The sequence below is a fragment of the Oryx dammah genome, unplaced genomic scaffold (assembly GCF_014754425.2).
Source record: "Oryx dammah isolate SB20612 unplaced genomic scaffold, SCBI_Odam_1.1 HiC_scaffold_1, whole genome shotgun sequence".
Lineage (NCBI taxonomy): Eukaryota > Metazoa > Chordata > Mammalia > Artiodactyla > Bovidae > Oryx > Oryx dammah.
The window spans coordinates 2,672,761-2,744,849 of NW_024070185.1; the positions used below are offsets into that span (position 1 = coordinate 2,672,761).

At 38.6% G+C, this 72,089-nt stretch overlaps 1 long non-coding RNA gene across 1 annotated transcript; it reads right to left on the reverse strand.

Moving 5' to 3' along the window:
- Positions 1–30,980: 30,980 nt before the first annotated feature.
- Positions 30,981–52,967, reverse strand: LOC120855043. Its single transcript, XR_005719130.1, has 4 exons — positions 52,679–52,967; positions 44,802–44,810; positions 43,256–43,261; positions 30,981–30,993 (listed from the first exon to the last, which is right to left on the reverse strand). It is a non-coding gene; the product is annotated as an uncharacterized LOC120855043 (long non-coding RNA).
- Positions 52,968–72,089: the final 19,122 nt, after the last annotated feature.

Consider the following 72,089-nt stretch of genomic DNA (forward strand, 5'->3'; position numbering starts at 1 on the left):
GCAGCTGTTATGGGCAGTGTGGGGTCAGTTCAGGTTCAGATAGTTCCTTATTCCAGCTTGCACTTATTCTCAAGGTCTATAAGCCCCCTCCAATGTTGAGTCAATGTTAACTACAGAATTTTAATCTGTTGCACCTGTCCCTTCCAGAACTGTTCCCTTTTCTTTATTTTGGCTTTCTCTGTTTGCAAGTCTCCTCAGTGTCTAATTTCCACCCTGACACAAGGGGGTGAAGGTGGTCACTTACTTAAGCTCATTTTTTCAGTTGTGCTGTGGGGAGGGAGGAACACTGCAAACAAATATTGTGGTGTGTGTGGAGAATGCTTGCAGTGTGTGGAGAATGCTTGCAGTGTATGGACCACACTGGGTTTTCCCCAGCTTGCAGCGATGTGTGCTTTCCAGGTCTACACTGCTCAGGCTCCAGGGTTCTCTGCCGGGCACTGTCCAAAGTGGGCCCTGCATTTTGTGCACTTTCCAGGTGTAAGCCACTCAGGTTCAGGTTCTCAGGTACTCTGCAAGGGTACAGACTCGGTTGGATGTGCATTTTGTGCCTTTCCCAGGTCTGAGCAGGCAACCAAGTGCTTGGCGAGCACACTGTCCCAGGTGGGCCGTGCATCTTAATCACCTCCCCAGTACCAACCACTCAGTTTCCCGGGTGCACCATGAAAGCACCATCCCAGGTGTGTCCTGTGTCTCTGGGGAGCTGATCTCAGGCTGCAACACTCCTGGCAGATGTAAACCATCCAGGATCCCAGGAAGGTGTGGTTAGCAACTGGGAGCCTGCTTACAGTTTGGGGGAGGATGCCCGTACCTGGGGCCAAGATTAGAGCAGCTCCTTGCCTTCCTGCTCTGGCTGCTTCCCATTGGCCTCTCTGACTCCAGCAGTGGGGAGGGGCCTGTATGCAGCCAGCTAGCTCTCCTTTGGTATTTTCTCAATCCTTTGTTCTGTGAGCAGACCAGGCTGTGAGTTAGAGCCTTTCGGGGGAAAGTTCTTTCTCTTCTTTTTATTGTTTTTTTTTTTTTTCTCCGTGTGATCCCACAGCTTGGGTTGCTATTTCACATTAGCTCCCTAAGATCCTCCTCAGGGCATTCAGGCCTGGGTCATACCCTGAGGACCTATGGTGCCACTCACGCCTTCCTGTCCAGCCCTGACTGGCTGGTGGTGGATGCGAGCATCTGGGCTACTTCTCCACTGGCAGATGTGGTTAGGCACATAATCTGTGGATTTTGTTTTTTTCTTTTTCCTCCCAGTTGCATTGCCCTCTGAGATTCCAAAACTCCTCACATTCCTGCCTGTGAGGGAGTTTCCTACTGTTTGGAAAGTTCTCCTTCACAACTCCCTACCCAGGACAGGTCTCCTACCCTTATCTCCTAACTCTTATCTCAATCTTTTTGCCTTTTATATTTTGTCCCACCATCTTTTGAAGGAATGAACTGCCTTTCTGGGTGCCTGATGTCCTCCACCAGCATTCAGAAGTTATTTTCTGGAAGTTGCACAGCATTCAAATGATCTTTTGATGAATTTGTGGGGGAGAAAGTGGTCTCCCCATGCTATTCCTCCACCATCTTGGGGCCGCCCCTCCTTCTCTGCTTTTTAATATGCTGTCTATGTTGATCATAGCTTTTCTTCCAAGGAGAAAGCATCTTTTAATATCATGGCTGCAGTCACCATCTGCAGTAATTTTGGAGCCCAGAAAAGTCTATCACTATTTCCCCATTATTTGCCATGAAGTGATGGAACCAGATGCCGTGACCTTAGTTTTCTGAATGCTGAGTTTTAACGCAACATTTTCACTGTCCTCTTTCACTTTCATCAAGAGACTCTTTAGTTCTTCTTCACTTTGTACCATAAGGGTGGTGTCATCTGCATATCTGAGGATATTGATATTTCTTCCAGCAATCTTGATCCCAGCTTGTGTTTCATCTAGCCTGGCCTTTCTCATAATGTATACTGCATATAAGTTAAATAAGTAGGGTGGCAATATACAGCTTTGACGTACTCCTTTCCCAATTTGGAACCAGTCTATTGTTCCATGGCCAGTTCTAACTGTTGCTTCTTGAGCTGTAAACAGATTTCTCAGGAGGCAAGCCAGGTAGTCTGGTATTTCCATTGCTTGAAGAAATTTCCACAGTTTGTTGTGATCAATACAAAGGCTTTGGTGCAGTTAATAAAGCAGAAGTAGATGGGTTTTCTAGAACTCTCTTGTTTTTTCGATGGTCCAACGAATGTTGGCAATTTGATCTCCGGTTCCTCTGGCTTTACTAAATCCTGCTTGAACATCTAGAAGTTCATGGTTCACTTGCTGTTGCAGCCTGGCTTGGAAAATTTTGAGCATTATTTTGCTAGCATGTGAGATGAGTGCAATTGTGTGGTAGTTTGAACATTCTTTCGCATTTCCTTCTTTGGGATTCAAAAGAAAACTGACATTTTCCAGTCCTGTGGTCACTGTTGAGTTTTCCAAATTCACTGGCATATTGAGTGTAGCACTTTCACAACATCATCTTTTAGGATTTGAAATAGCTCAACTGGAATTCCATCACATCGACTAGTTTTGTTCATAGTAATGATTCCTAAGGCCCACTTGGCTTCCAGAATGTCCAGAATGTCTGGCTCTAGGTGAATAATAACATTATCATTTTAAAAACAGAACAAAGCATACTCACTGGTTATTCTCCTCTGGTTTTCCTCCTCCTTCACTAGCTGTTCTCTGTCTTCTCTGCATTATCCTCTGGACCTTTCAAATTACTTAGCATGGTGTTAAGTGTTGGCATTTCATTTTTTATTATCTATTGCATAAAGTCCAATACTGGAAAGAACAATATTGCATAGAAACCTGGAATGAATCAAGGTAAATTGGAAGTGGTCAAACAGGACATGGTAAGAGTGAACAATGACATTTTAGGAATCAGTGAACTAAAATGGACTGGAATGGGTGAATTTAAATCAGATGACCATTATATCTACTACTGAGGGCAAGAATCCCTTAGAAGAAATGGAGTAGCCCTTATAGGAAGACAAAAGAGTCCAAAATGCAGAACATGGATGCAATCTCAAAAATGACAGAATGAGCTCTGTTCGTTTCCAAGGCAAACCATTCAATATTGCAGTAATCCAAGTCTATGCCCCAACCAGTCATGCTGAAGAAGCTGAAGTTGAATGGTTCTGTGAAGACCTACAAGACCTTTTAGAACTAACACCCTAAAAATGTGTCCTTTTCATCATAGGGGACTGGAATGCAAAAGTTGGAAATCAAGAGATACCTGGAGTAACAGGCTAATTTGACCTTGAAGTAAAAAATGAAGCAGGGCAAAGGCTAACAGAGTTTTGCCAAGAGAATACACTGGTCATAACAAACACCCTCTTCCAACAACACAAGAGAAGACTCTACACATGGACATCACCACATGGTCAATACCAAAATCAAGACTGATTATATTCTGAAGACTGTTTTGGCTATTTAGGGTATTTTTGTTTCCAGATTTTTTTTAGGATTGTTTTTTCTACTTCTGTTAAAAATAACATTGAAATCTTGATAAGGATTGCTTTTGCCATAAATGGCTTTTGGCAGTAAACACATTTTAACTGTATTATTTCTTCCAATGTAGCAGCCTGGGATTCCTTTTTGTATATTTACACCTTCTTTGATTTCTTTCTTCAGTGTTTTGTAGTTTTAAGTGTAGTGATCTTTCAGCTTCTCATTGTATTTATTCCCACGTATTTTATTGTTTTGATGATATCCTAAGTGAGATCATTTTCTCTAATTTCTTTCAAAATAGTTTGCTGTTCATGTATAGAAATACTACCGGTTTCTATGTTAGTTTGTATCCTTCAACTTTATTCAATTTTTTGAAAAGATCTAAAATATTTGGTGGAGTCTTTAGGATTTCTCTCTGTAAAACCAGGCCATTTGTAAATAGAGACACTTTTACTTCTTCCTTTCCAATTTGGATGTCTTTTCTTTTTCTGGCCTAATTGTTCTGTCTAGGACTCCAATGTCATGTTGAACAGTGGCTGTGATAGTGGGGATCCTTGTCTTACTCTTGATCTTATTGGAAAGCCTTCAACCTTTCACCATTGAATATGATGTCAGCTATGAGTATTCATACGTCCCCTTTATTATGTAAAAGTGTGTTCCATGTAAAGGTGTGTTCCTTCTATACATAATTTGTTAATAGGTTTATCATAAACAGATCTTGAATTTTGTAAAATGCTTTTTCTGCATCTATTGAGAGGATATAGTTTTTTCTTTCATTCTGTTAAGATGATGTACCACATTGGATTGCATATGTTGAACCATCACTGAGAGAAATCACACTTGATCATGGTAAATGATCTTTTGGATGTGCTATTGAATTCAGGGTTTTTTTATTTTAGCATTTTATTGAGAATTTCTGCATTTATATTCATGAAAGGTAATTGGCCTATAGTTTCCTTGCAGTTTTTTCTGCCTTTGCTGTTAGGGCAAATGGCCCTAGCCTCATAAAATGTGTTTGGGAGTATTTCATCTTCTTCAATTTTTTTGGAAGAGTTTGAAATGAATTGGCATGAATTCTTCTTTAAATGTTTGGTAAAATTCATCAGTTAATTAATTTAGTTCTAGTCTTTCTTTCACTGAGAGATATTTGATTATTACTGAATCAATATCTTTACTTACTATTGGTCTGTTTGGACTTTCTATTTCTTCCTGATTCAATGTAAGCTGTATATTTCTAAGAGGGTTTTTTTTTTTTTTTCCTATTTAGCCTGTACCATTTGTTGGACTATAGTTGTCTTAACAGCTTCTTATGATACTTTGTGTATCTGTGGTATCAATTTTAATGTTTACTTTTTTATTTATAATTTTGTTGACTTAGTTTCTCTCTTTCTCCCTGGTTAGGCTAATTAAAGGTTTGTCAGTTTTGCTTATCTTTTGTAAATCCAACTGTTTTGTTAATATTTCTCTTTTTTATTTCATTTGTGCTCCAATCTTAATTATTATATTTCTTCATTTTGGGCTCATTTTATTTATATTATTCCAGTTTCTTAAGGCATAGATTTAGCTTCTTTGAGGTCTTTTTTTGTTTGTTTGTTTTTTAATGTAGTCCTTTAGTTTCTTTAGAACAGTTTTTGCTGTATCCATATGCTTTGGTAAGTTGTGTTACCCTTTTCATTTGATAGTGTCTCAGGGCAGCCCTATTTGTGTTCAATTTATTTGGGACTTTTGGGCCTCACAGCTTGGAGATCTGTTTCTTTCCCCAAGTTTGGGAAGTTGTCCACCACTACTGCTTTAAATATATAGTTTGTCCTTTCTTTTATATTTTCCTCCTCTGAAATTCCATTAATGTAGACATTGTTTCTTTTGATTTTGCACAGCAAATCCCATAGGGTTTTTTCACTCTTTTTTTATTATTCTTTTTTCCTTTTTTTCTCCTCTGACTAAATAATTTCAAATTATTTAGTGTTCTAGATCATTAATTCTATATTTGCATGGTTGAGTATGTTGTTGGAAGCTCTATATTGAAATCTTGAGTTCAGTCACTGTAGTTTTCAGCTCTGGGGTTTGCCTTTTTTTTTTAATTTATATTTCTTTGTTGAACTTCTTGTATTGTTTATGCATTATTTCCCTAATTTTGTTCAATCGTCTATCTTATGTATTCTTGTAGATGACCAAAATTTATTTAAGGGGATTATTCTTAATTCTTTAATAGTGTATAGATTTCTATTTCTTTGGGGTTAGTTATTGAAGCTTAATAAGTGATGCCATGTTTACCTGATTTTTCATAATCTTTTATCCCTTAAGTAGGTGTCTGTCCATTTCAGTAAGCAGTCTCCTCTTCCAAACTTTACAGGATTGCTTCAGCAAAGATAGTTCTTAACCAGTCAGCTCAGGTGGGTTTCTAGAAGTCTCTGATAGTAGTATCTTTGGGAAGAAGGGGCTTGCTATCAGAGCCTATATTGGGCAAGGTGTCTGTTCAAGCTTATATGAAATACAATGTTTATTGGAGTAAAGTTGATTTATGGGTTGTTAGTTTCAGGTGTACAACAAAGTGAATCACTTATATACATATGTCTACTTTTTAAAAAATTCTTTTTCCATATAGGCCATTGCAGAGTATATAGTACCCTGTGCTATACAGTAGGTCCTTATTAGTTATCTATTTTATATATAGTAGAGTGTATATGTCAACTCCAGTCTTCCAATTTATCTCTCCATTTCCTCTCTGGTAACACAGGTTTGTTTTCTATATCTGTAATTCTATTTCTGTTATGTAGGTAAGTTCATATGTACCCCTTCTTTAGATTCGACATATAAGCAACATCATATCATATTTGTTTTCTCTGACTTACTTAACTAGTATGATAATCTCTAGCTCCATCCAGAGACCTAACAGAAGCAGAAGATATTAAGAAGAGGTGGCAAGAATACACAGAAGAACTGTACAAAAAAGATCTTCATGACCCGGATAATCACGATGGTGTGATCACTCATCTAGAGCCAGACATCCTGGAATGTGAAGTCAAGTGGGCCTTAGAAAACATCACTATGAACAAAGCTAGTGGAGGTGATGGAATTCCAGTAGAGCTATTTCAAATTCTGAAAGATGATGCTGTCAAAGTGCTGTGCTCAATATGCCAGCAAATTTGGAAAACTCAGCAGTGGCCACAGGACTGGAAAAGGTCAGTTTTCATTCCAGTTCCAAAGAAAGGTAATGCCAAAGAATGCTCAAACTACCACACAATTACACTCATCTCAGAGGAGAGTAAAGTAATGCTCAAAATTCTCCAAGCCAGGCTTCAGCAATACGTGAACTGTGAACTTCCTGATGTTCAAGCTGGTTTTAGAAAAGGCAGAGGAACCAGAGATCAAATTGCCAACATCTGCTGGATCATGGAAAAAAGAGAGTTCCAGAAAAACATCTATTTCTGCTTTATTGACTATGTCAAAGCCTTTGACTGTGTGGATCACAATAAACTGAGGAAAATTCTGAAATAGATGGGAATACCAGATCACCTGATCTGCCTCTTGAGAAATCCGTATGCAGGCCAGGAAGCAACAGTTAGAACTGGACATGGAACAACAGACTGGTTCCAAATAGGAAAAGGAGTATGTCAAGGCTGTATATTGTCACCCTGCTTATTTAACTTCTGTGCAGAGTACATCCTGCGAAACGCTGGGCTGGAAGAAGCACAAGCTGGAATCAAGATTGCTGGGAGAAATATCAATGACCTCAAATATACAGATGACACCACCCTATGGCAGAAAGCGAAGAGGAACCAAAAAGCCTCTTGATGAAAGTGAAAGTGAGAGTGAAAAAATTGGCTTAAAGCTCAACATTCAGAAAATGAAGATCATGGCATCCGGTCCCATCACTTCATGAAAAATAGATGGGGAAACAGTGGAAACAGTGTCAGCCTTTATTTATTTGGGCTCCAAAATCACTGCAGATGGTGACTGCAGCCACGAAATTAAAAGACGCTTACTTCTTGGAAGAAAAGTTATGACCAACCTAGATAGCATATTCAAAAGCAGAGACATTACTTTGCTGACTAAGGTCCATCTAATCAAGGCTATGGTTTTTCCAGTAGTCGTGTATGGATGTGAGAGTTGGACTGTGAAGAAGGCTGAGCACTGAAGAATTGGTGCTTTTGAACTATGGTGTTGGAGAAGACTCTTGAGAGTCCCTTGGATTGCAAGGAGATCCAACCAGTCCATTCTGAAGATCAGCCCTGGGATTTCTTTGAAAGGAATGATGCTAAAGCTGAAACTCCAGTACTTTGGCCACTTCATGCAAAGAGTGGACTCGTTGGAAAAGACTTTGATGCTGGGAGGTATTGGGGACAGGAGGAGAAGGGGACGAAAGAGGATGAGATGGCTGGATGGCATCACTGACTTGATGGATGTGAGTCTGAGTGAACTCCGGCTGTTGGTGATGGACAGCTAGGCCTGGCATGCTGTGATTCATGGGGTCGCAAAGAGTCAGACATGACTGAGTGACTGAACTGAACTGAGTTCCATTCATTTTGCTGCAAATAGTATTATTTCATTCTTTTTAGGCTGACTTTTTCCCCCCATTGTATATTTGTATCATACCTTCTTTATCCACTCATTTGTTGATGGACATTTAGGTTGCTTCCATGTCTTTGCTATTGTAAATTGTGCTGCAAGTTGACAGGCTGATTGCTGCTGAGAAGAGTTAGATAGAACTGCTAGTTTATTCCCTGTCCAAGAAAGGCTTTAAGATGGGCTGTCAAGTTGCCTATGTTCTCTAGTCAGACTTACTAGACAGTCAGGGATAGGTATTATGTTCAGCTGCTGGTGGGGCAATGAGCTAGCTTCTTTGTCCTGGTAGCACAGTTCATTGTTTTGGGACCTGAATCATGTAAGACTATATACTGAATTTTCTCATCAGATGAGGCCCCTGGTTTTATTCTGCAGATGAGAAAGGACACAGGCTGAGCTCCCTATGGAACTTCCACAGCTACTTGTCTACTCTGTTTAGGTTCCCTGGCTGGGCAGTTGAAGGCTCTATTCAGCACTGAGCAGGACTATGAATTAGTTTTCCTGCCTGAGAACAGGGGGAGAAGCAGCTTCAAGGCAGGCAAGGCTCTTTGTTAGAAATCTTAACTCAGCCCAATGTGTGCCCCAAGTTCCCTGCCTGAAGGGACCATTCTCTTTGCTCTGTAGACTACCCACTCTGCCTGTTGGTCTCTCTGTTTGATAGTTACTGGGCTACACAGCTTTTCAGGTATTCTGACCAGGCTTTCCAGTTGAGCAGGCCTGGGTGCTTCACCTAAGAGTGGGCAGGTCTGTGTCTGAGTACCTCTGTCTAGATGGGTTGGGGGTCCAGCTCCAAGAAGCCTCTAAGATTTTTCTGATCAGATTTTCTGCTTGGGAACAACCAGGAGCTACAATTGAACTGTTGGCACAGATGACTCAGCCCCCTTAACTGGCAGGGACAGACCAGGTTCTGCGTCCAAAAAGACTTTGTTTGGGGGCTAGAATCAGACAGACCTGCACGCTGCTGAGTTCTCTGGTCAGACTGCCACAATGCAGTTCTGTAGGAGAGCAGATCATTAGTCTGACTACTGCTTGAGTGCTGCAGGTAGGAACTCTGTCTGCCAGGACCTGAGTGCTGATTGCTGCAACCGGATCCCCGTGGACAAGTCCTGTAGGTTCTCTGCATCCTAATGGAGATGACTGGAGTAGGGGGCTGTCAGGAAGTGACTCACAACCCTGAGCAAGCTGTCTATCCACCTAGGGCTCTCTTTTAACACTGGAGAAACCATAGGCTCAGGGGAGACTTCTTGGAGTAGTACTGCATTGGACTGTGGGAGGGGCAATGTAGTCACTCCTCTTCCCTTCAAATGTGGTCTGTCTTGGTCTCTGTGGTACAGAGGGTGTTTCAGCCTCAACCTCGTGTTCTAGGAATCTCTCAATAGTGTCTTGTCCATAACTAGTTGTTACTTGTTCTTCTTGTGAATGGGGAGCAGTGTTAGAAATGACCTTTGTCATCATCTGGTGACGTCACTCCTATGTTTTTACTTTCTTAGGCTGTTGTTTACAACATGGAACACTTTAATTTTGATAAGTCACTCAATTATTTTTTTACTTTTACATTTGATGTTATAAGAAAGAAACTATTGCTTATCCCAAGGTCATGAAGATTTACACCCATTTGTTTCTCTAATTTTTTTTAGTATTACAATTTAGATTCTAGATTTTGATTTAGAATTTACTAGCCTTTAAATATATTTGAGAGTTATGTAAGGAAAAGGTCTGATTCTATTGCTTTACATGTAGATGTCCAGTTGTTCCCATACCAATTCTTGAAAAGACTACAATTTACACATTAAATTGCCTTGGCACTCTGTTCAAAATCAATTGGCCATAAATATATCAGTCTTTCTGGACTCTCAACTTTAGTTAATTGATCAATATGTTTATCCTTATGCAAGTACCACACTGTCTTGATTCTTGCAGCTCTATACTAAGTTTTGAAATTGGAAAGTATGATTCCTTCAATTTTTGTTTTTTTTGTTCAATATTATTTTGGTTATTATAGGTTCCTTCAATTTCCTTATAATTTTTGCAATCAGTTTTTCTAGTATCTGTTAAAAAATAAAGTGCCATCCATGCTTGTTGTGCATCGTGCTGAGTCCACAAATTAATTAATTTAAGGAATGTTGCTATCTTAACAATGTTAAGTCTTCTAGTCCATGATCATAGATGTTTTCCATTTATTATAGCATTTTAAATTTCTTTCAACAGTGTTTTAGAGTTTTTAGAATGCAAGTTTTAAATTTATTTATTTTTATTAACATTTTAATTGGAGGATAATTAGCTTTACAATATTGTGATGGTTTTTGCCATACATCAAAATGAATCAGCCACAGGTATACACGTGTCCCCTCCCTCCTAAACCCCTCTTCCACCTCCTTCCTCTCCCTCTGGATTGTTGCATAGCACCAGCTCTGGGTGCCCTGCTTCTTACATTACACTTTCACTGGTCATCTGTTTTACATATGATAATGTACTTGTTTCAATGCTGTTCTCTCAAATCATCCTACCCTTGCCTTCTCCCACTGAGTCCAAAAGTCTTTTCTTTATATCTGTGTCTCCTTTGCTGCCCTGAATGTAGGATCATTGATACGGTCTTTCTAAATTCTATATATATGCATTAATATACAGTATTTGTCTTTCTCTTTCTGACTTACTTCACTCTGTATAATAGGCTCCAGGTTCATCCACCTCATTAGAACTGACTCACATGTGTTCCTTTTTATAGCTGAATAATTATGTATATGTACCACAATTTTACCACAATTTCCTCACCTATTTATCTGTCGATGGGCATCTAGGTTTCTCCCATGTCCTAACTATTGTAGATAGTGCCGCAGTGAATATTGGGGTATATGCATCTCTTTCAAGTCTGATTTCCCTAGGGTGTATGGCTAGTATTGGGATTCCTGGGTTGTAAAAATCTATTCTTAAGTATTTTATATTTTTTGATGCCATTATAAATGGAATTATTTGTAGATATTTCATTGCTGATTGATTTTTAAAAAAAATAGTTTAAACTTACACCTTGATGAACTTGTTTATTGATTCTAGTCTGGTAGTATTGTGTTAGGGCTTCCCTGATGGCTCAGCTGGTGAAGAATCAGCTTGCCAATGTAAGAGACACAAAAGATGTGGGTTTGATCCCTGGGTTGGGAAGATTCCCTGGAGAAGGAAATGGCAACCTGTTCCAGTATTATTGCCTGGAAAATTTCATGGACAGAGGAGCCTGTTGGGCTACAGTTCATGGGGTCACAAAGAGTTGGACATTACTGAGTGCACATGCACATCCACATAAATATTGTTTTTAACTGATTTCCTAGCATATTTTACATATAAGGTCATGTTATTTGCAAAGATAGTTTTAATTCTTTCCAATTTGGGTGTATTTCATTTATTTGTCTTGTCTAATTGCCCTAGTAGAATCAACATTGCAATGTTAAATGGAAATGACTGTGTGACAATTACATTTTCCTATTTCTTTGAATGTCTTATGATTTTTTTTTGTTGTTGTTGAAAAGTGGTATTTTAGATAATACATTACAGCAAATCTGGATACCAATTGACCCTGCACTGCTGGAACTTGGTGGTAGTGGTTTACTGACTTGGCTGGACTATTTTAGTAAAGTCTATTTTTCTGGCAATATCATTTCTGATATTGCCATTCATAGAGTATAGCCTCAGCAGTGAAAACCTTGGATGTCAGTGGGGTGAATAGTGTGCTCTTTGATTCTGTCTTTCTCTGATGTGTTCAACTGTTCATCACTGTTTGTATCACACTCAGCTACTAGCCACTGATTTTGTTATCATCATTACCAGGACATTGCTCTATTTCTTTCCATAGCATGTGGCATAAATTTCTCCACTGTCTAATGAAATGGTTCCCATTTTCCAGAGTATGTGAATTCTATATGTGAACATTTTAGTATATGTCTTGTGGATATAAAAGCCAGTTCTTGAAGAAAAGAGTTATAAAGTGGGGAGAAGACCAAGAAACCCTATGATACTGGTTGAAATCAGTAATCTGACTAAAACCTAAGGAACCGCTCAAAGAGTAGTTGTTATATTACAAAAGTATAGACAAGCAAGCTTGATGGTGATACTTCTGAGAAAATTTATATTCTAAAATAAATGATTATAGAAAAGAACTATAAATTCTTGAATACAATGCTTCCCTAGTCCATTTGAATATAAATTTAATGCAGTATGACTCAGAGTAAATATCCAGGAGTCTATAATGTCATAAATAATTTGACAACATTTTTAATAGAATGATTATTGGAAAAGAAGATAAAAAATGTCAAATGTCACTGTGACTAACCACAGATTATGACATATTTTTCCAAGAATTAGTTTAACTATAATCCATCATTAATTTGTAAATGATAACTTAAAACTTTATTTTTAAAATAAGAAACTTTTATTTCCTTTAATACAGAAAATAAAAGGATAGCAAAATATAAAACAAAAATAAAAACAACAAAATATAAAAGAATGAACTCAGACTCAAATTTGAAATTGTTCTCAAAATATGTATATTACTCAATGCCTTGCTGGACATTCTTTGTAACCAATAATTTGGTATATACCTGAAACTAACACAATATTATAAATCAGCTATATGCCATAAAATTAAAAAAATAATAATCATTAAACAACTACTAACATAAAACATTGTTTTGTGTTTGATTTTTATTTTAAATTGACAAAGAATAGAAAAAATTATAAGCATGTGATGTAATTGTGCAATAATAGCAAACATAAAACTTATTAAAATATATTTTCTCTTATTCCTGAAATAAAATAAGTTGTTCTGTTTTTTAATTCTTGGATTATACTTCAATAACATACACACTTTCATTCTGATTATTGAATTCCCACTTAAAACTTTTAACATGTAGATATCTGCAACCAATGCAAATATTATATATTCTTTATAGATTTTCCCCTTTTATTGTAAAGTAATCATAGTTGTACAGTTGAAAATTCCTTTCCTGTCATGATCTTAAATAACTGTAATTTATTGTGATATTTTTAAAAGTCATAGTAATTTCTTTCCAGTTCAAGCCATTTTGTGGTATATTTGCATCTCAGCATTTAAGGAATTATACCTGAAGCTATTATTTACATAGAGATAAGTTTATAATAATTCTTAGCAAAATACATTACAGATTTTCAGACTTAAATGGAGAAGAATGGTTTGATTTTCTCTGAAGTTCTCAAAATGAGTCTGCTCATCATTTTGTGGTAAATAGGAATCATTCTCAAAAAAATAATTCTGAAGACTTAAAAAGTATTAAATCCAAAAGAGAGGTAAATGACATATAGCTGATTCACTTGGCTATAGAGCAGAAACTAGCAACATTGTAAAGCAACTATACTCCAACAAAAATTAATAAACATGTAAAAATTAAGTTCTTTGTATTGGATAGACAACAAAATCAAGAACTTTCTGCATATTTGTGAGCTGATATGAATATCTTATAAAATATATCTATTCATCTAAGAAAGAAAGCTATTTGAGACATATCTATTCTATTATTCTCACTCATATATATTTTTTTCACCATTATTCTTTGGACATCTAATTTTCAAAATCTTTCCTCAGAATAATAGAAAGATTGCTAGAAAGATTTCTCTGAATTCAACTTATAGTTCTCCTAGCCCAATCTCATCTAATAATCTCTAGTTTCTTTCTATTGTTAATCAACTTAAGTTATTTCAAAGATTTATTAAATGAGTATATGAGCCTGAGTGTTATAAACCTCAGTTTAGTTCAGTCCTTCAGTCGTGTCCAACTCTTTGCGACCCCACAGACTACAGTATGCCAGGCTTCCCTGTCCATCACCGACTCTCGGAGTTTACCCAAACTCATGTTCATTGAGTTGGTGAAGCCATCCAACCATCTCATTCTCTGTAGTCCCCTTCTCCTCTTGTCTTCAATCTTTTCCAGCATCATGGTCTTTTCCAGTGAGTCAGTTCTTCGTGACAGGTGGCAGTACTTGAATGCAATCTCAAAAATGACAGAATGATCTCTGTTCATTTCCAAGGCAAACCATTCAATATCACAATAATCCAAGTCTATGCCCCAATCAGTAATGCTGAAGAAGCTGAAGTTGAACGGTTCTATGAAGACCTACAAGACCTTTTAGAACTAACACCCAAAAAAGATGTCCTTTTCATTATAGGGGACTGGAATGCAAAAGTAGGGAGTCAAGAAACACCTGGAGTAACAGGCAAATTTGGCCATGAAGTAGGGAATGAAGCAGGGCAAAGGCTAATGGAGTTTTGCCAAGAGAATGCACTGGTCATAAAAAACATCCTCTTTCAACAACACAAGAGAAGACTCTACACATGGACATCACTAGATGGTCAACACCAAAATCAGACTGATTATATTCTTTGCAGCCAAAGATAGAGAAGCTCTATACAGTCAGCAAAAACAAGACCAGGAGCTGACCGTGGCTCAGATCATGAACTCCTTATTGCCAAATTCAGACTCAAATTGAAGAAAGTAGGGAAAACCACTGGACCATTCAGGTATGACCTAAATCAAATCCCTTATGATTATACAGTGGAAGTGAGAAATAGATTTAAGGGACTAGATCTGATAGACAGAGTGCCTGATGAACTATGGACTGAGGTTCGTGACATTGTACAGGAGACAGGGATCAAGACCATCCCCATGGAAAAGAAATGCAAAAAAGCAAAATGGCTGTCTGGGGAGGCCTTACAAATAGCTGTGAAAAGAAGAGAAGTGAAAAGCCAAGGAGAAAAGGAAAGATATAAGCATCTGAATGCAGAGTTCCAAAGAATAGCAAGAAGAGATAAGAAAGCCTTCTTCAGCAATCAATGCAAAGAAATAGAGGAAAACAACAGAATGGGAAAGACTAGAGATCTCTTCAAGAAAATTAGAGATATCAAGGGAACATTTCATGCAAAGATGGGCTCGATAAAGGACAGAAATGGTATGGACCTAGCAGAAGCAGAAGGTATTAAGAAGAGGTGGCAAGAATACACGGAAGAACTGTACAAAAAAGATCTTCAAGACCCAGATAATCACGATGATGTGATCACTATCTAGAGCCAGACATCCTGGAATGTGAAGTCAAGTGGGCCTTAGAAAGCATCACTATGAACAAAGCTAGCGGAGGTGATGGAATTCCAGGTGAGCTCTTTCAAATCCTAAAAGATAATGCTGTGAAAGTGCTGCATTCAATATGCCAGCAAATTTTGAAAACTCAGTAGTGGCCATAGGACTGGAAAAGGTCAGTTTTCATTCCAATCCCAAAGAAAGAAAATGCCAAAGAATGTTCAAACTACCGCACATTTGCACTCATCTCACATGCTAGTACAGTAATGCTCAAAATTCTGCAAACCAGGCTTCAGCAATATGTGAACCGTGAACTCCGTGATGTTCAAGCTGGTTTTAGAAAAGGCAGAGGAATCAGAGATCAAATTGCCAACATCTGCTGGATCATCAAAAAAGCAAGGAGTTTCAGAAAAACATCTATTTCTGCTTTATTGACTATGCCAAAGCCTTTATGTGGATCACAATAAACTGGAAATTCTGAAAGAGATGGGAATACCAGAGCACCTGACCTGCCTCTTGAGAAACCTGTATGCAGGTCAGGAAGCAACAGTTAGAACTGGACATGGAACAATAGACTGGTTTCAAATAGGAAAAGGAGTACATCAAATCTGTATATTGTCACCCTGCTTATTTGACTTCTGTGCAGAGTACATCATGAGAAACACTGGACTGGAAGAAACACAAGCTGGAATCAAGATTGCCAGGAGAAATATCAATAACCTCTGATATACAGATGACACCATCCTTATGGCACAAAGTGAAGAGGAACTCAAAAGTCTCTTGATGAAAGTGAAAGAGGAGAGTCAAAAAAGTTAGCTTAAAGCTCAACATTCAGAAAACGAAGATCATGGCATCTGGTCCCATCATTTCACAGGAAATAGATGGGGAAACAGTGGAAACAGTGTCAGAGTTTATTTCTTTTGGTCTCCAAAATCACTTCAGGTGGTGATTGCAGCCATGAAATTAAAAACACTTCTTGGAAGGAAAATTATGACCAACCTAGATATTATATTGAAAAACAGAGACATTACTTTGCCACCAAAATACTGTCTAGTCAAGGCTATGGTTTTTCCAGTGGTCATGTATGGATGTGAGAGTTGGACTGTGAAGAAAGCTGAGCACTGAATAATTGATGCTTTTGAACTGTGGTGTTGGAGAAGACACTTGAGAGTCCCTTGGACTGCAAGGAGATCCAACCAGTCCATCCTAAAGGAGATCAGTCCTGGGTGTTCATTGGAAGGACTGATGCTGAAACTGAAACTGCAATACTTTGGCCACCTGATACGAAGATTTGACTCACTGGAAAAGACCCTGATGCTGGAAGGGATTGAGGGCAGGAGGAGAAGGGGACGACAGAGGATGAGATGGCTGGATGGCATCACCGACTTGATTGACATGAGTTTGAGTAGATTACACGAGTTGGTGATGGACAGGAAGGCCTGGCGCACTGCGATTCATGGGGTCACAAAGAGTCGGACACGACTGAGTGACTGAACTGAATTGAACTGAACTGTTGGGAATGTGAGGAATGTCTACTACATTTCTAATGGCACTGTGACTCATCAGAGCTTTTGGCATGCTCAATCATAAATATCAATTAAAAAAATATAACCCGCCATTTACTAAGAAATTAAAATACTTGACAGTATTATATGGAAATAGCTCTAGTAAATCACAATATATGTACCTAGTTTTTCAGTATAGTATATATGTATATATATATATACATATATATTTATATGCACACATCTATATATATATAGTAAATTTTTATTAGAGTATAGGAAATGGCAACCCACTCCAGTATTCTTGCCTGGAAAATTCCATGGACAGAGGAGCCTGGTGGGCTACAGTCCATGGGTTCTCAAAGAGTCAGATATGACTGAGCAACTAACACATAGTTGTTTTATAACACTGTATAAGTTTCAGGTGTACAGCAAAGTGAATTAGTTACACATATATTATACATATATCCACTCTTTTTTAGATTCTTTTTCCATATAAACCATCACAGAATACTGAGTTCCCTGTGCTAGACAGAAGGTAGTGTTGTTTAAGACCATAGAGAACAGACATAAAAAAGGAAAGAGACACGTGTACCCCAATGTTCATTGCAGCACTGTTTATAATAGCCAGGACATGGAAGCAACCTAGATGTCCATCAGCAGATGAATGGATAAGAAAGCTGTGGTACATATACACAATGGAGTATTACTCAGCCATTAAAAAGAATACATTTGAATTATTTCTAATGAGGTGGATGAAACTGGAGCCTATTATACAGAGTGAAGTAAGCCAGAAAGAAAAACACCAATACAGTATACTAACACATGTACATGGAATTTAGAAAGATGGTAATGATAACACTGTATGTGAGACAGCAAAAGAGACACAGATGTATAGAACAGTCTTTTGGACTCTGTGGGAGAGGGAAAGGGTGGGATGATTCAGGAGAAAGGCATTGAAACATGTATAATATCATATAAGAAATGAATCGCCAGTCTAGGTTTGATGCAGGATACAGGATGCTTGGGGCTGGTGCACTGGGATGACCCAGAGAGATGGTACGGGAAGGGAGGTGGGAGAGGGGTTCAGGATTGGGAACACGTGTACACTCGTGGGGGATTCATGTTAATGTATGGCAAAACCAATACAGTATTGTAAAGTAAAAAAAAAAAAAAAAGTTATGTGACTATCGATAGACTTTTTTTTTTAGAGTATTGTGTTACTCCATTCTATGGGATGTCTGGAGGCCAAAACAAATACTATATATAGATATATATCAAGTGACCTAAAGAAATGTCAATTGTGTATAATTAGTGAGAAATGCGAAGAAGGTGCCTCAACGATGAATCATTAGAACATGACCTTTGGTCAATACTGATACCAATCTCCAACAGTTTACTTTGTATTTATAACAGATACATGTTTATGTCTGTTCTTATGTGTGCATGGATACTCGTTTATATGTTTAGTCATTTTTTATTCATTTAACAAATATGTCTGAAGAACTTCTGTGCCAAATACCACTGTAGCTTTTGAGATACCAGAGAACAATCCTTGCCTTCCTGGCTGCCATATATGGTGGTGGGTACCGTAGGTACCATGGGAGACAGCAAAGCAAGACATAGATGTGTAGTAGAGGTGGCTGTAGTATTTCATAGTAAGTAAGGCTCCCATCTCTGGTTCATATGTCCAGTCTCCAGTGCTCCTGGCAGTAACATCTGCAGTCTCATTTACTCATCTTTTTAGTACAGTATTCTCTACAGGTCATTTCTCAAAGCAACCCCCTATGTCTGGTTTGTTATCTGAATCAGGTCTCACACTTCCCAGTCAAGAAAAGTGCCCATCTCCATGATTTTTGTAGGAAGATGTTGTAAGGTCAAAGCCTGAGAATATTTGTACAATTATAATACTGCAAAATTGAAAAAGCTTTCACATGATAGAATCTCTCTGCTTTTGAGATCTTTCATGTAAATTAAGGTGAATACACAGTCTAAAGGCTTTCTCCTTACTGTGCATTTTTCTCTGGGATAAAAATTGCTCTATCTTTGGGTAGAAACCAAAAACTTAGAAAATAAAAGATGTCAATATTAAAATGAACATATATAAGAAAACTTGATTAATATAAAATAAGAAAAATGTTTATGTGAATGTTTATGAATATTTGTATGACAGTCAACAAAATGGAATGATGGTTATTTTATCAACATAAATTTCATGGGCTTTTGAACTTTGTTTATATTTTCTACTTTGATCAGTTTTGATAATTTTAATAATACTAAAAACATCAAAATAACAGAAATGTTGCTGTTCAGTCACTAGGTTTTGTCCAACTCTTTTGAGGCCCCATGGAATGCAGCAGTCCAGGCTCATCTGTCTTTCCCTGTCTTCTGGAGTTTGCTCAAATTCATGTTTATAGTATATTTACTAAACATAATTCATACTTGTGCTATATTGGATATAAAGTGTAATATTCATTATTTTTAAATATTAAGGAAGGAATCATTTATATGGAAATGATATGCAGGTTATACAGGTATATATGACAGAATGGAAACTAATACATTCTTCAAAATATCATTTTTATAAGCCAATTGTGCTGACCACAGTGGTGTAAATATGAGCAGTGAATGGTGAGAAAAATTATAAATGATGGAATGAGATTATAAATCAATCTTGAGTAAAGAGAAAATCAGAGCATATATGAGTAAAGGGAAAGTAACAGAATACATATTAAATAATAACAAAATAATTTGATACCCCTTTTCATTGGCTAAGCAGGAAAATATTTAGGAAAATGCACTCCTGTTTGTAAACTTTCTATGGAGGATGATTTATCATTATGTAGTAAATAGCCTTGGAGAAGGAAATGGCAACCCACTCCGTTCTTGCCTGGAGAATCCCAGGGACTGGGGAGCCTGGTGGGCTGCCATCTATGGGGTTGCACAGAGTCGGACACGACTGAAGTGACTTAGCAGCAGCAGCAGTAGTAAATAGCCTAAATATTTTGACAGACCTAGAGTTGCCAGAATTTCATCCTAAAAACAATTGTAAATCTAATTATATGGTTATCAAGTGTTCAACATGTATACAATATATTTAGTAATATAGCAATATACTAAAATATTGATTTAAAAGATAGTATATATGATGCAATAAATAATACATGTCCACTGCAATATTTCAGTGTATAAAAGAATCACTGTTTATATAAGAACATGGTCAAAAACAAGTTACAAAATACATGTTGTTAGATATAAATGAGTTCATATAGTAACAGAATAGACTTTATGGTATAACAGTAACTAACATTATCTGTTCATATCTGGACATTAAAACAAGTAGCTGGTAGGGCCGGGCACACCCCTGGGCATAAGACCCAGAGAAATAGAAGGCTGTTTCTAATCACCAGAAACCTGCTCTCAGACTGGGTCCTTCTCTTGAATGACAGGTTTTTTGTTTTGTTTTGTTTTTCTTTTCCATTATGGTTTGTTACAGCATATTGAATAAGCTCTCTGTACTATACAATCAGTTCAGTCAGTTCAGTCACTCAGTCGTGTCCGACTCTTTGCTACCCCATGAATCGCAGCACGCCAGGCCTCCCTGTCCATCACCATCTCCCGGAATTCACTCAGACTCACGTCCATCGAGTCCGTGATGCCATCCAGCCATCTCATCCTCGGTCGTCCCCTTCTCCTGCCCCCAATCCCTCCCAGCATCAGAGTCTTTTCCAATGAGTCAACTCTTCGCATGAAGTGGCCAAAGTACTGGAGTTTCAGCTTTAGCATCATTCCTTCCAAAGAAATCTCAGGGCTGATCTCCCTCAGAATGGACTGGTTGTTTTCTCCCCGCAGTCCAAGGGACTCTCAAGAGTCTTCCCCAACACCACATTTCAAAAGCATCAATTCTTCGGTGCTCAGCCTTCTTCACAGTCCAACTCTCACATCCATACATGACCACTGGGAAAATCCATAGCCTTGACTAGATGGACCTTAGTCAGCAAAGTAATGTCTCTGCTTTTGAATATGCTATCTAGGTTGGTCATAACTTTTCTTCCAAGGAGTTAGTGTCTTTTAATTTCATGGCTGCAGTCACCATCTGCAGTGATTTTGGAGCCCCCAAAATAAAGTCTGACACTGTTTCCCCATCTATTTCCTATGAAGTGATGGGACCGGATGCCACGATCTTCATTTTCTGAATGTTGAGCTTTAAGCCAACTTTATCACTCTCCTCTTTCACTTTCATCAAGAGGCTTTTTAGTTCCTCTTCATTTTCTGCCATAAGGGTGGCGTCATCTGCATATCTGAGGCTATTGATATTTCTCCCGGCAATCTTGATTCCAGCTTGTGTTTCTTCCAGTCCAACGTTTCTCATGATGTGCTCTGCATGTAAGTTAAATAAGCAGGGTGACAATATACAGCCTTGATGTACTCCTTTTCCTATTTGAAACCAGTCTGTTGTTCCATGTCCAGTTCTAACTGTAGCTTCCTTACCTGCATACAGATTTCTCAAGAAGTCAGGTCAGGTGATCTGCTATTCCCATCTCTTTCAGAATTTTCCACAGTTTATGGTGATCCACACAGTCAAAGGCTTTGCTATTCTCAAACCTAGAGATAACCAATGCATTTCTCTTATGGAAATGTTTATCTTAAGCTATGCTAATATACTATGCATTTACCCCAAACTCTGTCTTCAAATCGGTTCCACCTCTTGGCTCAGAACCTACTTGACAAACCAATATGCTATATTCAGATATTGTTCCCCTAATCTATGTAAATGAAACTATTTGTATGGTGATCTGCCCTTCTTCAAGATGCAAATTAATCATTTTATGGCCCAGGATGAACCGTTTCGTGCCAAGATTATCCCAAATTGCATCTTATGGGTGAGGGGCCTGGTGCCATTCTGAGTGTTAAGACATTCTTTTCTTTCATTAACAGACTGCTAGTGACTATATAACATCCAGCTGAAGACCAGCAGGGGCGTACTCTTTCTGCCCCCTTCTGATGCCTATGTCAGAAGGTTTTCTATCTCCTTTATACTTTCATAAAACGTTATTACACAAAAACTCTGAGCGATCAAGTCTCGTCTCTGGCCCCAGATTGAATTCTTCTCCTCGAGGGGCTAAGAATCCCGGAGTCTTTGCGTGATTCAACAACTGCCGGGGTCCAGCCCCAGTGGATCCAGGGAATTCAAAGGGTGGACGGAGTCGGCAAGGAAAACTTATTTATTTATTAATATAAGATTAGATTAGGAGGAAATAGTGTAGTAGGAAAATTAAGTGGAGAGAAGAGGCTGATTAACTTGGGTTACGTGGAAAACCAATAAAGTTCCAGACAAGGAGCTTGAACCATCTACATTGGGCCACCGGCACTGCTTGAATATTTAAGGGTGCCTTGCCTTAGGCTCCCTTTCACGCAGGTCTTAACAGCCAGGGCAAGTAAGTAGACTTGGCGAGCCTCTGCGCCCTAGATGGGAATTCAGCCTGAAATTAAAGTAAAGAGGAAAAGGGAAAAGACAGAGAGAGAGACACGGGGGAAACCAGTCCAGCGACTGGTTCCCCCTCTATTGTCCTTCAAGGCCTTTTATACTTTTGATTATACACAGAGATCAATGGGTAATACAAAATTATGTAGCATTAGCAGCCCAGACTCTCTCTGTATATCTTTTTGTATACAAAAGGTCTCAGGTGATTTACATTATCTTCTGGCCAAGAGGCTTGCTAACACTTTTTGGCTCTCTTCCTTAATGAATGTTAATTTTGTTTCCCCTGAAATGTTTTTCTTTAATCTGCATCTCCTTAAAGCACTAAAGTTACATATCTACAGAACAAAGGTGCAGTGGGTTATAACAAAGAAGGTACTTAACTCAAAGATCTAATGTTGCTAATACCAGGTCTACTACTTGTTTTTCTATATACCAACTATATCTAAAAATAAAGGATATGAAAATTTGGCAGCAAGTATTGGCTCAACAAATGAAACTTTTAATCAGTCCTATTCTAATGATTTTGACTCCTCAGAAGTCCTTACATTCCTAGGATGTTTTAAGCTTCCTGTGCCTCCTGCAGTCAGGAGGCCTCAAACAACTACATGCACAGCTGTACGATTCCTGCAGGCAGGCTAGAAAGCCATCAGAGGGGTTTTTGGATTGAAACACTCTTTCAAATGCAGAAGACTAAAGCCCTGAATTGACTTTTTCCAGAGAATGTCAGAAGAGTGGAAAAGCAGGAAGATTCTTATTCTTTGGGGTACATGCTCAGGAAATGCCAGGGGAAAAACCTGAGATCTGACTCGACCCTGCCCATCAGATCTCTGCCGCATGACCTTGTCAAGGGTGGAATTCCTCACGCCGGCTTCTGGCATTTCCCCCTTTTTAAAATTATTATTATTATTTTTTTTAAATCAGGTGCAGTTCAGTCACGAGATTTCAAATGCTCTGCCGAGGAATCCTGACAATACAAGGAAGAATGATTACGAGGAGCAAGATTATAAACAGTAGACAGAATAGTCTTTCCAGAAGGTCTGAATCTGATTATGCAGTTTCCCTAAGTCTAAACTAATATCTGAGCTGTTCCAAACACCTAAAATATGATTTTTTAACATATTGGGTATTTGCACTTGTTGAGTCAATTGATTGCTGCCATAGTTACAATGACAATAACAGTAACAGTTGTTGTTACACAGCAAGAACATAATTATCATACCAATAAGTTGTTATAGTTATAGGCATCATAGGGTAGATGTTTTAAAACCACAAAAGGGAAAACATTATATTGAGGAGTTAAACAAGATGAAAGCATACATTGTTCACAAGACACTACATTAGGTCCATTTGTATATTAAGTTTTCTGAATTACTGGTGAAAAGAAGAACATAAAGAGAGGGTAGACAAACCAAAATAGAGTAAATAGAGTCATTTTCTGGTCGGAGTTTGCACTGCAGCAGCTGTCAGTCCTGCTGGGATCTTGATCTTTATCTTGTCTCTTCTGCCGGTGCAAGCGGTGGCCCTCACCCAGCCCTCTGCTGAAACCGCGTTGGCCCTAGCGGCGGCCAAGCGACACGAAAATTTGAGCAAATAGTATACAGTTTCCATATATCTCCTTTCCCCATCAACCCTCTATCCCATAGTTTTGCAGACGGAGGCTGGCTACTGGCTGCACGGTGCACTGGGTCCCGTCAGTCAGTCAGGCTGGCCCCGCCCGCGGCTCCTGGTGCACGGCTGTTTTGCGTGGCGGCGGCAGAGGAGTTCCCTTTTTCTTTTGTGGCAAATCAGTCTGTCTGGGATCCAAATTGATGAATCTGAGTCCTGTGGGAAAAATACAAGCACTTCCTCGACCCGCAGTTAATGGGTCGGGATCCTTTTTTTATTGTCTGGAGAGGAGGTCTTTTCTCTTTACCAATGGCTTTACATTTTACTGTTCCACACGAGTCAGCATTTAACTTATTACAAAGAGAACATGTTGTAAAATCTGATGGGGGAAAACTATACTTAAATTCTCCTTTCTTAATTTTTGAATTAACAAAGCATGTGAGGGTAAATGATGCAAGATTTGACCACAATACTTTCCTATAGCAATCTGCCAATCATCATCAAACATTTGAAAAGCATCAAGTTGTTCTCTGTTATATGGAATTACAATTTTTGATGGCTCTTTACTAAACAATTTAATAAATATACTTGAATTAATCTTTATAATTAATATATTAATTAATATATATATTGCAGCAATACAATATGCACACAACCAATACCAACCAACACAAACCAATGCACTGTAACAACATATGTCACACACACAATACAATTATACAGCATATATAACATGTTCTATCACAGCACGCCAATCTATACCAATTAATATAAGCCACATACATATTATATTACTGCAATATATATATATATATAACTATACAGTATATATATAATATGTATATATAGTATACATGTTAATTCATATATGAATTAAGTATAGATTTATAAATAGAATTAGGTATACCCCCCTTTTTTTTTTTGCACTGTGTAATTCATTCATCTTTTGTATATTAGTGCTTTACCAACACTACAACCATAAAGAACACAATTTCAAGCACTGTAGTTTTTAGTTTGGGGAGATCACAGTGTACAGATTCGTTTACTTATATTAGACAAGATTAACCCATTCAACTTACTGCAGTTATTAAATGCACATAAAATACAGAAATTGATGCAATTAAACAAAATCTTCAAGATCTTATTTTTTAAATTCTTAGATTATAATATTTTTTTTTTTTTTTTTGCAGACTTAATTACCAGTCCCCATGATCACCAGTGGTTATGGCTCAATTTAACTACACCATTTTATCAACCTTTCATATCCTTAAAGATAACATAAGTGAAAATTATAATTTGTTATCAGAAAGTTTTAGGGTTTTCCGAATATTTTCTCTCTCTCCTCTTCTCACCTTAAGACATTTTAAATAAACTAAAAATAAACAACAACCTTTCACCAGCATCACGGTCTTTTCCAAAGAGTAAGCTCTTCACATCAGGTGGCCAAAGTATTAGAGTTACAGCTTCAACATCAGGCCTTTCAATGAATATTCAGGACTGATTTCATTTAGGATGGACGGCTTGGGTCTCCTTGCAGTCCAAGGGACTCTCAAGAGTCTTTTCCAACACCACAGTTCAAAAGCATCAATTCTTTGGTGTTCAGCTTTCTTTATAGTCCAACTCTCACATCCATACAAGACAACTGGAAAAACCATAGCTTTGACTAGACAGACCATTGTTGGCAAGTAATGTCTCTGCTTTATAATATGCTTTCTAGGTTGGTCATAGGTCTTCTCCAGTAGCATATTGGAAGTTAAGTCCAATGCTGTAAAGAGCAGTATTGCATAGGAACCTGGAATGTTAGGTCCATGAATCAAGGTAAATTAGAAGTGGTCAAACAGGAGATGGCAAGAGTGAACATTGACATTTTAGGAATCAGTGAACTAAAATGGACTGGAATGGGTGAATTTAACTCAGATGACCATTATATCTACCACTGTGGGCAAGAATCCCTTAGAAGAAATGGAGTAGCCCTTATAGGAAGACAAAAGAGTCAGAAATGCAGTACTTGGGTGAAATCTCAAAAATGACAGAATGATCTCTATTTGTTTCCAAGGCAAACCATTCAATATCAGAGTAACCCAAGTCTATGCCCTGACCAGTAATGCTGAAGAAGCTGGAGTTGAATAGTTCTGTGAAGGCCTACAAGATCTTCTAGAACTAACACCCCCAAAAGATGTCTGTTTCATTATAGGGGACTGGAATGCAATTTAGGAAGTCAAGAGATACCTGGAGTAACAGGAAAGTTTGGTCTTAAAGTGTAAAATGAAGCAGGCAAAGGCTAACAGAGTTTTGCCAAGAGAACACACTGGTCATAGCAAACACCTTCTTCCAACAACATGTAGAGATTACTCTACACATGGACATAACCACATGGTCAATACAAAAATCAGACTGATTATATTCTTTGCAGCCTAAGATGGCTCTTAGCTCTATATGGTCAGCAAAACAAGACCAGGAGCTGACTGTGGCTTAGATCATGAACTCCTGATTGCCAAATTCAAGCTTAAATTGAGAAAAGTAGGGAAAACCACCAGACAATTGAAATATGACCTACATCAAATCCCTTATGATTATACAGTTGAAGTAACAAATAGATTTGAGGGATTAGATTTTATAGACAGAGTTCCTGAAGAACTATGGATGGAGGTTTTTGACATTGTACAGGAAGCAGTGATCAAGACCATCCCCAAGAAAAACAAATGCAAAAAGGCAAAAGGGTTGTCTAAGGAGGCCTTACAAATAGCTGAGAAAAGAAGAGAAGTGAAAGGCAAAGGAGAAAAGGAATGCAGAGTTCCAAAGAATAGCAAGGAGAGATAAGAAAGCCTTCCTCAGTGAGCAATGCAAAGAAATAGCAAAAAATAATAGAATGGGCAAGACCAGAGATCTCTTCAAGAAAATCAGAGACACCAAGGAAACATTTCATGCAATTATGGGCACAATAAAGGACAGAAGTGGTATGGACCTAACAGAAGCAAAATATATTAAGAAGAGGCGGCAGATATACAGAGAAGAACTACACAAAAAAAGATCTTCATGATCCAGGTAACCATGATAATGTGATCACTTACCTGGAGCCAGACATCCTGGAATGCAAAGTCAAGTGGGCCTTATGAAATATCACTATGGACAATGCTAGTGGAGGTGATGGAATTCCAGTAGAGCTATGTCAAATCCTAAAAGATGATGCTGCAAAAGTGCTGCACTCAATATGCCAGCAAATTTGCAAAACTCAGCAGTGGCCACAGGACTGGAAAAGGTCAGTCTTCATTCCAATCTCAAAGAAAGGCAATGCCAAAGAATGTTCAAAATATCGCACAACTGCACTCATCTCACATGCTAGCAAAGTAATGCTCAAAATTCTCCAAAAGTGAAGCTTTAACAGTATGTGAACCATGGACTTCCAGATGTTCAAGCTGAATTTTGAAAAGCCAGAGGAACCAGAGATCAAATTGACAGCATCTGTTGGATCATCAAAAAAGCAAGAGAATTCCAGAGAAATATTTACTTCTGCTTTATTAACTACACGAAATCTTTTGTGTCAATCACAACAAACTGTGGAAAATTCTCAAAGAAATGGGGATACCAGACCACCTGACCTGCCTCCTGAGAAATCTATGTGCAGCTCAAGAAGCAACAGTTAGAACTGGACATTAAACAACAGAATGGTTCCAAATCAAGGAGTATGTCAAGGCTGTATTTGTCACCCTGCTTATTTAACTTACATATAGAGTACCTCATATGAAATGCAAGGCTAGATGAATCACAAGCTGAAATCAAGATTGCCAGGAAAAATGTCAATAATATCAGATACTCATATGACACCACCCTTATGACAGAAAGCAAAGAACTAAAGAGCCTCTTGATGGAGGTGAAAGAGAAGAGCGAAAAAGTTGGCTTAAAGCTCAACATTCAGAAAACTAAGATCATGGCATCTGGTTCCATCACTTCATGGCAAATAGATGGGAAAACAATGGAATCAGTGAATGACTTTATCTTATTGGGCTCCAAAATCACTGCAGATGGTGGCTGCAGCCATGAAATTAAAAGATGTTTTCTCCTTGGAAGAAAAGCTACGACCAAACTAGAGAACATATTCAAAAGCAGAGACATTACTTTGCCAACAAAGATCCATCTAGTCAAAGCTATAGTTTTTCCAGTAATCTTTTATGGATGTGAGAGTTGAACTATAAAGAAAGCTGAGCACCGAGAATTTATGCTTTTAAACTGTAGTATTGGAGGAGACCCTTGAGCATCCCTTGGACTGCAAGGAGATCAAACTAGTCCAGTCTAAAGGAAATCAGTCATGAATATTCATTGGAAAGACTGATGCTGAAACTCCAATACTTTGGCCACTGATGCGTAGAACTGACTCATTGGAAAAAAACCCTGATGTTGGGAAAGATTGAAGGCAGGAGAAGAAGGGGACAACCGAGGATGAGATGGTTGGATGAGATCACCAATTTGATGGACATGAGTCTGAGCAAGCTCCAGGAGTTGGTGACAGATAGGGAAGCTTGGCGTGCTCCAGTCCATGGGGTCACAAAGAGCTGGACATGACTGAGTACCTGAAGTAAACTAAATAGCAATTCGGAGCATCTTTACATGTCCCTCTTTGCTACCTCTATGTCTTCTTTGGGGAAACGTCTATTTAGGCCTTCTTCCCATTTTTCCGTTGGGTGATCTCTTTTTCCATTGTTGAGTTTTATGAGCTGTGTGTATATTTTGGAAATTAAGCCCTCACTTGTTGCATCATCTACAAATATTTTCTCCCATTCTATAGGATGTGTAGAAGCTGCACATCCTAAGTCTAGCTGCAGAAGTCTGAGAAATTCATTTCAGTCACATTATTTTCCTTAAGCGATCACCCAGGTCAGTCAACCTAGACTTAAAGGTAGTGAATAATATCTCTTAAAGTAGTAAAGACTTTGAACCATCTTTTATTTACTATAAAAAACTTTGCTTCTCACTGTACTTTATTACCTGCAGTTACCTGAAAGTTCTAATATCTGCTTTACCATCTGATACATGTTGAGTTTAGAACTACACTGCAAGTAATAGTCTGTGCCTTAATTTAGAAACAACTCATTTAGAATAACTTCAGTTTTTCAGCAATGAAATATTGACAGCCTTATTCCCATTATTATATGAATTAGGATCATAATTTATCAGAAAGTTTCCTAGGCTTTTTATGTGTTTAACTCATTAAATAATCCAAAACATTCTCTACAAGGAAGGTATCAATATTGTCTTAGTCATAAAAGGTGATGAAAGTAAAGGGTGATGAAAATAAGGCAGAAGTTAAGTTGTTCACTTCAGACCACACAGAAGGTACAACAGGGCCGGGCTTTGGGATGTGGTAATCTGCTCCTATAAGTGGAATAGTCAGTCTCATACATTTCTGTTGGATTTTTTTCACTAAAATAGCCACATGAAAAACAACTGTCTTTAAAGGGCCATTTGAAACCTTACTTCAAAAGACTATAACTATTCATTCAGATAAAGGCCAAATTTCTGATTTAATCTAGCTATTACTAAAGAAGAGATTACTTGTATTTGTTCTGTATGTTCTAAAAAAAATCAACTAATTATAACAATACTATACAAACTAAAAAAGCACATTTTTATTGCTTCAGAAAATAAAACTTCAAAGTACTTTTTTTCTAGTAATTTCCATTAAATAAAAATATATGAAAATTATAAAATATTTTCATTAGCAGTCAAAAAAAATCATCTATACACTTTTAGAAATATATTGGTTTATATATTTGTTATATACATTTATTTGTTGTATATATTTGACATAGATGATATTATGTGGGGAAAACCAGAATATATGTGTGGGTTTCTCTATACATATATCAGTTCAGTTCAGTTCAGTCACTCAGTCATGTCCGACTCTTTGGGACCCCATGAATTGCAGCACGCCAGGCCTCCCTGTCCATCACCAACTCCTGGAGTTCACTTAAACTCACGTCCATCGAGTTGGTGATGCCATCCAGTCATCTCATCTTCTTTCGTCCCCTTCTCCTCCTGCCCCCAATCCCTGCCAGCATCAGAGTCTTTTCCAATAAGTCAACACTTCACATCAGGTGACCAAAGTATTGGAGTTTCAGCTTTAACATCAGTCCTTCCAAAGAACACCCAGGACTGATGGGTGTTCTTTAGAATCCTTTAGAATGGACTGGTTGGATCTCCTTGCAGTCCAAGGGGCTAAGAGTCTTCTCCAACACCACAGTTCAAAAGCATCAATTCTTTGGTGCTCAGCTTTCTTTACAGTCCAACTCTCACATACATACATGACTACTGGAAAAACCATAGCCTTGACTAGATAGACCTTTCTTGGCAAAGTAATATCTCTGCTTTTCAATATGGTATCTAGGTTGGTCATAACTTTCCTTCACTATACCTATAAATATACTTATTATATAAGTAGTATACTATTTATTATCATTTTATAATTATATATAGATATATAATAGATTTTAGGTTATAAATATTTGCTTAAAGGTTGTATGTATGTATATATATATAGATAGATTTAGGTATGTATTGTATCTAATATGCTGTATACATATATTTGCAACATATTTATACTATATTATATATATTATGTATGCAATTTTTTTAAATGTTTGCAACTTAGAAGGAGTGATAAGACAGATACCGATCAAAGATACAAATAATTTATAAAAATGTCCATGTGAGTGGGCCAAATATATTTTCATTTAGAAAATATATTTCTGCATTTTCCAAATATTCATTTCCACAAGAATATAGGGTCATATTTTAAGAAATAAATATGAAACAAAATATTACAGAAAACTTTACACCAATCTAATACTTAATTGATACTTTTCTTAAAATGAGGTTTCAGTTTCTTTAGGGGAGAGTTTGTAAATAATTATTATATTTACACTGTGGAACACATGTTTTTATGTTTCTTTGAAGCAAATAAAGGCACAGCCTGTGCCACAGCTGAAAAGGGCAGGATGCTACGCTAGTGGATGACATTCTGATGGGAAATCTGGGCTGATTCTTAGCCTTGTGTCACAGAAGGAGGATGGGAAGCATGTTTGTGTGTGATACTAGTGATCTTGAAGGAGGAAGCAGACAGAACAGGCCCTGTCTTGAAAGCAGGACCCCAGCTTGGGCTGGACTATGGACTTTGACCTATATGCCCTGTATCCATGTAAATGACACACCAACTGGAAAACCATTACACACACACACACACCCAACCACCATGGAAGAGTCCCAGGGCTCATACTTAGACTCTCCTAGCCTTGAAGAATACCCTAATTATCTGTGTAACTGAATAGAATCATAAATTCTATTATGCTTATTGGGGTATGACCACAGGCCTATTGATAATTGTCCACTGTTAACTACCTAAGCTTAAGGCATATGAATCACAGGTTATCTTTGACTGTTTCTTTCTTTTCCTTTGTTCAGACTAGTTTCAGGGAATTTGGGAGGTAGATTTGGGCATATACACTTAGGGTATATAAGGTTTTTTCACAAAAATTGGTTGAGGTCCTTGGCTAAGATGAGACTCTGCCTTGGGCCCACTGGTGTAATAAACTGCACTCCACTATACTGAGTTTGTTTCCTGGAATGCGTGGCTACAACATTTGTTGCGTTGGCTGGGAAATTCCTCACTTTGAGGAGACAAGTCCCATTTGGAACTACTCTGATGCCTTGCGGCTTGAATCTTCCAGAGGTGGGAAGGCGCCTTGCCCTTCTGGAAGGATTCTGCTTCTCAATGCTTGGACCTTTCACATTAGTGGGTAGTGAATGGCAGCAGGGTAACTGAGAGCTCAGGTGAGGAGGAACGCACCCGGCAGGGTGGAAGAGGGGGCCTGATCACTCCCCCTACTCCCGGGAGCGATTAAAAGGAGCGGGGACCCACAGGAGCCTGGAATAGACAGGCGGTGATTGCTTGGTCCACAGGCTGATGAGCATGTTAGGGCTTAGGAAGGGAATTTGTGAAGGTCATTTAGGAGGTGGTGTCCATGCCATCTTAGGGAAAATTATTACCAAGCAATCGCCAGGGGATTGTTAGGAGAAGAAACTTGGTCTTTGTGTGCTCGTATTCTGACTTCCCCAAGGAGGTGTGCCATCTGCTGTGAAACTCTTGACCCCCTTGGAATTGTAAGGCTAGAAGGTGGGGGATAGATAAGTGAGAACTGCTGTGAGCCAGCAAGGGAGATCCCACCCATGGCAAAGGAGCCCTGATGGGCAAAGGCGGGTCAGGACTTGAGGGACTCCCCAACCTCACCCACGACAAGGTCATGTGGGCAAGGTGGATAAAGACTCAAGGGGTCCCTTAGATCTGCTCAAGCATCTACCCCTGAAACCAAAATCTGTCTGTTACACTACACTTTTCTGACATTAGCAGGGGCTATCCCTGACCACCTTTCTTTGGAAAATTAACTTAGAGCTCCAGTTAATAGTCTCCTGCATATAAAAGGAGTGCCTCAGCTCAAACCTCTCTGCTGGCAGTCTAGCTTGTGTGACAGGTTTATCCACACTCTTACTACTACACATATGATTGTTTACAACCTCTCAACCATAAACAGCACAGAGTTTGGAGTATTTTGAAAGTCTTAGCATAGGGCTTTTCTAAAGATAAAAATCATGTTGGTGAAAGGTTGCATTGCTGAGTTAATGACTGCCACCAGGCTTCCATATCCTTAGGCACCTGGGAGTATGTTAATCAATGTAATTGGAATGTAGAAAAAGAAATATAGTAGTTTTGATGTTAGCAATACTAGACTTTTGAATTAATGCATTTTCCCTTTACTATAAATCACTGTACTCCACTTTCTTTGTTATAAATCGTTGTATCCTTGCTATGTAAGAATGTAACATTATCACTATCTTAAGACTAAGTATATCTTAAGGGAAAACAAGTTTTCTGATTGACTAAACTTTATCAATAGAAAGAAAGATGGGGCCATAAAATGTTAATCGGTCTCCAGACCAGAAGATATTGTAAACAAACGTAGTTCAGTTCAGTTTAGTTCAGTCGCTCAGTCGTGTTGACTCTTTGCGACCGCATCAATCACAGCACGCCAGGCCTCCTTGTCCATCACCATCTCCCAAGGTTCATTCAGACTCACATCCATTGAGTCCGTGATGCCATCCAGCCATCCTCAGTCATCCACTTCTCCTCCTGCCCTCAATCTCTCCCAGCATCAGAGTCTTTTCCAATGAGTCAACTCTTCCCACGAGGTGGCCAAAGTACTGGAGCTTCAGCTTTAGCATCATTCCATCCAAGGAAATACCAGGGCTGACCTCCTTCAGAATGGACTGGTTGGATCTCCTTGCAGTCCAAGGGACCCTCAAGAGTCTTCTCCAACACCACAGTTCAAACGCATCAATTCTTCGGCGGTCAGCCTTCTTCACAGTCCAACTCTCACATCCATACATGACCACAGGAAAAACCATAGCCTTGACTAGATGGACCTTAGTCAGCAAAGTAATATCTCTGCTTTTGAATATACTATCTAGGTTGGTCATAACTTTTCTTCCAAGGAGTAAGTATCTCTTAATTTCATGGCTGCAGTCACCACCTGAAGTGATTTTGGAGCCCCCAAAAATAAAGTCTGACACTGTTTCTACTGTTTCCCCATCTATTTCCTATGAAGTGTTGGGAACAGATGCCATAATCTTCATTTTCTGAATGTTGAGCTTTAAGCCAACTTTTTCACTCTCCTCTTTCTCATTCATCAAGGGGCTTTTTAGCTCCTCTTCACTTTCTGCCATAAGACTGGTGTCATCTGCATATCTGCGGTTATTGATATTTCTCCCAGCAATCTTGATGCCAGCTTGTGTTTCTTCCAGTCCAGCGTTTCTCATGGTGTACTCTGCACAGAAGTTAAATAAGCAGGGTGACAATATAGAGCCTTGACTGACTCCTTTTCCTATTTGGAACCAGCTGTTTTTCCATGTCCAGTTCTAACTATTTGCTTACTGACCTGCATACAGATTTCTCAAGAGGCCGGTTAGGTGATCTGGTATTCACATCTCTTTCAGATTTTCCACAGTTTATGGTGATCCACACAGTCAAAGGCTTTGGCATAGTCAATAAAACAGAAATGTGACAGAATGTGGTCCACTGGAGAAGGGAATGGCAAGCCACTTCAGTATTCTTGCCTTGAGAACCCCATGAACAGTAGGAAAAGGAAAAATGATAGGATACAAAAAGAGGAACTCCCCAGGTCATTAGGTACCCAATATGCTACTGGATTTCAGTAGAGAAATAACGCCAGAAAGAATGAAGGGATGGAGCCAAAGCAAAACCAGTACCCAGTTGTGGATGTGACTGGTGATAGAAGCAAGATCAGATGCTGTAAAGAGCAATATTGCATAGGAACCTGGAATGTCAGGTCCATGAATCAAGGAAAATTGGAAGTGGTCAAACAAGAGATGGCAAAGGTGAACATAGACATTCTAGGAATCAGCTAACTAAAATGGACTGGAATGGGTGAATTTATCTCAGATGATCATTACATCTACTGCTGTGGGCAGGAATCCCTCAGAAGAAATGGAGTAGCCATAATGGTCCACAAAAGAGTCTGAAATGCAGTATTTGGGTGCAATCTCAAAAATGACAGAATGATCTCTGTTCGTTTCCAAGGCAAACCATTCAATATCACAGTTATCCAAGTCTATGCCCCAACCAGTAATGCTGAAGAAACTGAAGTTGAATGGTTTTATGAAGACCTACAAGACCTTTTAGAACTAACACCCAAAAAAGATGTCCTTTTCATTATAGGGGACTGGAATGCAAAAGTAGGAAGTCAAGAAACACCTGGAGTAACAGGCAAATTTGGCCTTGGAATGAAGAATGAAGCATGGCAAAGATTAATAGAGTTTTGCCAAGAAAATGCACTGGTCATAGCAAACACCCTCTTCCAACAACACAAAAGAAGACTCTACACATGGACATCACCAGGTGGTCAACACCGAAATCAGACTGATTATATTCTTTGCAGCCAAAGATGGAGAACCTCTATACAGTCAACAAAAACAAGATCGGGAGCTGACTGTGGCTCAGATCATGAACTCCTTATTGCCAAATTCAGATTGAAATAGAAGAAAGTAGGGAAAACCGCTAGACCATTCAGGTATGACCTCAATCAAATCCCTTATGATTATACAGTGGAAATGAGAAATAGATTTAAGGGTCTAGATCTGATAGATAGAGTGCCTGATGAACTATGGAATGAGGTTCATGACATTGTACAGGAGACAGGGATCAAGACCTTCCCCATGGAAAAAAAATGCAAAAAAGCAAAATGGCTGTCTGGGGAAGCCTTACAATTAGCTGTGAAAAGAAGAGAGGTGAAAAGCAAAGAAGAAAAGGAAAGATATAAGCATCTGAATGCAGAGTTCCAAAGAATAGCAAGAAGAGATAGGAAAGCCTTCTTCAGCAATCAATGCAAAGAAATAGAGGAAAACAACAGAATGGGAAAGCCTAGAGATCTCTTCAAGAAAATTAGAGATACCAAGGGAACATTTCATGCAAAGATGGGCTCGATAAAGGACAGAAATTGTGTGGACCTAACAAAAGCAGAAGATATTAAGAAGAGCTTGCAAGAGTACATGGAAGAACTGTACAAAAAAAAGATCTTCATGACCCAGATAATCATGATGATGTGATCACTAATCTAGAGCCAGACATCTTGGAATGTGAAGTCAAGTGGGCCTTAGAAAGCATCACTACGAACAAAGCTAGTGGAGGTGATGGAATTCCAGTTGAGCTGTTTCAAATCCTGAAAGATGATGCTGTGGAAGTGCTGCACTCAATATGCCAGCAAGTTTGGAAAACTCAACAGTGGCCACAGGACTGGAAAAGATCAGTTTTCATTCCAATTCCAAAGAAAGGAAATGCAAAAGAATGCTCAAACTACCGCACATTTGCACTCATCTCACATGCTAGTAAAGTAATGCTCAAAATTCTCCAAGCCAGGCTTCAGCAATACATGAATTGTGAACTCCCTGATGTTCAAGTTGGTTTTAGAAAAGGCAGAGGAACCAGAGATCAAATTGCCAGCATCCGCTGGATCATGGATAAAGCAAGAGAGTTCCAGAAACAAACGTAAGACCCCTGTAAAAACAAAGATATGCAAAGAACACTCTGTCTTTAGATAAAGGTCGGAGCAGTGACCCTGCGTGACTCTGCTTCTTGCATTTATCTCTATGTGCAACTTAAATTATAGAAGCTTCCCTGAAAAATAAAGAGACGGACCAGGACCAGGACGAGGACCAGTTCCATGAAAGCCTGGTTTCCCCGTGTCGTCTTTTCTTTCTTACTCTCCTTTTCAGGCTGATCCCTTGGAGCACAGAGGCTCTCTGCGTTCACTTTTTTGCCTGGGCTTCTAAGACCTGACTGGGAAGGTGCTCTGCGTCTTCACTCCTTCGGGAGACTGAGAGGGCGCCTGAGGCCTACGTGAACAGAGAAAATCCCTTGTCTGAAGCTTTATTGGGTTTCTGTGTAAACCAAGGAATATCAGCCTCTTTCTCTCCTCTATTTTCCTAACTACTATATTCCTTCTTTATCTCTTTCTATATCTCTAAATAAATCATTTGTCTAGGTCACTGGTGCTGTCCCACTGAGGATACCCTGGATCCAACTGGGGCTTGACCCCAGTAGAGAACAAATTGGCTTTTCTGGAGATGGCCTGGGATGTGGGATATTTAACCCATCTGTGTTTTCATCCACACCTGATCAAACTCACCAAGGCAGAACGGACTTGAAATGTTAAGGGAGAAACAGTCTTGGACCACGTGATGTTCTGGTTCAGCCATGCCAACTGGCAGGTGAAGACATGATGATCCCCCTTCTCCCTCTGGGATCTGGCAGGTAAGTCTCTTCTCACCCCAATTAGGAAGGACGCAGAATGGCAATATAAGTGTTTCATTGAGTGGAAATATCAGAAGTACATAGGGTACCAAGAACTTTGTAGACAGAACTAAAAGGAAAAGTAGAAGGTCTGAGAAAGTAAGCAAGATGGGGGGAAGTGAATCTAAGGCAACTGTATCGGAGTGCATGATTAAAAATTTAAAGGGATTTGGAGGAGACTATGGGGTGAACAACAGACTGGTTTCAAATAGGAAAAGGAGTACGTCAAGGCTGTATATTGTCTCCCTGCTTATTTAACTTATATGCAGAGTACATCATGAGAAACGCTGGGCTGGAAGAAGCACAAGCTGGAATCAAGATTGCTGGGAGAAATATCAATAACCGCAGATATGCAGATGACACCACCCTTATGGCAGAAAGCGAAGAGGAACTAAAAAGCCTCTTGATGAAATTGAAAGAGGAGAGTGAAAAATTTGGCCTCAAGCTCAACATTCAAAAAACGAAGATCATGGCATCTGGTCCCATCACTTCATGGGAAATAGATGGGGAAACAGTGGAAACAGTGTCAGACTTTATTTTTTGGGCTCCAAAATCACTGCAGACGGTGACTGCAGCCATGAGATTAAAAGACGCTTACTCCTTGGAAGAAAAGTTATGACCAACCTAGATAGTATATTCAAAAGCAGAGACATTACTTTGCCGACTAAGGTCTGACTAGTCAAGGCTATGGTTTTTCCTGTGGTCATGTATGGATGTGAGAGTTGGACTGTAAAGAAGGTTGAGCACCGAAGAATTGATGCTTTTGAACTGTGGTGTTGGAGAAGACTCTTGAGGGTCCCTTGGACTGCAAGGAGATCCAACCAGTCCATTCTGAAGGAGATCAGCCTTGGGATTTCTTTGGAAGGAATGATGCTAAAGCTGAAGCTCCAGTACTTTGGCCACCTCATGCGAAGAGTTGACTCATTGGAAAAGACTTTGATGCTGGGAGGGATTGAGGGCAGGAGGAGAAGTGGACGAAAGAGGATGAGATGGCTGGATGGCATCACTGACTCGATGGACATGAATCTGAGTGAACTTCGGGTGTTGGTGATGGACAGGGAGGTCTGGCATGCTGCAATTCATGGAGTCGCAAAGAGTCAGACACAACTGAGTGACTGAACTCAACTGAATTGATGGGGTGAAGATGACACCTAAACTTCTCCACCAACTCTGTGAGGTCAAATGGCCCCGTGCGAGTATGATGGCCACCAGAGGACACCATGAACTTAAAAATAGTGGAAGCAGTCTATACAGCAGTCACAGGAGAGCCAGGACACATGGATCAATATCCAAATACTGACTCATGGCTAGGGTTAGCTCAGGACCCTCCTACTTGGAGAAGGTTCTGTATCTAGAAGGGAAAGGGAAAAATATTAATGGCACAAAAATTGACTGATGATAAAAAAGGAAATTCTATAGGATTTGGACGGGGATGACTTTCTCCCTCCCCCATACTGGGTAATGACACCTCTGCCACCCAGTGCTTCACCAGGACCAGAGGTCGCCTTAATGCCCAATCCAGGGCCAGGTGAAGTTCCTGCAGCAGCTGTTGCTCCTCCACCAGGTCTCCCAGAGTTCGTAGAGCCACCATTTCGTCAGGCTCTGATCCCAGCAATGGAGACCTTTTGTCAACACCCCCAGGATTCCACCTCAGCCGGAACTCCTAGATTGTATCCACCTCTCCCATTGAGTACTGATGGGAAGGGGGAGAAAAACACAGGAATTAGACAGAGGCTGCACTCCTCTAAGAAACAGGGGGAAATAAACCCACTACAGATGCCCTTCAGAGAGCTACAACAGCTCCAGTTCAGGACACATGTAGGCACTACCATCAGCCCCTGTAGCCTATTATTACTAGCCATTTTCCTCCACGAATGTATTAAACTGGCAGACACACACTCCACCATACTTGGGGGAGCCACAAGCCATGATTAGACTAATAGAGACTATTTTTTGAACCCACCACCCTACATGGGATGACATAATCCAACTACTAGTCTCCCTTTTCAGCACTGAGGAAAGATACAGGATCCTAACTGAGGCCAGTAAATGGTTAAGAGAAATGGCATCTGGCGTACTGCACACAGGCAGTGGTGGGCAGAACTAGCCACCCCAGATGAGAGGCCCAATTGGGATTGTAAAACAGAGGAAGGCAGGGACCACCTGGAGAGATAACGGGCAGTTATTTTACAAGGCCTCAAAAGCGGGCCCCGAAAACCTATGAATAAGGAAAAACCCTCTGAAATGATTTGAAGGGAAACCGAATCACACTCTGAGTTCTACGAAAGACTGTGGAAGGCCTATAGACTTTATACATAAACAGATCCAGACTCCACTGGGTCTCAGATGACGATAAATACAGCCTTTGTGTCTCAAGCCTACACCAAAAATGTCAGATGAGGGGGACACCAAGTGACTCATGAATTTTTATATCCCTGAATGTCCAGTACCTTTGTTGGGAAGAGCCTTACTGTCTAAATTAGGGGGCACAAGTGACCCCCCCCCACAATGAAACATCCACTCTTCGAGTGGGCTCAATCACCTATTTACTCTCCCTCTCAGTAACCCCTTGAGATGAATGGAGGTTGCACAATCTCCCAGAAGAGAAAGTGGACTGACTAAACTGTAGAGAGAGAGAGAAAGAGAGAGAGTTAACTCAACAATTCCCTGAGATCTGGGTGGAAGACAACACCCCCGGGCTTGCAAAACAACAAGTCCCAGTGGTACTAGAACTCAAACCCAGTACAATTACATCAGCACTCACATTGGGTGTGCCAGACCTTGCTAAGCCATTTACTGTTTACATGACTGAAAAGGACATGCTGGCTATGGGAGTGTTGTCCCAGACTATGGGACATGGGACAGATCTGTGGCTTATCTTTCAAATCAGCTGGACAATGTTGCCACTGGGTGGTTAGGATGGTGAGCAGTTGCTGTGGTTGCCTTACTGGTCTGGGAGGCAACCAAGCTGACTTTGGGCCAAGATTTGATTGTAAAAGTCCTGCATGAGGTCAACACTCTTGCAAGGGAACCTTCCTAAATGGCTGTCAACATCCCGGTTTAGTCAATACCAGAGACTGTTATGTGAGAACCCCCATGTTACTATTGAGTCTTGTTAGGCCCTGAAGCTGGCCACTCTCTTTCTTGTGGGAGAAGGTGGACCCTCACATGATTGCAAGGAAATCCTAGATGAAGTTTATGCCAGCAGACCTGACTTGAGAGACCAGCCAATCCCTGATCCAGATTTGGTCCTGTACACCAATGGCATCAGCCTGGTGAAACAAGGACAGTGACTGTCAGGACATGCAATAGTCATGGAAGAAACCATCGTTTAGGCTAGCTTTCTGCCATCACACTGTTCTGATCAATGGGCTGAACTATATACTCTAATCTGGGCCCTCCATCTATCAAAAGGTAAGAAGACAAACATTTACACAGACTCCAGATATGCTTTTGCCACACTGCATGTACATGGGGCTCTGTATAAGGAGAAAAGCCTTTTGACATCTAGTGAAAAAGATATTAAAAACAAAGAAGAAATCTAGACTCTATTAGATGCTGTATGGGAACCTGAAAAGGTAGCAGTGATGCATTGTGGGGTCACCAAAAGGAAGACACCCCACAAACACGGGGAAACTGACTAGAAGATAAAGCTGCAAAACAGACGGCTGAGAAATTTGGGGCTGCTGGTGGGAGATCTCTTAGAAACTTTGTACTCTCAAAAATACCTAAGTTAACTTTGACTCTCCCACAGTATACCGTGGCTGAAGTATACCAGCTGGCTGAAGCAGAAAGGGCCACCAAAAATGAAAAGGGTTGGTGGGAACTGCCGAATGGCAGGTTACTGGTACCGAGGCATTAGCTCCCACACAGGTATCTCAGGTACACCAGGCAACTCACTTGGGACATGACAGAATGGAAGAATTAAACACATTTCTTAATTTTATGACTTTCCTCCTTATGTAGAATGGAATTCTGGAACTGTTCTGCTTGCTCACAGGTCAATGTTGCCCCTGGACATAAACAAAAACCTCCAGGAATACAGTTAAAAGGCACTCTAGAAAGATGATGCTGTGAAAGTGCTGCACTCAATATGCCAGCAAATTTGGAAAACTCAGCAGTGGCCACAGGACTAGAAAAGGTCAGTTTTCATTCCAATCCCAAAGAAAGGCAATGCAGAAGAATGCTCAAACTACCGCACAATTGCACTCATCTCACATGCTAGTAAAGTAATGCTCAAAATTCTCCAAGCCAGGTTTCAGCAATACGTGAACCGTGAACTCCCTGATGTTTAAGCTGGTTTTAGAAAAGGCAGAGGAACCAGAGATCAAATTGCCAACATCTGCTGGAGCATGGAAAAAGTAAGAGAGTTCCAGAAAAACATCTATTTCTGCTTTATTGACTATGCCAAAGCCTTTGACTGTGTGGATCACAATAAACTGTGGAAAATTCTGAGACAGATGGGAATACCAGACCACCTAATCTTCCTCTTGAGAAATCTGTATGCAGGTCAGGAAGCAACAGTTAGAACTGGACATAGAACAACAGACTGGTTCCAAATAGGAAAAGGAGTACGTCAAGGCTGTATATTGTCACCTTGCTTATTTACTTTCTATGCAGAGTACATCATGAGAAACGCTGGACTGGAAGAAACACAAGCTGGAATCAAGACTGCCGGGAGAAATATCAATAACCTCAGATATGCAGATGACACCACCCTTATGGCGGAAAGTGAAGAGGCGCTAAAGAGCCTCTTGATGAAAGTGAAAGAGGAGAGTGAAAATGTTGGCCTCAAGCTCAACATTCAGAAAACGAAGATCATGGCATCCGGTCCCATCACTTCATGGGAAATAGGTGGGGAAACAGTGGAAACAGTGTCAGACTTTATTTTTGGGGGTTCCAAAATCACTGCAGATGGTGATTGCAGCCATGAAATTAAAAGACTCTTACTCCTTGGAAGAAAAGTTATGTCCAACCTAGATAGTATATTCAAAAGCAGAGGCATTACTTTGCTGACTAAGGTCCGTCTAGTCAAGGCTATGGTTTTTCCAGTGGTCATGTATGGATGTGAGAGTTGAACTGTGAAGAAGGCTGAGCACCAAAGAATTGATGCTTTTGAACTGTGGTGTTGGAGAAGACTCTTGAGAGTTCCTTGGACTGCAAGGAGATCCAACCAGTCCATTCTGAAGGAGATCAACCCTGAGATTTCCCTGGAAGGAATGATGCTAAAGCTGAAACTCCAGTACTTTGGCCACCTCATGTGAACAGTTGACTCACTGGAAAAGACCCTGATGCTGGGAGGGATTGGGGGCAGGAGGAGCAGGGGACGATAGAAGATGAGATGGCTAAATGGCATCACCGACTCAATGGATGTAAGTTTGAGTAAACTCCAGGAGTTGGTGATGGACAGGGAGGCCTGGTGTACTGCGATTCATGGGGTCCCAAAGAGTCGGACCCGACTGAGTGACTGAACTGAACTGAACTGAACTGAAAAGCAGTTAAAGTTGCAGGTGTCATTCCCTGGATCTACCACGTGAGGGTGTAGAGAGCATAACACGCAGACCCAGAGGATGCCAGGTGGAATATGCAAAGGGACCCCATTGATCCCCATGAAACCAAGATCATCTTAAAGAAGAAAAAGAGGTGAAGCTCTACAATCAACTGCTGCTGCAAGGACTTGCTGGTATTATCTTGAGACTAACCATAGTTTCAGCACAAGGAGGGACCTGTGCTGTAATTAAAGTTGAATGTTGTGTATATATTCCTGATTTATCTGCCAACATATCAGCCATCCTATGTGACATGAAAGGTCAGGTAAAAGCTATGTCTGATGATAATATTCCTTTTTGAACTTCAGTCCTATCTTGAGTGAAGGATGATTGGTGGAAAACTATATTTACAGTTGTTATAGTTGCCTTGATAATTCTGCTTTGTAGACCATGCATTTTACAATGTATTATGAATTTTGTAACCCAAAGGTTGGTGTCATTCTCCCAAATTGGCAGTCGGAGAGCTAGGGTGCAATATATACCTATGAGTGATGCTCATACTATGATTTAAGAGCATCAAGAGTGGGTAATGAAGGAGGAAACAGAACAGGCTCCATCTTGAAAGCAGGACTCCATCTTATGCTGGACTATGGACTTCAACCTATATGCCCAGTATCTATAGAAACCACATACCAACTGGAAAACCAGACTCCCCACCCCCACCCCCACCCCCATGGAAGAGCCCCAGGGCTCATACCAAGACTCTCCATCACGTAAAAGAATACCCTAATTATCTGTATAACTGAATAGAATCATAAATTCTATTATGCTTATTGGGGTGTGACCACAGGCCTATTGATAATTGTCCACTGTTAACTACCTAGGCCTAAGGCATATGAATCACTGGTTATCTTTGGCTGTATCTTTCTTTTCCTTTGTTCAGACTGGTTTCAGGGAATTTGCGGAGATGGGTTTGGGCAAGTACACTTAGGATATTCAAGGTTTTCACAAAAACTGCTCAGGGTCCTTGGCTAAGAGGAGACTCTGCCTTGGGCCCACTGGTGTAATAAACTGCACTCCACTATCTGCATTGTCCTGAGTGACTTTGTTTCCCAGAATGTGTGGCTACAACAATCTGAATGCAGGAGGAATATTTGTTTTGCAGCATATGGAGTTAAAATATTTTATTCTGTGGATTTCAAACTGCCTTTAATGTCCAACTTTCCTAAGATGCTAAGAGTAAAGGATACATCTAGACAGTTGATGGTATTTATAACAGCAGAGGAACCTCAGCTAGAGACTGAAATTCATTTTTCAATATTAGACAACCTAGACAAATATATTTAAGTTCTAAATTCTAAAAGTAAGAGAAATGACATCATTATTTTTTCCTGGAGTTACAGATAACATATGGTACATTGTTTGGGATCTGATTAAATTGTGGGGTTTATTAAACAAAAACAATTACTCAAGTTAGCAACAGACACTTAGCTGATAAGGCATGATATGGTTTGAGAATTCTGTGGAGGACGACATGTGGATGTCTTTAGTAGTACAGTTTGAAACCTCCAATTTTTACTCAGAAAGACAGTTTGTAAAACTGAAGTACTATTTGTTAAATTAAATAACTACAAGAATAAATAAAACAGAAGAGGGAGTCAATGATTTAGCCTCTGTGTCCTGTTGGGGATGATCAACAGCTTATCCAGGCTCCTCTGCTTTGTCAAAAGGAGTCATCGAAGCTTAATACTGAAAGGTTGTTGCTGAACCACAAAACATGCTGGAATTCTTGGCCTCTGGAAGAAAGGAATTCAATCTGGGGCCAGAGATGAGGCTTGATCACTCAGAGCTTTGTGTAATAAAGTTTTATTAAAGTATAAAGGAGATAGAGAAAGCTCTGACATAGACATCAGAAGGGATCTGAAAGAATACCCACCTGCTAGTTTTTAGCTGGATGCTATATAGTTACTAGCAGTCTGTTAATGAAAGAAAGGAATGTCTTAAAACTCAGAGAATGGCACCAGGCCCCTCACCTGCAAGACATATTTTGGCATAATCTTGGCACCAGAGGAGTCACCCCAGGCCATAAAACGATTGACTTGAATCTTGTAGAAAGGCAGATTACCATACTAATTGTTTTGTTTAAATAGATTAGGAGAACAATGCTTGAGTATAACAGACTGGTTTGTCAAGTCTCTTCTGAGCCATTAGGCTGAAGCGACTTGAAGACAAGAGTTTGGGGCAAATGCATAGTAAGTACATTAACATAGCTTAAGACAAACATTTCCATAAGAAAAATGCATTGGTTAACTCAAGATTTGAGAAAAGTTAAGTTCAGATGGAACCAGCTGTCATTATGGCAACACAGTGTTTTAAGAGAAACCTCTTTTTAAATTTGTACAGAGAAGGGGGAAAAATATATCACTAGTTTGTTTCCTCCTGCTGCTTAAAAGAGAGGAAAAAACAGGTTTGACACTTGCAGCCTATTTCCTCCATTTGGAGACCCCTGGCCTTCCTGCCTGTTACCTTCTCAATACCCATCTTTGACTGTGGAAATCAGACCTCTCTGCATCATTAGGTTCACCTACCTGAGCTCACAAAACAAGCTGCACTATTGACATTGCGTGATGTGTCGCTATGACATTCGTCAGGTGAGTCAGGTGGCAATAGACCACATCATATGTCTGCCTGCTAAGTCTCTTTTGTTGTGTTAACAAGCTTATTTGCTTTGTCTTATTTAATTATCGCAGACTTCTATAGATAGGGATCTGCTTTAAGATTATACTTGGTAAGATTATACTTAGGGAAGCTTATGGCCTTATGCATTTAAGAGGCTTTGGGTTTGAACACTGGACTACTTTATTTCAATAACTATTAGCCATGTGTTGATGGTGATTCTGTTTAAGGAAAACATATCCTAAGGTGGACCTAGTAGCTGGATTACTCTACGATAGCATCCACCTTTTTTTTTTTTTGTTTAGGAAAGACAATTTATTAGGGTATTTGGAGACCGTCTCTTACCATAATCTTGAGAAATTAAAGACACTGAGACAATAGATCAAAAGAAAAAAATGGAAAGAGAAAAAGCATATACTGAGTTGAATTGTGTCCCCCAAATGTCTCTCAAACTGGGACCTCAGAATGTGACTTTATTTGGAGGCAGGGCTGCTGCAGATGTAATGAGCTGAGTATCTCCAGAATGAATCACTGCAGGCCCTGGTCCAATGGCTAGGAATGTCATTTAGGAGGGAGAGGAGACTCTGAGAGAGGCCATATGAGAACAGAGGAAGAGACTGCAGATAGGCCGCCATAAATGAACACATGCCAGTAGATCCTCCTAGAACCTTCAGTGAGAGCACGTCCTGCCGACGGCTTGAATTCAGACTTCTGGCCTCCACAACAGTATTGTTTCTGTTGTTTTTAAGCCACCCCACTTGTGGTCATCTTTTATGATAGCCCTGGGAAATGAATACGTCATAGAGATTATTTTATCCTGTATATTTTGGGAACTATTCTAGTGCAACAGGCAGAAACTGAAATTAGAAAAATGTGCTACATTTGATGAAACCATCAAATGTACTTTTTAAATGACTTAATGTGTAAAATTGTGCTTACATACATAATGTACATGGCTGTCTAAAAAAAGTCACAACACAATGATTTTGGAAAGTTTAACATTAATTTTATAGACACAGCAGCTACAATAGTGATGCATATTAATTTGCTAAGATGTTCCTTAGGTGGGTTCAGTCTTACTTTAAACCAATTTTAGATGAATAGATAGACGGATGGATTAATTAAATAAGATATAACCAACACAATTAACAACTTTATTTTTACCTATATGTACATATATATATATATATAAATATGTGTGTATATATGTGTATGCTGCTGCTGCTAAGTCGTTTCAGTCGTGTCCGACTCTTTGCAACCCCATAGACGGCAGCCCACCAGGCTCCCCCGTCCCTGGGATTCTCCAGGCAAGAACACAGGAGTGGGCTGCCATTTCCTTCTCCAAAGCATGAAAGTGAAAAGTGAAAGTAAAGTCACTCAGTCGTGTCCACTCTCAGCGACCCCATGGACTGCAGCCCACCAGGCTCCTCCATCCATGGGACTTTCCAGGCAAGAGTACTGGAGTGGGGTATCATTGCCTTCTCCAAAATATATGTGTATATACATATATGTATATGTATACATGGTGTGTATGTAATATGAAAGATAAATACATAATCAACTGGGGCAAGTTTGTTAATTGTGCAAGTTTGATCTTATTTAATCAACTTCCTGATGTTCAAGCTGGTTTTAGAAAAGGCAGAGGAACCAGAGATCAAATTGCCAAAATCTGCTGGATCATGGAAAAAGCAAGAGAGTTCCAGAAAAACATCTATATCTGCTTTATTGACTACGCCAAAGCCTTTGACTGGGTGGATCACAATAAACGGTGGAAAATTCTGAGAGATGGGAATACCAGACCACCTGACCTGCCTCTTGAGAAATCTGTATGCAGGTCAGGAAGCAACAGTTTGAACTGGACATGAAACAACAAACTCGTTCCAAATAGGAAAAGGAGTACGTCAAGGCTGTATATTGTCACCCTGCTTATTTACCTTCTATGCAGAGTACATCATGAAAAACACTGGACTGGAAGAAACACAAGCTGGAATCCAGAATGCTGGGAGAAATCTCAATAACCTCAGATATGCAGATGACACCGCCCTCATGGCAGAAAGTGAAGAGGAACTAAAAAGCCTCTTGATGAAAGTGAAAGAGGAGAGCGAAAAAGTTGGCTTAAAGCTCAACATTCAAAAAACGAAGATCATGGCATTTGGTCCCATCACTTCATGGGAAATAGATGGGGAAAACAGTGGAAAAAGTGTCAGACTTTATTTTTTGGGGTTCCAAAATCACTGCAGATGGTGACTGCAGCCATGAAATTAAAAGACGCTTACTCCTTGGAAGAAAAGTTATGTCCAACCTAGATATTATATTCAAAAGCAGAGACATTACTTTGCCGACTAAGGTCCATCTAGTCAAGGTTATGGTTTTTCCTGTGGTCATGTATGGATGTTAGAGTTGGACTGTGAAGAAGGCAGAGTGCTGAAGAATTGATGCTTTTGAACTGTGGTGTTGGAGAAGACTCTTGAGAGTCCCTTGGACTGCAAGGAGATCCAACCAGTCTATTCTGAAGGAGATCAACCCTGGGATTTCTTTGGAAGGACTGATGCTAAAGCTGAAACTCCAATACTTTGGCCACCTGATGCGAAGGTTTGACTCATTGGAAAAGACTCTGATACTGGGAGGGATTGGGGGCAGGAGGAGAAGGGGACAACAGAGGATGAGATGGCTGGATGAAATCACTGACTCGATGGACATGAGTGTGAGTGAACTCTGGGAGTTGTTGATGGACAAGGAGGCCTGGTGTGCTGTGATTCATGGGGTTGCAAACAATCAGACACAACTGAGTGACTGAACTGAACTGAAGGGTTTTTTGTGATTGGAAATTTGCACATTTCTCCTTCCATTATTTTTCTTTACATATTTTGATAGATAAGGTATTAGGTATATATAGAGTGAGGATTGTGGTATCTTTCTACAACTTTGAATGCTTTATTCCTATGAAATATTTCTCTTTGCCTCAAGTTTTATTGACTCAGGACCTTTTTAGCTGTCATTGAAATAGTTGCATTGCTTTCTTTAGCTAATATTTTAAATGCATTCTCTCTTATTCTTTGTTGAACTTTCTATTTACTTATCTTTAAGTGGTGACTCATATAATCTCCCTATAGTTGCTTTTTATTTTTTTAATTCAGCCTGCTAATTGTGTTATTTTATTTTTCCTCTATTTAATTGCTGATTATATATTCTTTGATTATTTTTTGATTACTATAGAGATAGCCTATTCTTTGAGATATCTTTAAAATTGTTGTTACCTTTTACCTAAATATCATGACCTTCTTGTGATCTTTGCATTACTGTTATAATGCACTTCAAGAAATATTGTAAAGTCTAGTTTAAATATTTTAAAGACATTTCTGTTATTTGGTTCAGTGATTATGTATTTAGTATGTATTTATGTTTATACATATATTAGTGCTTTAACTTCATTCTTTCTTTAAAATTTTATTCTGTCTTCTCAGATCATTGTTACTCTTCCTGGAAAACCTCCTTTTATACATCTTTTATTGTCAAAATTCTTAGAGATTAATGCTTTCACTTTTTTTTTTTCTAAAAATCGTATTTATTATATATTGATGTTTGAAAGATAATTTCACTGGGTATAAATATAGGTTGAAATAATAGTTTAATTACTGAGAAATCATTTGAAGGGAATGTATTTTTCCTGCTGTCTGCTTTAATATTTATTTTTTAAAATTTAAACAACTATAATACATGTACCTAGATGTGGCTAATATCCAGTTGGAAAAAGTAATGACAGGTTCTAAAAGCAAAGGCTTGGTTTGGTGCTGATTTTATTTAGGATGTCAGAAGGAATGGAAGAATAAATTTTAAAGACGAATGAATTGGGAAAAGGAAAAATTATAATAATCCAGATGAAGTTTCTTTTCTAAAAGCATATACTTTATGAAAGATTTTGATTAAAAACTGGGTGATGTTAAAGAATATCAAAACTTGAAAGAAAATAAAAACAGGTACACAGGGAAAATTAAAGGGTTATTTTTCACTTCCTGTTACTTTGCTATTAAACAGGAATATTCATCTAAATACAAGAAGACCTCTACTTCCTTCTCCAACAAAATACCCTTTAGTTAGGCAAGTTCCAATTATAGGTATTTCATTTTTTACTGTCTAAAATGGAGATATGAGATATAATTGTTTTTCCTGCATAATATCAAAGTGACTTTCTTTTGTTATTGAAGTACAGTTATTTTACAATGTTGTGTTAGTTTCAGGTGTATAGCAAAGTGATTATGTTTTATATATGTATATTAATGTGTATATATGTATATTTTTATATATAAATCTCCTTTTTCAGATTCCATTATAGATTATTACAAGATACTGAATATAGTTCACTGTGCTATACAGTAGATTCTGGTTTATTTTAGTATGTATCTGCTAATCCCCAAATCCTAATTTCTCTCTCTCCTTCCTTCCCCTTTGGAAACCATGAATTTGTTCCCATGTCTCTTAGTCTATTACCATTTTGCATCATTTGTATCATATTTTAGATTCCACACATAAGTGATATTATATGATATTTGTCTTGAGATATAATTTTTATGTAGCAATATGAACTTCACATTGGATTGAGTGTAGGGAATAAAAAACAGAAGAATCAAAGATTATGCTAATGCTTCCTGAGTTGGCCAATGAGATGAATGGTGGCACTATTTGCTAAGTTGAAGGAAACTGAAATAGGAAAACACATTTGAGGTAGGAAATAATACTTTTTGAATATGCTAATTTTCCCATGTGTAATAGATACAAATAACATTTTGGTTATTTATTATAGTCTAAATGCATGTCCTTTCTCTGGGAAATAAGTGAGTCATTGATAGCTATTTTAAATAATAGAATCAGTTGAATGCCTGTAGGACAGATTAGAGGGGAAGGAACAAAGAATTTCACCACTAAGCACCCAGAATTTAGATATCAGAAAAAGGAGTAATTATAACTCTTCAGTTAGTAGGAAAGGAATAGTCATAGAGACTAAGAGGAGGGAGTGTTTCAAGAACAAGGGAATGGAGACTTCCCTGATGGTACAGTGGTTGAGACTTCCCCTTCTGATGCAGAGGGTGCAGGTTTGATCCCTGGTTGGACAGCTAAGATCCCACAGGCCTCATGGCTGAAAAACATAAAACAGAAGAAATAGTGCATGATTTAAATAAAGAAATAAACAAATAGAACAAGAGTGTGTACAACTTTGAACAATAAAGAATGAAGTTCAGGTTCCTCAAGTGCCTGCTAAGAACTAGAGCCTGGAAAAAGATCAGCTTGCCAAGAGGAGTTCCAGGAATGTTGTGGGACAGAAAGCAGGTACTTGGTTTACAAATAAAAATGTGATGAACTGGAAATTATAGAAAAACAGAACTTGGAACAATATGTGTGTAATGGGAGAACTTGTCTGTAAGCTGATATTCTACATTAGAGAGTAAAAGACCTTGACTGCTTTGTAGTGAAACCGTATAATTTAAGATGTTAAAGTCTTCGAGTCCACAGCACAAACAGGCTTACATTTGTTAAGGGAGGAACCACATGCCCATCGGAGTTCTCATTGTGATTCACTGTAATTTACTGAAAAGAAGAAGGTAGGTGGAATTGTACATTTTGTGATGGAAAATAAGAATAAAGATATAAAGATTTTGATTTGCTTAGAAAATGAAAGACAAGTTCAGAAGCTAAAGTGACCCCTAAGAAGAAGGGGTGATAAGTGAGACTATAAGAAATAGTCATCACAAAGAGTAATGACAGATGTTCAAGAGTAAAATCGTACGCTTACTAGGCAGGGTTTAGGATCCATGGGAATAGGCCACAAACATAGAGTGAGACTGTTTTGTCCAGTATGTGATTCTTTTCCAGCAATTTTTTTGCACATGTGCAAGTTAAGGTCCTCCAAGAATGGAGAATTTCTACATGTCTATGAAAGAAGGAAGTTACAACTTATGAATTTTTGAAAGAAACTGAGGATCTCAATGATGTTGAATCATTAATAAAGTTAATAGATTAAAGGCAAAGGGAGAAAGGGATGGTAGAAGATGAGAGGGTTGGATGGCATCACTAACTCCATGGACATGAATTTGAGTAAACTCCGGGAGATAGTGAAGGACAGAAGAGCCTGGCATACTTGAGTGCATGGGATCACAGAGTTGGACATGACTTAGCGACTGAACAACAACAAAAATGCTTTTATACCTAAGATATAGGTTTTGTTTTAAGGTTTTGCAGGTTAAAATTGGTTCTGAAGGTGATGTGATTTCTGCTGCTATGATCTATGATACAACATGATTTAGCCACATGTAAGTGAAGTCATCAAGGGGTTAGTTATGACCAGGTGCTAAATCTTTCCAGGTTAATACAGAGAAGAACAGGACAGCTTTGAATGACAACCCCCACCCCACCCCACCCCCAGACACACACACAAAAGAAAAAAAAATGCGGAGATCATGGAAAAGCTGAATGTCATTAATTTAACTGATTGAAGAGATTTACACTGGTGGAAAGAGACAAGTGGCTTGGAGACAGCACTGATTATAAGAATAATCCCACCTCCTGATTTTGATATACACAGAGTAAGACTAAATAAAAAGGTTCTACTTAAAAGATTACTCTCTTTTCAGTTAAGGTAGTAGAAAGATTGATATTCTTGAATGGGGATGAAGATAAAGTAGAGTGATTTGGTTAAAATAAAAAATTCTTTGGGGCAGAGTGAAATAAGTGTAGACAGAAAGGAGTATGGTAGGAAAGAGATGACAAAACTACATGAGAGATAAGGAAATAATGTGCAACCTAGGAGACATAGACTCCTGGTGGAACTGAGAAAACCAGGTGAGCACTATTCAGTTCATTTCAGTTCAGTTCATTCACTCAGTCACGTCTGCTTATTTGTGACCCCATGGACTACAGCACGATGGGCCTCCCTGACCATCACCAACTCCTGGAGTTTACTCAAATTCTTTTCCATTGAGTTAGTGATGCCATCCAACCATCTCATCCTTTGTCATCCCCTTATCCCCCCACCTTCAATCTTTCCCAGCTTCAGGGTCTTTTGAAATGAGTCAGCTCGTCACATCAGGTGGCCAAAGTATTGGAGTTTCCACTTCAACATCAGTCCTTCCAATGAATATTCAGGACTAATTTCCTTTAGGATGGACTGGTTGGATCTCCTTGCAGTCCAAGGGACTCTCAAGAGTCTTCTCCAACACCACAGTTCAAAAGCATCAATTCTTTGGTGCTCAGCTTTCTTTATAGTCCAACTCTCAAATTCATACATGACTACTGGAAAAACCATAGTTTTGACTAGATGGACCTTTGTTGGCAAAGTAACATCTCTGCTTTTTAATATGCTATCTAGGTTGGTCATAACTTTCCTTCTAATAAGTAAGCATCTTTTAATTTTATGGCTGGAGTCACCATCTGCAGTGATTTTGGAGCCCCCCAAAATAAAGTCTGCACTGTTTTCACTATTTCTTCATCTATTTGCCATGAAGTGATGGGACAAGATGCCATGATCTTCGTTTTCTGAATGTTGAGCTTTAAGCCAACTTTTTCACTCTCCTCTTTCCCATTCATCAAGAAGCTCTTTAGTTCCTCTTCACTTTCTGCCATAAGGGTGGTCACCTTTATATCTGAGGTTATTGATATTTCTCCCAGCAATCTTGATTCCAGCTTGTGTTTCTTCCAGCCCAGTGTTTCTAATGATGTACTCTGAATATAAGTTAAATAAGCACAGGAAGGTGCTTCCACTGGAGAAGGGAATGACAAACCACTTCGGTATTCTTGCCTTGAGAACCCTATGAAGAGTTTAAGCAGTATCCAATTCAGTCGCTCAGTCGTGTCCAACTCTTTGCGACCCTATGAATCGCAGCACTGAAGGAAGTTAATGCGGCCACAATAGGGAAAGCAGAGATGTGCCTGCAAACGGGACTCTCTGCTTGGGCTGAACGTGCTTGCAAACAAGATGTTCTGCCAAGGAGAATGGACACAGCCTTGAGTTTAATGGTCCCTTGCAAACGAGGGAACATTCCCTTCCTGTGATAAGGAGGAAGAAAGGGCTCTGGACAGGCTCTGCAGTAAGCAGGAATTTCACTCCCTTTTGCTGAACGATAACATTTATGCACATGCGCTATACTGAGAAGGCTTAGTCATACAGTCTGGAATTCTGCCAAGGGGGCTTTATAAAAATAAACTGCAAGCTTGTTTGCACAGTTCTTTTTTCCTCCAGCCGGAGTTGTGTCTTTGTCTGTCTCTTGTGTGTCTTGTCTTTGTGTCATTTCACTCGTAATCTCCAACACAGCACACCTCCCTGTCCATCACCAATTCCCGAAGTTTACCCAAACTCATGTCCATTGAGTTGGTGATGCCATCCATCCATTTCATCCTCTGTTGTTCCCTTCTTCTGCCCCCAATCCCTCCCAGTATCAGGGTCTTTTTCAATGAGTCAATAGTTCACATGAGGTGGCCAAACTTTTGGTGTTTCAGCTTCAGCATCAGTCCTTCCAATGAACACCCAGGACTGATCTCCTTTAGGATGGACTGGTTGTATCTCCTTACAGTCCAAGGGACTCTCAAGTGTCTTCTCCAACACCACAGTTCAAAAGCATCAATTCTTTGGTGCTCAGCTTTCTTCACAGTCCAACTCTCACATCCATACATGACCACTGGAAAAACCATAGCCTTGACTAGATGGACCTTAGTCGGCAAAGTAATGTCTCTGCTTTTTAATATGCTGTCTAGGTTGGTCATAATTTTCCTTCTAAGGAGTAAGAGTCTTTTAATTTCATGGCTGCAATCACTATCTGCAGTGATTTTGGAACCCCAAAAAATAAATTCTGACACTGTTTTCACTGTTTCCCCATCTGTTTCCCATGAAGTGATGGGACCAGATGCCATGATTTCAGTTTTCTGAATGTTGAGCTTTAAGCCAACTTTTTCCACTCTCCTCTTTCACTTTTGTCAAGAAGCTTTTTAGTTCCTCTTCACTTTCTGCCATAAGGGTGGTGTCATCTTCATATCTGAGATTATTGATATTTCTCCTGGCAATCTTGATTCCAGCTTGTGCTTTGTCCAGTCCAGCATTTCTCATGATGTACTCTGCATAGAAGTTAAATAAGCAGGGTGACAATATACAGCCTTGACATACTCCTTTTCCTATTTGGAACCAGCTTGTGGTTCCATGTTCAGTTCTACCTGTTGCTTCCTGACCTGCATATAGGTTTTTCAGGAGACAGGTCAGGTGGTCTGGTATTCCTATCTTTAAGAATTTTCCACAGTTTCTTGTGATCCACACTGTCAAAGGCTTTGGCATAGTCAATAAAGCAGAAATATATGGTTTTCTGGAACTCTCTTCCTTTTTCCATGATCCAGTGGATGTGAGCAGTATTAGTGTTTATTAGTTCAATAAATATTAATGGAGTAACTTCAATGCAAACGCAACAGTGTAACCCTTGCTCTGATGGAGCTGATACTCTAATGGACAGTAGCAGAATACAATTAACTATAGAGGAATAGTGCCTGGACCAAACAGCAGCAAGGTGAGAAACACAGAGTGTTAATGTGGTGCTGAGTTGCTATTTCACATACAGTATTCAGGGAAAACTCTGTTAAAGTCACACGTGAACAGGGTGCTGGGGGTGTTGGGTTTGTGGTAGGGGACATAGTGTGGGAAGAACGTGGAGGAACTGTGAGCTGCTCCAGTATCCTTAGTGTTTACTTACTCAGAGTGACCAGTGTACAGTAGGAGACAGAGTAAGAGAGAGGATGTGGAGGACCTGTGAGCTGCTCCAGTGACCTTGGTGTTTACTTACCGGGAGTGACCCTTGTGTGGTAGGAGACAGAGTGGGAATGAGGACTGGAGCACCTGGGGGCTGCTCTGTTGTCTTTAGTGTTTACTTGCTGGAGTGACAGGTTTGTGGAAGGAGACTGAGTGTGAGGGATAATGTGGAGGACTGCCGAGCTGCTCCAGTGTCCTTGGTGCTTACTTACCCGGAGTGAGTGGTGTGCAATAGGAGACAGAGCAGGAGAGAGAATGTGGAGGACCTGTGAACACCACCAGTGTCATTCATGTTTACTCCCAGTGATGGGTTCGTGGTAGGACACAGTGTAGGAGCAAGAATGTGAAGGATTGTGAGCTTCTCCAGAATCTGGAACACTGAGTATTATTTAGAGAGTAAAAATCTTAATAAGCTTCATGTTAAGAAACCACAGAGGGAAGTAAACGTAAAACCCAAAGCAGACAGAATGAAAGAAATAATTCAGATAAAAGAAGTAATCAATGAAATTGAAAACCAAACACAGTATGGAATAACCAGTGAAAGCAAACCTGTTCTTTGACATTAATAAAACTGATTCATCTCCAACAAGATCATAAAAAAATGAGAAAATGTGCAGTTCAAATATCAAAAATGAACCATGGAACATCATGACTGACTTTTCTGACATTAAAAGATAAAAATTACAAAGCAGAGCTGCAATATGATTGAGAAATCTCACTCCTGGGTATTCATCTGAAGGAAACAGAAGCGCTATTTTGAAGAGATAACTATAACTCCACATTCATTTCAAAATTATTTAAAATAGCCAAGATAGGAAAACAACCTAAGTGTCTATGAGTGAGTGAATGAAATGCATGTGTGTACACAGTGGAATATTATTCCACTATCAAAAAGAAATTATATCATTTTTTATAAGAGGGATGGGCCTTGAGGACATTATGCTAAGTGAATAATTCAGGCTAAGAAAGACATGTAATGTATTATTGTGCTTACCTGTGGAATCTAAAGTCACTGACTTTATAGAAACAGAAGAAATTGATGCTTGTCAGGTGTGAGGGGTGTCGGAAAAGAATAAAGATGGTCAAAAGGTACAAACTTTTGATTTATAAGATAAGTTTCAGTGGAATAGTTTGATGACTCTAGTTAACAATATTGTTTTGTGTATTTGAAAGTTACTCCTAAAAATTCTCATCAAACAAAAAATTGTAAGTCTATGAGGTGATAGACGTTAACTAAACTTATTGTAGCAATCATTTCATACACGTGTCAGATTATTATGTTGTATACCTGAAACAAATATTTCATTATACATCATTTATATCTCAGTAAAACTGAGGAAAACAAGAAAAATCAGCAGAACATAAAGCACTTTAAAGAAAAGGAAAATTGAAAGGCCAATCATCACTTGAATAGATCTTCATAACAGACATATTAAAATCACAACTTACATCATTTTGTTGGCTGCATGGCAAGAGCTGCAGGTGGCCTCTAGGATCTCAGAGTTGTGTCCACTGAGAAACAAAACCTTTCAACCTCCAGCTGTAAGAAAATGAATTCTGTAAGAACCTGGATGCAGATCTTTCCCCATTTCAGTCTCTAAAGTGAGTGCATTTGTGACTGTACCTGGGTTGAAAGTGTTAGTTGCTCAGTCATGTCCAGCTCTGTGTGACCCCAGGGACTGTCGCCCACCAGGCTTCTCTGTCCATGGGATTCTCTAGGCTAGAATACTGGAATGGGCTGTCATTCTCTTCTCCATGGGATCTTTATGACCAAGGGATCGAACCTGGGTCTCTCGCATTATAGGTAGATTCTTAGATTCTTTACCATCTGAGTTACCAGGGAAGCCCGAAGTACCTAGATTGTCCCAGGAAGACCCTGACCCAGACTCACCAGTGAGACGGTATGCCAGGATCTCTACCTGCAGAGACTGAGAGGCTGTGAGAAGTGTGTGTTGGTTTAAGTCACTGAATATGTCCTCATTTGTTATGAGTAACTAGAAAACAAATACAATGTTTGATCTCCATTTCTTCAAATGTAAAATGGAGGTAGTACTATCTTGTTCACAGTAGGGTTGGGGGAATTAAATATTTATTTATATTTTTAAACTGTTATACTTTAAATTTTCCACATCTGCATTTAATTTATTTCATGAGTTCTCATTCCTTTGGGTGTTAGGAATGTAACTTCAATTATTTCTCCATTTTTCTCTGGGAAAGTGGTTTTGAACCTAACTAAATAAGAGGTACAGAGTGGCCAAGACCTTCGGGTCACAGGAGTTTATCTGGTTTATGGTCAATTCATGAGATGTACTCTCTCCTACTGAATTACATTGATGGTTTGCAAGAGCATCTTTTGAAAAATGGAGTTGGAAATTAACTTTTTTTCTGAACACATGTAATGTGCTTTCCTTTGCAGCCCTCTTAGTAATCATGTTACTTTAGCTGTTTCTGCTGGGTCAGTGCAATTCAGAATGATGTTATGTAGTTTGGGATTCTACTTTTATATAGATAAATTTAAAAACTTTAATCCTAGAAGACACTATTTTGCACTTTCTCAGGAAAAAAAAAAAAAAAAAGTCAAATGATTTACCAGAAAGTCCACTGTGTTTTGTTAGAAAATTTCACAAAGCATTATCTCACCATTGGATAAAACATCTTAATAGCCAATGCACTAGAGACTGTTGGTCCAATAAAATCCATTTATCAAGAATACACTCTTCTTTTTCCTGTGCTTCTGTAATAAGCATAACTCTCTTGAGTTCCTACAGCACATACTGATTCACACTGTACATTGCTAACTTTAAAAAAAATTAACAATAAAAAAATGGTTTCTTATTTTTTAAATTAGAAAGTCATTTTTAACTATCATTATGGCATAGACTAACAGTTACAATTGATTTATAAATCAGACATGCAGTTAATGAGGGAAATATATTTAATCTTATATTTTAAAAGTATGTAAAAAATCATATTTTTTTCCTCTGAAACTACTGGTTCTTAGACTACAGAAAACCACCTGTGTGCTTTGGACCACTCTTGCTGAAAGTTACTTCTGGGGAAGAATGAGAAACACTCACCTGTGCTTCCTGAAACATGACTTGTGTATGTGGTATGGTCATCTGTGGAGACACTCATTTCTATCTCCTTGAACATGTAAAACAAAGACTGAAAAGAATATTTTCTAATGTTCGTGTTCCTCATTTCTCACCTATTATTATTAAAAATATTCTAAACAAACCCAGGTTTTCTAGGGTTGAGGCTTCTCTTGTTGCCAGAGGAATCGTGTCTTTCAATTTCCAGGGCCCATTGAAAGGAACTTGGCACCAGCTGGTAAGTAGCTCAGCATGTTTAACAGCAGCAAGAACAGTTACAGTTGTCATGGAGAAGCTGACGTGAAGGGCAGATCCATGTCCTAAAAGATGTCAGAATTATATGAGAACAGAGGACAGGCCCGGAGTTTCTGGTGGGAGAAGCGGTAGGGCTCCTATGCTGAGGCCTCTTTCAACTTTCAGGGACCACAGACCCCTGGCCTCCTGTTCTGTCCAGTAGAGGTGAGCAGGGGCCCCGAGATAGACCAGATGTCCCCAAATCCATGCTAATACCAGGTAAAGTGCTCACACTGGATTTAATTTCACTTAGTAAAACATGGTTATGCTTCTCTAAAAAAGACAAATTATTGTCTGTATGTAGAACCTGGAAATAAAAGAAAAATATGAGTGGAGAAATGAAGGTAGAAAGAAGGAAAGTAGAACATTTAAGTAAGAGAAAGGTCCCTTGGCTGACAGTATAGGTCTCATTAGGAATAAGATTGGAATATTCAGTTTTTCTTAGGAAGAAATCATTCTCAATTCTCTGAAAGTTTTGAAACAATGTCATTCAGGGATAGGAATGTGGTAAGAGGTTATAACAGTTGAATTTTCATATAATTTTGCATTCTACAAAATGATTTTCTTTTGATACTTTGTCAGATATAATCCTAACAGGACTATATAAGATACATAAATGATATAAAGATCTTTTCAATCCTTACCAGGTACAAAATAGTACTTTTAGGCGACAAGTGAATGGCTCCTTATAAAGCTCTCTTAAATTCCTTGTGTAGATGCCTCAGTGGTCTTAATGATGACTGAGAATATATTTAATTCAGGATACACTATGATTTTCAAAGATAACCTATATTCAAAGATAATAGGTTCAACTAGTTATTCAACTAGTTTTTGTTTAATAACTCAGTTGCATCAGACTCTGCAACCCCAAGGACTGTAGCCTGTCAGGCTCCTCTGTCCATGGCATTTTTCAAGCAAGAATACTGAAGTGGGTTGCCATTTACTTCTCCAGGAGATCTTCCCAATCCAGGGATTGAACCCACATCTCCTGCTTGGCAGGTAGATTCTTTCCCACTGAGCCACCTGGGAAGCCCATTTTTAACTAGGCATCAAGATAATTTTAAGTCATCTGGTCACTGTCTACCTAAAATATATATTGCACTTTTGGCAAATGCAACTTAAAATTTTGTTCACTCAATAAAATGCTAATTCATGACCTTAAGCAACATAGATGAACAGAAAAATTAAAATGAAAGGTGAATTCATAAATGAAATACATGATATTTATATCTGGGAAGTTTTCTCATTTTCCTCCTAAGAATGCTATCCCTCCAGACTTCTTTGACTCAGAAATTTATATAATGCTAATAATATTTCAACAGTTAAAGGCTTTGGCACAGTCAATAAAGCAGAAAGAGATGTTTATCTGGAACTCTCTTGCTTTTTCCATGATCCAGTGGATGTTGGCAATTTGATCTCTGGTTCCTCTGCCTCTTCTAAAACCAGCTTGAACGTCTGGAAGTTCATGGTTCACGTATTACTGAAGCCTGCCTTGGAGAATTTTGAGCATTACCTTACTAGTGTGTGAGATGAGTGCAATTGTGCAGTAGTTTGAGCATTCTTTGGCATTGCCTTTCTTTGGAACTGGAATGAAAACTGACCTTTTGCAGTCCTGTGGCCACTGCTGAGTTTTCCAAATTTGCTGGCGTATTGAGTGCACACTTTCACAGCATCATCTTTCAGGATTTGAAATAACTCAACTGGAATTCCATCACCTCCACTAGCTTTGTTCATAGTAATGCTTTCTAAGGCCCACTTGACTTCACATTTCAGGATGTCTGGCTCTAGATGAGTGATTACACCATCGTGATTATCTTGGTCACGAAGATATTTTTTGTACAGTTCTTCTGTGTATTCTTGCCACCTCTTCTTAATATCTTCTGCTTCTGCTAGGTCCATACCATTTCTGTCCTTTATCGAGCCCATCTTTGCATGAAATGTTCCCTTGGTATCTCTAATTTTCTTGAACAGATCTCTAGTCTTTCCCATTCTGTTCTTTTCCTCTATTTCTTTGCATTGATCGCTGAGGAAGTCTTTCTTATCTATCCTTGCTATTCTTCATAACTCTGCATTCAGATGCTTATATCTTTCCTTTTCTCCTTTGCTTTTCACTTCTCTTTTTTGCACATCTATTTGTAAGGCCTCCCCATACAGCCATTTTACTTTTTTTCATTTTTTCCATGAGGATGGTCTTGATCCCTGTCTCCTGTACAATGTCACGAACCTCAATCCATAGTTCATCAGGCACTTTTATCTATCTGATTCAGTCCCTTAAATCTATTTCTCACTTCCACTGTATAATCATAAGGGATTTGATTTAGGTCATACCTGAATGGTCTAGTGGTTTTCCCTACTTTCTTCAATTTGAGTCTGAATTTGGTAATAAGGAGTTCATGATGTGAGCCACAGTCAGCTCCTGGTCTTGTTTTTGCTGACTATATAGAGCTTCTGCATCTTTGGCTGCAAAGAATATAATCAATCTGATTTCGGTGTTGACCATCTGGTAATGACCATGTGTAGAGTCTTCTTTTGTATTGTTGGAAGAAGGTGTTTGCTATGACCAGTGGGTTCTCTTGGCAAAACTCTATTAGCCTTTGCCCTGCTTCATTCTGTTCCAAGGCCAAATTTGCCTGTTACTCCAGGTGTTTCTTGAATTCCTACTTTTGCGTTCCAGTCCCCTATAATGAAAAGGACATCTTTTTTGGGTGTTAGTTCTAAAAGGTCTTGTAGGTCTTCATAGAACCGTTCAACTTCAGCTTCTTCAGCATTACTGGTTGGGGCATAGACTTGGATTATTGTAATATTGAATGGTTTGCCTTGGAAATGAACAGAGATCATTCTGTCAGTTTTGAGATTGCATTCAAGTACTGCATTTCAGACTCTTTCATTGACCATGAGGCTATTCCGTTTCTTCTAAGGGATTCCTGCCCACAGTAGTAGATATAATGGGCTTCTGAGTTAAATTCACCCATTCCAGTCCATTTTAGTTCGCTGATTCCTAGAATGTTGACGTTCACTCTTGCCATGTCCAGTTTGACCACTTCCAATTTGCCTTGATTCATGGAACTAACATTCCAGCTTCTTATGCAATATTTCTCTTTACAGCAGCAGATCTTGCTTCTATCATCAGTCACATCCACAGCTGGGTATTGTTTTTGCTTTGGCTTCATCCCTTCATTCTTTCTGGAGTTATTTCTCCACTGATCTCCAGTAGCATATTGGGTACCTGCTGACCTGGGGAGTTCCTCTTTCAGTATCCTATCATTTTGCCTTTTCATACTGTTCATGAAGTTCTCAAGGCAAGAATGCTGAAGTGGTTTGCCATTCCCTTCTCCAGTGGACCACATTCTGTCACACCAGCCTCTTGGGAAACTTATAGGCAGGTCAGGAATCAACAGTTAGAACTGGACATGGAACAACAAACTGGTTCCAAATAGGAAAAGGAGTACATCAAGGCTCTATATTGTCACTCTGCTTATTTAACTTATATGCAGAGTACATCATGAGAAACGCTGGGCTGGAACAATACAAGCTGGAATCAAGATTGCCGAGAGATATATCAATAACCTCAGATATGCAGATGATACCATCCTTAAGGCAGAAAGTGAAGAGGAACTAAAAAGCCTCTTGATGAAAATGATAGAGGAGAGTGAAAAAGCTGGCTTAAAGCTCAACATTCAGAAAACGAAGATTATGGCATCTGGTCCCATCACTTCATGGGAAATAGATGGGGAAACAGTGGAAACAGTGTCAGACTTTATTTTTTAAGGCTCCAAAATCACCCCAGATGGTGATTGCAGCCATAAAATTAAAAGATGCTTACTCCTTGGAAGAAAAGTTATGACCAACATAGATAGCATATTGAAAAGTGAAGATATTACTTTGCCAACAAAGGTCCGTCTAGTCAAGGCTATGGTTTTTCCAGTGGTCATGTATGGCTGTGAGAGTTGGACTGTGAAGAAAACCGAGTGCCGAATTTATGCTTTTGAACTGTGGTGTTGGAGAAGACTCTTGAGAGTTCCTTGGATTGCAAGGACATCCAACCAGTCCATTCTGAAGGAGATCAGTCCTGGGTGTTCTTTGGAAGGAATGATGCTAAAGCTGAAGCTCCAGTACTTTGGCCACCTCATTCGAATAATTGACTCATTGGAAAAGACTGATGCTGGGAGGGATTGGGGGCAGGAGGAGAAGGGGACGACAGAGGATGAGATGGCTGGATGGAATCACCAACTAGATGGACGTGAGTTTGAGTGAACTCTGGACATGGTGATGGACAGGGAGGGCTGGCATGCTGTGATTCATGCGGTTGCAAAGAGTCGAACACGACTGAGCGACTGAACTGAACTGAACTGAAGAACTTTTCACATGTTTCTGACTAGAAAAACATACAGAAATGTTGAAAGTAGGAGGAGAAATTCAAAACCATCATGCAAACTAGTCAATTATTTTAACATTTAAAATTTTAAATACCATATACATGTACTTTCTTACAACGTATAGTTAACTCATTACATTTCATGGAAATACTTTCGTATTTTGAAATGTAGTGTCTTCCTTCTATTTCAAGTTATGATTTGAGGATAACCAATTTTTCAGAAATCCTTGGAATCTTTATTATTCTGGAAGGAAATAAACTGAAATAATTGTAACTTTTATGCTAACAACATAAAAATGCCAGATTTCAACTTTTCTGAAAAAAAAAAAAAAACGGTTTTAAAATTATTCAACGTATTAACAGAAAACATATGGGGCTTCCTTTTTCTAGTAGTGGTAGCCTAGTTTAATGGAATCATTAATAACTGTAAACTCACATATTGGCTTCCCAGGTGGCTCAGTAGTAAAGAATAGGCAGGAGACGATGGTTCAATCTCAGTGTCGGGAAGATCCACTGGAGAAGGAAGTGGCAATCCACTCCAGCATTCTTGTCTGGGAAATGCCATGGACAGAGGAGCCTGGCAGGCTACACTCCATGGGTTCTCAAAGAGTCAGATATGACTGAGAACACACACACACACAAACTCACATATTAACACATCAACAAGAATAATAAATCATAAGAGCAATGTGTCAAAGGGACAACAGCAAATGAACAGCTAGACACATTTTCTTGAACTCACCGAAAAAGAGAAAAATACAGAAACAAAAGAAAATAATTACCTTCAAATGACTGACATCTGACAGCAAGAAGACAGTACAGTATCTTCCATCTGCTGAAAAGAAAAATGACCAAGTTAGAATTCTATAACCAGTGATAACATGTCAAGCTTGGAAGAAAAATAGCATTAAGATAAGAAACTAGGATAGTTCACTGCAGGAGATCCCACTCTAAAGGAAATTCTCTAGGGTGTATTTCATTCAGGTAACAGGAAATTATTCCAGTGACAATTGTCCCTACATGAAGTAATGAAGAGCAAAAAAGAAGAACATCAAACTGAAAAAGATAAAAAAAATCACTGTGTGTGTGTAGGTAAAATAATGGCGGTGCTCCTTGACAGCTTAACCTTCTTTCTCTCCCTACACAGATGATTAGCAAATTAATTCATAATTAAGGATTTAATGTTTTATGATGGAAAACATTCCTCAGGAGTGGTTCTCCTAATAGTTTTCTACTTTTTTTGGGGGGGAATATGTAGGGAAGCCTGGTGTGCTGCAGTCATGGGATCGCAGAGTCAGACATGACTGAACAACTGAATTGAATGGAAAGCTGTGCAATACAGTAGCTACAAGTTATAAATCTAAGTTTAAAGATTTATTATCACCATTAAGAAGAATTGAACACAGTCCTTGAAACTCATGAGTAAGTGGTTGTTTACCATCATTTGTTTTTAATTTAAGATAGTTGAGTTCTGATGTGCATCAAGATATTTTCAATGAGCAAGGCTAAGTGATCAATATCATAGCTTCAGATTCTTCATTGCCACTCTGGTAAACCGGAGTACTTGGTGACATTCAGCAAAGATCTCAATCAGAGCTAGAGATTCACTCATTCATTCAAACTGAAATATTGTTGATTTACCATATTTCTGGTGTACAGCAAAGTGGTTCAGTTTTATACACACACACACATATGCACATACATATTCTTTTCCAGTGTGTATTATTACAAGATATTGAATATAATTCCTTGTGCTATATAGCTGGACCTTGTTTATTTTATGTACAGTGGTTTGCATCTGTTAATCTCAAACTCTTAATTTATCTCTCCTCCCTACTTTCCTCTTTCATAACCATGAATTTCTATCTCTATGGGTCTGTTTCTGCTTGCAATTTCATTTGTATCATTTTTTTAGATTCCACATATTAGTGATATCGTATTTCTCTTTCTCTGACTTACTTCACTTAGTATGATATTCTCTAGGTCCATCCATGTTTCCTTCTGTTTTATGGCTGAGTAACATTCCATTGTATGTATACAACACATCTTCTTTATTGATTCATCTGCCTACTTACATTAGGTTTCTTCCCCATATGATTAACAGACAATTCATGCTTGAGTTAGAACTATTCCCATCTGCAATATTTTCCAAACACTTATCAGTGAATGCAATTTACTAATGTCACTTCTTTACAATTTCTAAGCTATTTGACTGAAGAGTAAATGCTTGCTTATGTAGACAATATTTCATGTGTTATGATCTTTCATTAAAACATCGTTTTATTAAAATAGCATTTAATAAATGCTATAGTATTTATGAAAATAGCACATATATATATAGTTTCTCATTACATTTAATGTATATACTTAAATCTCAGACTAGTTAATTCACTAGAATTTTATGAAAGGATTTTTACTATTTAGTTTTTTTTTTCTTTCCCCAAACATAGTGTAGTAACTCATAAATGTCTTGGTTGGGTAAAACGATGTATGGCAGAGAGAACAAATAATTTTAAGCAGATAGGACAGTATAAATAAAGGCAAGAAGAAATGGCATTAAGAAGAAGGCATAATTTCTAGGGAAGAAGCCTGAATGCTAATTATATGGTATTTAAGATCAGTACATACATATCAGCACAAAATCATGCGACTTAAGGGCAGGTTATTTGCATGTGGTTTGATAACTAACAGAAGTAACATCTAATAGAGGGAAAGATATATGAAATGAGTTGGGCAGGTTCTAGCCAATGATGGAAAGGAAGAGGGAGAGAGATTCATTTGGAGCCTAATGCAACAACCCAAGGTTGAGGGGTATTATAAGCTAAGGAGGGAAATGTGATATTTTGAGTTATAATAATAGTAGTAACACATAAAAATTATAATAAAATTATTTGAGCACTGAAAGGTACTCTATGATTAGTATATGTAGGTATTTTTGAAAAATAAAAATACTGACTGTTTGAAAAACAAAAATACTGAGTGTCAATTTCAAATGGGAAGTAAAATAGAGAACCAATAACTCCATGTTCTCCAAAAAAAGGAGAATGGGAAAATCGAGGCATCAGCAATAGAAGTGAAGGACCTAAGAAAAAAGATTTTATCTTTTCATTCATCCAACAAGAACTGAGTTTCTACTATACACAAGGAACTGTGCTATATGATGCAGATGAAAAGGTAAAGACTAGATGTGTTTGTGCTCTGATGGAATTTAAATTTGGTGGGCAAATGGTGCATTTACTAAATAACCTAAACGAGATGTAAAATCACAAACTCAATTAAGCTTAAAAAGGAGAGGCGCTTCATTCTAGAAAGCCCATTACAGGAAGAACTTGCTGCTGTCAGGAAGATTGAGAATTGTTCTTTGAAGATGTGAATACTGAATTCACTCACTTTTAGAGAATTAGGGCAGGAAAAAGTAGGAGGCTGTGGTTGAATCTTGAGGACTGCCCATAGTCAGGCACAGCGGTGAAATGCTTCAGAGCCAAGGACTAGGCCGATGTATTCTGAGACTGAAGAAAGAACAAGGGGAGATTGTGTAAAATCAGTCACTGGCCAAACAAAGCTTATGTCTAAATGAAAAATCTGTTCATTTTTGGCATTCATTAGTTTCGTTCAGTATGGTATCCTGCTAAACATGGAGAAGTGATGAATTATTAATAATCCATGTGTATTTTGTATACCATATATGTAATTTGTATACTGTACCTTGCAAGTCTTGTTTGATATCGTTTTTCCAGACACTATTTTAACACTTTCCAAATACCGTAATCCAGAATTTGAGGTTGAATGAGACAAATAATGAGGTTATTCCTGCTACAATTTCTGTTATAACACCTTACTTTTCTCTTGCCGAGCATTTTATATAAATTACTGCAATCTTAAATGTTATTTTAACACTTGTGCTTGAATTCCAACATAGAATTCTATTACTTACTTTATTAGCTCATTTACCACCTACTATTCTACATTATTAGAAAATTCTTTGAACATGAGATAGTTGAGGTTACTTCTGGTAACAATGCAAGCACCCCTTTTGCCTTACCATTTACTGTCTATTTCCATAGCTGTTAAATATCTGCAATCCTTATTAAAAATTAAACTAATTTAATCAGCACTGATTAAGACAACTGAGGTTCAGATGAAGAATTGATGAGAACATATTACCATTAATTTGTTAATTATTTTATCAAAAAGAAGATATTCAACTCATCATCTTTCAGAGGAATTATTTATGGTAAGATAGATTTTAAATACTTTTATAACTACATTGAATAATTGATGGTCTTTTCTTTTTTATGATATATTTACAACATACTATCTGATCAGACTCTTCCACTCCCATTGTATGTTATGGTGACTTTATAACTTATAACTCAATAAGCATAATACTACCAGCAGTGCTGAGTCACAACTTCACTTTCACATTTATACTGCACATGTACACATAAGCATTCTTTAGTATACACTATAAATTTTAAATATAAGTAATAATCTTGTTAGTAAGTTATTTTCAATATTAGCTTCTGGATGTTTACTGAAAGAAAACTCAAACTTTCTTCTTAAAATGTGTTTAATAATTTATCAGATGAATCATAATACTATATGGTTTTGAGTTCATATTTCAATGTGTGGGAAGAATCAAGATATTTTTATCATCTAGGCCAATTTGATACTTTAATTTTTCAAAAACAGTATTCTTATTAAGCATATAGGAATATAAGACTAGTACAAACTATGTAAATACATCATTACCATTATGCTACTTCATATTGACTCTATTTTTTGATGCCTCATTTTGTTATTGTTAAGTAATACAAGCTCATTTAAAGTCATTTAAAGTAAAAACTGCAGAGTAACTTGAAACAAAAAAGTACCTGCATTTTGATAATTCAGGGAATACTTAGAGGAAAATATTTGACTACACTGCAGTAATATCTTTTTGATCTCTCCTAAAGTAATGGAAATAAAAGCAAAAATAGACAAATGGGACATAATTAAACTCAAAAGCTTTTGTGCAGCAAAGGGAACTATAAACAAAATGAAAAGACAACCTGAAGAATGGGAGAAAATATTTGTACATGATGTGACCGACAAGAAACTGGTCTCCTGAACATACAAACAGCCCATACAATTCGATAACAAAAATCAATACAAATGAAAAATGGGCAGAAGACCTGAGACATTTCACCAGAGAAGACATACAGATGACCACAGGCACATGAAAAGATGTTCAACATTAATAATTATTAGAGCAATGCAAGTAAAAACTACAATAAGATATTACCTCACACCAGTCAGAATGGCCATCATCCACAAGTCCATAAACATAAATGCTGGAAAGAGGGTAGAGCAAAGGGAACCCTCGTACACTGTTTATGGGAAAGAAGTTGATGCAGCCACTATGAAGAACAGTATGGAAATTCCTTAGAAAACGAAGAATAGAGCTACCGTATGATCCAGAGGTCCCTCTCCTGGACATATATCTGGAAAAGATGAAAACTCTAATTCAAAAAGATACATGGATTCATGTCAATCTATGCCAAAACCAATACAGAATTGTAAAGTAAAAATTAAAAATAAATTAATTAATTAAAAAAAAAAAAAAAGATACATGTACCTCAGTGTTCACAGCACTGTTTACAGCAGCCAAGACATGGAAGCAACCTAAATGTCCATGACAGGAACAGATGAAGATGCAGTACATATATACAATGGAACATTAGCTATAAAAAGGAAATGAAATAATGCCTTCTGCAGCAGCATGGATGAACCTAAAGATTATCATACTAAATGAAGCCAAAAAGGGAAAGACAAATATGATAACACTTACATGCAAAATCTAAAAAAAAAAAAATGGTACCAATGAACTTACTTATAAAACAGATCCAGACTTACAGAACAAACTTATGTCTACCAGAGGGAAAGGATGGGGAGTGATAGATAAGAGTTTGGGATGGGCATGTACATACTACTGTATTTAAAATAGATAACCAACAAGGACCTACTGTACAGTACAGGGAACTCTGCTCAATACTCTGTAAATGGGAAAAGAATTTGAAAATGTGTAGATACATGTATAACTGAATCCCACTGCTGTACACCTGAAACTAACAACATTGTTAATCAACTCTACTCTGTATGAAATAAAACTGTTTTCAAAATTTGCTGTGTTTTGATTATTCATGGAATACTTACTAGTTTTTTTTTTTTTTTTTGTCATTTCATTAGACTGTTTCTCCTATGTGTTAGTACATAATGTAGTTTACAAGCAGTCTGCAATTGGCAGGTTACAGAACTGAATGGTCTTCATTTGTTGCTGATCATTTGTCTTCCCTGCCCCATTCATCCCTCAGACCCATGCTGTTGCCTTCCTTCTCACTGGCCAGTACAATATTGGGTTGAATCTATCCTTTTTGCAATTTTCAGGTAAAAGCATTTTCGGTCCTCTTTTTCTTCACTTATAACATCAATTTATATCAGCTTCTAAAAATTTCATTTTCCTCTGTCCCCTCTAGCACTGAGCAGGATATAATGACCTTAATTTCACTCATTTTCTTTTTCCTTGTCTGACCCTTTTCTACTGAAAGGAAACAAGAATAAGGAAAGGTATTTTCCCTAATGTATCAAGAAAGCAACATAACAGAAGTCAAAGGGAAAACAAAAAGCAGAAAAATATTTCTTAAAATTGAGATAAGAGAACAGAAAATTTATGTAGACAAATAAGCAAAATATGTTCAAACAAAATTCAAAGACAAAGATACACATATGTCCATTAAGCACATTAAAAGAAAAATTGAGTAAAAATGTCATGATTTGCAGGTGACAAGATATTATGTATAGAAAACCCTAAAGACACCACCAGAAAACTATTAGTAAATGAATTCAGTAAATGAAGACTAAGTGGTGCATATATACAATGAAATACTATTCAGCCATTAAAAATAATGAACTAACGCCACACCATGGGTAGACAAGAGAGTATCGTACCAAGTGAAGTAAGTCAGACAAAGACAAATATCATAAGATTCCACTTACAGGGGAATCTATAAATTCATTACAGGGGAATCTATAAACTCATACAGTATAGTGCATATATACAGTGGAATATTATCCAGCCAGAAAAAGGAACAAATTTGAGTCAGTAGTTGTGAGGTGGATGAACTTAGAGCCTGTTACACAGAGTGAAGTAAATCAGAAACACAAATACATATTAATGCATATATATTGAATCTAGAAAAATAATACAGATGAACCTATTTGCAAGGAAGGAATGGAGACCGAAATGTAGAGAATGGACTTGTGGATGGGAAGGAGAGGTTGGGACGAACGGAGAAAGTAGCACTGCCATGCAGACTGCCGTGTGTAAAATGCATAGCTGGTAGAGAAGCTGCTGAAAGACACAGGGGGCCCAGCCTGGTGCTCTGTGATGACCCAGTGGGGTGGGATGGGAAGGAGGCTCAAGAGTGACGTGTTAGTCACTCAGTCACGTTCGACTCTTTGTGATCCCACAGACTGCCAGGTGTCTCTCCATGGAATTCTTAGGCAAGGATACTGGGTAGCCATGCCCTTCTCCAGGGGGTCTTTCTGACCCAGAGATTGAATGTGGGTCTCCTGCAGTACAGGTGGATTCTTAACCCGGTGAGCCACCAGAGAAGCCTATATATATGTATATGTATACACACACACACACACACACACACACATATATAGTTACAACTGATTGACATTGTTCTATGGCAGAACCAAGATAACATTGTAATTATCCTCCAATTAAAAAGGAAAAAAAGAAATCATACAAACTGATTTTCAAAAGAGAAACAGATTCACAGACTTAGAAAACCAACTTATAAATATCAAAAAGGAAAGTTAGTGGGGAAGGATAAATTAAGAGGCTGGAGTTAACATATATACTCTAATGTATATGGAACTCTACTGAACTCACTAATAATCTATATGGGAAAAGAACCCCAAAAAGATCTATATATAACTGAATCAAGTTCCTGTACACCTAAAACAAACAAAACATCAGCGATCAACTCTACTTCCAACATATATAAAAATCAAAATACAAAAAACTAAAAAGTGGGGGCTTAAAGACATGCTGCTGCTTTGTGGCCATCTTCTGTAACAACAACCAGAAAGTGAGTGCTTATGGGCTTTTAATATTCACAAAGTCTGTGGGGCTGGAAAGGACACTGGCCCTCAAGAAATGTCCTGGGGATAAATTATCAGCTGGTAAAGAATCCACCTGTAATGCGGGAGACCTGGGTTCTATCTCTGGTTGGAAAGATCCACTGGAGAAGGGAAAGGCTACCTACTTCATAGCCAAATTTGTACACTTTCCTGGTGGCTCAGCAGGTAAAGAATTTGCCCACAATGTGGGAGACCTGGGTTCAATTCCTGGGTCAGGAAGATCTCCTGGAGAAGGGAATGGCAATCCACCTCAGTTTTCTTGCTTGGAGAATTTCATGGCTACAGTCCATGGGATCACAAAGAGTCTGACATGAGTGAGTAACACTTTCACTTTCAAACATCAGAGAAGAATTCAAAGCAGGGCCAGCTTACAAGAAGTCAATTTCAAGAGGTAAATCGTACTCACATTGTGTAGATTAAAAAAGCACATGGAAATATATTCTACATCATTTATTAAAGAAATACAATTCAAATGTACAATGAGGCAATGTTAATGACAATAGCTATTAAGAGCCCATCTGCCAATGCAGGAGACCTAAGAGATGCAGGTTTGATCCCTGGGTCAGGAAGATCCCCTGGAGGAGGGCATGGCAACCCACTCCAGTATTCTTGCTGGGAAACCTCATGAACAGAGGAGCCTGATGGGCTAGAGTCCATGGGGACACAGAGTCAGACATGACTGAGAAACTTACCACACACACGCTATGGAGTTCAGTATGGATGCTCCTTAAAAATCTAAAAATAAAACCACCAGATGACTCAGCAACCTCACTCCTTTGTGCATAGCCTGGGAAAACTGTAGCTGGAAAAGACACATGCACCTCAATGTTCACTACAGCACTGTTTAGAATAGCCAAAGCTGGAAATAATCAAAATGCCCACGGTTAATGAATAGATAAGGAAAATGTGATACATATATATATACAGTGGAATAATTCTGTCATAAAACAAATGATAATAAAACCATTTGCAACAACACAAATGGATGTAGAGATGAAATACTAAATGAAATAAGAAAAAGACAAATGTGATATATCACTTATTCAGTTCAGTTCAGTCACTCAGTGATGGCCGACTCTTTACAATCCCATGGACTGCACATCAATGGACCCCTGTGTCAGGCCTCCCTGTCCATCACCAACTCCTGGAGCTTGCTCAAGCTCGTGTCTATTGAGTCGGTGATGCCATCCAACCGTCTCATTCTTTGTCATCCTCTTTTCCTCCTCCCTTCAATCTTTCCCAGCATCAGGATCTTTTCAAATGAGACAGTTCTTTGCATCGGGTGGTCAAAATATTGGAGCTTCAGGTTCAACATCAGTCCTTCTAATGAATACTCAGGACTGATTTCATTTAGGATTGACTAGTTTGATCTCCTTGCTGTCCAAGGGACTCTTAAGAGTCTTCTCCAACACCACAGTTCAAAGCATGAGTTCTTCAGTGTTCAGCTTTCTTTATGGTCCAACTCTCACATTCATACATGACTACTGGAAAAACCTTAGCTTTGACTCTACAGACCTTTGTCAGTAAAGTAATGTCTCTGCTTTTTAATGTGGTG